Raw genomic sequence first — 72,089 nt, 5'->3', positions numbered from 1 at the left:
GCTGCATTTCTCATTCTTTCACCTCAGTGAACACAGCAAACAATTTGATTCTCGGCACTTCCATTCTTTCTCTTTAATGATTATTGATTTTCCTATACTATGACCACTTTTTCTTTTATGTTCTTCTTGTTGTTTGTTATCTGTTAACTGGTTAATCAGTTAATTGGTTAATCAGTTAAGTGGTTAATCAAGTTCTTTGCTCCTTTTTCCCCACCTGGATTTCACTTAAAGTAAATTTGAAAAATAAAACCATAATCTGTTTTGTGTTTCATTCATTAATACCTCATTTTCTTTTTCTAGCATCACTTGTGGTTTTCCTTAGCATATCAATAGTATGCTAATTTCATAGGTTAAATGCTTTTTTGACCAATGTTTTTAGTTTCTTTTTTTTTTTCTTCTTTAGTGATACAGACACTGAACATAGTGAAGTTTTTCTAAGAACCAGGTTAGTTTTGTTTCTAGGCATTTTCTTAACTTCTATTTTAATTAATTTGCTGGGAGCCTGCCAAGTGTGGAATGGACTGAAGTGGAACTCAGAGTTGGATGTAGAGGTAGCTTTAAAGACTGATGGTCTCCAGAAGTAGTTTCAAAGATTGATAATCCCTGGATGGAGTTTTAAAGACTGATGCTCTCTGGCCTTTAAGCTCTCTAACTATGCTGAATGTTAAAGCTGCTGGCTTCTAAAAAAAAAAAAAAAAAAAAAAAAAAATCCTAGTAACTTTCTTGCTTATCCTGAGGTCAAAAGCCTCTGGCTTGTGCAATTAACACCTGTAGCCTAACAGGAGGGGTGGGGGTTTGATGTGTGGTCTAAGTAAAGGAATAATTGCTAGGACTCTTTACTCTTTTGCCCAGAAGCCTTGCCACTGGCTTGTCAGGTGGGAGGGAGGTTTGGAGCAATACACTTTTATTGAACCAGGAGAAGAGAGTCACTGACAGAAGGAAAACTTTTACACAAGCAAATATGCATATACTCATATACATTCATATACAAACTCATGCACACACACTTATACACCTCCATGCAAACCAGCTAAGCTTGCCACATCCTTATCTCATAATTGCATACTTACACACAGGTCCATACTTCCATATGTATATGAAGCAAAAGACTGAGTGCCAGTGCAGAAAGAATTAGTTCATTCTGGATGAAAAATGAGCTCTAATCTTTATTGCCTAGAGAAAGAAAAAGCCTTTTATTGCTAAGTGAAATAAACCTAAGTTTGTAAGTAAAGAGCTTTGTTCTCTTTAGTAAAACTAAGCCTGCCTTGCTGTTAAGAAAAGACCTGTTCTGTCCTGTGGTAAGGAGGAGCCTGTCTGTTCTTTCTGCTCTCTCTAACATTGCTCTCTTAATTTCTAAGTTCCCTTTTAATTTCCAAGTTATTCTACCCTGCTGTCTTTCTCCTTCCTCCTCCTAATCTTGGTCTCTTCTCCTGCTCTAATGCAATAATGCCCTGCAATGTAATCATTTCTAGTTTTTGAACATTTTCTAGGGAAATAGATCACATGGTTTTTCCTGAAAGGTAAAAGTTTTAAAGTTGCCCCCTAGACACAAAGTTTAGAGCAAAAAAAAAAAAAAAAAAAAAAAAAAAACAGGTTAGGCCCCAGAATTGTATGTTCCAAGAAGCCTCTCCTAGGGCTATAGAATGAATAATTACATTGGCCAGATCAACAGCTTTCTCCCAGAAACTAGCTGACCATAAATCTTAGAGAACAATCTTGAGAAGCAGGAAACAACTTCTCCTAGGAACTAGCGGACCATGAAGTTAAACAATCTGAGAAGTAGGAGACAGCTTCTCCTAGGAAACAATCTTGGGGGACAGAGAGTTCTTCCTTGTGATTTTTCACTGTTATTCTACACACTTTCCAATGACACCATCCCTGCCCCCTCGGGTTGTGGTTTCTCCCTTTAAATACCTCTTCTCCCAGCCTCTCGGGGTCAAACTCCACTGCCCCTGCGTGGGATACGAGTCTCGACCCCAGTGCACTGGTTGCTATCGATAAACCTCATGTGATTACAACAAGGACCGTCTTGTGTGAGTTCTTGGGGGGTTGCGTCATCCCGAGACTTGAGTGAGGGTCTCCCCACTCCGGGGGTCTTTCATCCCAACTTTTTTTTTAAAGTTCACTAATAGTTCAAACATTAGTGCAAACCATAAATTGAATAAGAAGGCAGCCCAGACTATGCCTGGATCTGAAGGGACCCAGTCAAACAGCTCCCTTTACCCAAATCTCATGGGAGGGAAAGCTAGACCTTCAGAGGGGCAGACACGCCTGGGAAACCAGAGGAGACTACTCTCTGCCCACATTTCTTACTCTAGAGGAAAACACCTAGCGCCATCAGGGTCCCCTGCACACAGGGACCCTGGAGAAGGAGGAGCAGGCCCTTCTGATTGCTGCCCTCATGGAGAGCTGAAACCTAGCCCTGAGGAGCGACTTCAGGCCCAAGACCAGAGGTAAGACCAACTTTTCTGCTCCAAGTGACCTGCTTGGTGGACTCAGGACACACAAAGGCAAAATTCCTCTGGGACCAGACACTTCCAGTTACTAGCTGGTGCCCAAACCTTGCTGGTCCCGGCCCACAGCTCTCTGCTCCCAAACCCAGTGGGAGAGAGAGCTCCACCCAGAGAGGTGAGCACTCCTGAGACTGCAGGGCAGGAGAAACCGCCACTTCTGCCCACTTCTGCCCAGATCCCTGGTCCAAGAGGAAACTGTATAGGGCATCTGGGAATAGGAAGATAGGGGCACTCAAGCTGCAGGAGCCCTGCAGTCCAGGCTGGGTCTGGATCTGAAGGGACCCAGTCAAACAGCTCCCTTCACCCAAATCTCATGGGAGGGAGAGCTAGACCTTCAGAGGGGCAGGCACACCTGGGAAACCAGAGGAGACTACTCTATGCCCACATTTCTTTCTTTCTTTCTTTTTTTCCTCCATTTTTTCTTTATTAACTTGAGTATTTCTTATTTACATTTTGAATGTTATTCCCTTTCCTGGTTTCCAGACCAACATCCCCCTAGCCCTTCCCCCTCCCATTCTATATGGGTGTTCCCCTCCCCATGCTCCCCCCATTATCGTCCTCCCCCCAACAATCATGTTCACTGGGGGTTCAGTCTTAGCAGGACCAAGGGCTTCCCCGTCCACTGGTGCTCTTACTAGGCTATTCATTGCTACCTATGAGGTTAGAGTCCAGGGTCAGTCCATGTATAATCTTTGGGTAGTGGCTTAGTCCCTGGAAGCTCTGGTTGGTTGGCATTGTTGTTCATATGGGGTCTCGAGACCCTTCAAGCTCTTCGAGTTCTTTCTCTGATTCCTTCAATGGGGGTCCCGTTCTCAGTTCAGTGGTTTGCTGCTGTGTGCCCACCTTTCTAATTCAAGAGGAAAACACCTAGCGCCATCAGGGCCCCCTGTGCACAGAAACCCAGAGGTAGGGGCAGGCCATTCTGGTTGCTGACCTCACTGAGACCAACTTTTCTGCTCCAAGTGACTACCTGATAGACTAGGGGACAGCTGAAAGCCAGTAGACAGGAACGACTACACACCTGAATGCAGAACACTCTTTCAGCCATAACCGGCTGAAAGAAAACAGGAAAACAGGTCTACAGCCCTCCTGACACACAGGCCTATAGGCTGGTCAAGCCACTGCTAGAAATAGCAGAACAAGGTAAGACCAGAGACAACCTGATGGCAAGAGGCAAGCACAGAAACCCAAACAACAGAAACCAAGACTACATCACATCATTGGAGCCAAATTCTCCCACCAAAACAAACACTGAATATGCAAACACACCAGAAAAGCAAGATCTAGATTTAAAATCACATTTGATCATGATGATGATGGAGGAGGATTTTAAGAAAGACGTAAAGAACTCATTTAGAAAAATGCAGGAAAAAACAAGTAAACAAGTAGAAGTCCTTAGAGAGGAAACACAAAAATCCCTGAAAGAACTGCAGGAAAATATGATCAAACAGGTAAGGAATTGAAAATGAAAATAGAAACAATAAAGAAAGCACAAAGGAAGACAACCTTGGATATAGAAAACCAAAGGAAGAGACAAGGAGCCGTAGATACAAGCATCACCAACAAATTCAAGAGATAGGAGAGAGAATCTCCAGAGCAGAAGATTCCATAGAAATCATTGACACAACTGTCAAAGATAATGGAAAATGGAAAAAGCTACAGGCCCAAAACATACAGGAAATCCAGGAAACAATGAGAAGATCAAACCTAAGGATAATATGTATAGAAGAGAGTGAAGACTCCCAACTTAAAGGGCCAGTAAATATCTTCAACAAAATCATAGAAGAAAACTTCCCTAACCTAAAGAACAAGATGCCCATAAACATACAAGAAGCCTACAGAACTCCAAATAGATTGGACCAGAAAAGAAACTACTTCTGTCACATAATAGTCAAAACACCAAATGCACAAAATAAAGAAAGAATACTAAAAGCAGTAAGGGAAAAAGATAAAGTAACATATAAATATAGTCCTACCAGAATTACACCAGACTTCTCACCAGAGACTATGAAAGCCAGAAGATCCTGGACAGTTGTCATACAGACCCTAAAAAGAAAACAAATGCTAGGCCAGGTTACTGTATTCAGCAAAACTCTCAATTAACATAGATGGAGAAAACAAGATATTCCATGACAAAAAAAAAAATTTACACAATGTCTTTCTACAAATTCAGCCCTACAAAGGATAATAAATGACAAAGCCCAACACAAGGAGGCAAGCTACATCCTAGAAGAAGCAAGAAACTAATCGTCTTGGCAACAAAACAAAGAGAAGAAAAGTACACAAATATAACCTCACATCCAAATATGAATATAACAGGAAGCAATAATCACTATTCCTTAATATCTCTCAACATCAATGGACTCAACTCCCCAATAAAAAGACATAGATTAACAAACTGGATACGCAACGAGGACCCTGCATTCTGCTGCCTACAGGAAACACACCTCAGAGACAAAGACAGACACTACCTCAGAGTGAAAGTCTGGAAAACAACTTTCCAAGCAAATGGTCTAAAGAAGCAAGCTGGAGTAGCCATTCTAATATCGAATAAAATTGATTTTCAACCAAAAGTCATCAAAAAAAAAAATAAGGAAGGACACTTCATATTCGTCAAAGGAAAAATCCACCAAGATGAACTCTCAATCCTAAATATCTATGCTCCAAATACAAGGGCACCTACATACATAAAAGAAACCTTACTAAAGCTCAAAGCACACATTGCACCTCACACAATGAGAGTAGGAGACTTCAACATCCCACTCTTATCAATGGACAGATCATGGAAACAGAAATTAAACAGAGACATAGACAGACTAAGAGAAGTCATGAACCAAATGGACTTAACAGATATTTATAGAACATTCTATCCTAAAACAAAAGAATATAACTTCTTCTCATCACCTCATGGTACTTTCTCTAAAATTGACCATATAATTGGTCACAAAACAGGCCTCAACAGATACAGAAAGATAGAAATAATCCCATGTGTCCTATCAGACCTCCACAGGCTCGAGCTGGCCTTCAATAACAATAATGAAAGAACACCCACATATACATGGAACTTGAACAATGCTCTACTTAATGATAACCTGGTCATGGAAGAAATAAAAAAAGAAATTAAAGACTTCTTAGCAGTTAATGAAAATGAAGGTACAACATACACAAACTTATGGGACACAATGAAAGCTATGCTAAGAGGAAAACTCATAGCTCTGAGTGCCTGAAGAAAGAAACAGGAGGGAGTATACAACAGCAGCTTGACAGCACACCTAAAAGCTCTAGAACAAAAAGAAGCAAATACACCCAATAAGAGTAGAAGGCAGGAAATAATCAAACTCAGGGCTAAAATCAACCAAGTAGAAACAAAAAGGACTATACAAAGAATCAACAGAACCAAAACCTGGTTCTTTGAGAAAATCAACAAGATAGATAAACCCTTAGCAAGAGTAACTAGAAGACACAGAGAGTGTGTCCAATTAACAAAATCAGAAATGAAAAGGGAGACATAACAACAGAATCAGAAGAAATTCAAAAAATCATCAGATCCTGCTACAAAAGCCTAAATTCAACAAAACTTGAAAATCTGTAGGAAATGGATAATTTCCTAGACAGATACCAGGTACTGAAGCTAAATAAGGAACAGATAAACCATTCAAACAACCCCATAACTCCTAAGGAAATAGAAGCAGTCATTAAAAGACTCCCAACTGAAAAGAGCACAGGTCCAGATGGTTTCAGTACAGAATTCTATCAGACCTTCATAGAAAACCTCATACCAATACTATCCAAACTATTCCACAAAAGTGAAACAGATGGAGCACTACCAAATTCCTTCTATAAAGCCAAAATTACTCTTATACCTAAACCAAACAAAGACCCAACAAAGAAAGAGAACTTCAGACCAATTTCCCTTATGAATATCAACGCAAAAATACTCAATAAAATTCTTGCAAACCGAATCCAAGAGCACATCAAAACAATCATCCATCATGATCAAGTAGGCTTCATCCCAGGTATGCAGGGATGGTTTAATATACAGAAAACCATCAACATAATCCACTATATAAACAAACTGAAAGAACAAAACCACATGATCATTTCATTAGATGCTGAGAAAGCATTTGACAAAATTCAAACCACTTCATGTTAAAGATCCTGGAAAGAACAGGAATTTGAGGCCCATACCTAAACATAGTAAAAGCTATATACAGCAATCCAGTAGGTAACATTAAACTAAATGGAGAGAAACTTGAAGCAATGCCACTAAAATCAGGGACTAGACAAGGCTGCCCACTCTCTCCCTACTTATTCAATATAGTTCTTGAAGTTCTAGGAGAGCAATCAGACAACAAAAGGAGATCAAAGGGATACAGATTGGAAAGGAAGAAATCAAAATATCACTATTTGCAGATGATATGATAGCATATTTAAGTGATCCCAAAAGTTCCCCCAGAGAACTACTAAACCTGATAAACACCTTCAGCAAAGTGACTGGGTATAAAATTAAGTCAAATAAATCAGTAGCCTTCCTCTACACAAAAGAGAAACAAGCTGAGAAAGAAATTAGGGAAATGACACCCTTCACAATAGTCCCAAATAATATAAAATACCAAGCAAGTGAAAGATCTGTATGATAAGAACTGCAAGTCTCTGAAGAAAGAAATTGAAGAATATCTCAGAAGATGGAAAGATGTCCCATGCTCATGGATTGGCAGGATGAATATAGTGAAAATGGCCATTTTACCAAAAGCAATCTACAGATTCAATGCAATCCCCAACAAAATTCCAATCCAATTCTTCAAAGAGTTAGACAGAACAAATTGCAAATTCATCTGGAATAACAAAAAACCCAGGATAGCTAAAACTATCCTCAACAATAAAAGGACTTCAGGGGGAATCACTATCCCAGAACTCAAGCAGTATTACAGAACAATAGTCAAAAAAACTGTATTGTATTGGTACAGAAACAGGCAGATAGACCAGTGGAATAGAATTGAAGACCCAGAAATGAACCCACACACCTATGGTCACTTGATTTTTGACAAAGGAGCCAAAACTATGCAATGGGAAAAAAATAGCATTTTCAGCAAATGGTGCTGGTTCAACTGGAGGTCATCCTGTAGAAGAATGCAGATCAATCCATTCTTATTGCCCTGTACAAAGCTTAAGTCCAAGTGGATCAAGGACCTCCACATCAAACCAGATACACTCAAACTAATAGAAGAAAAAGTGGGAAAGAATCTCGAACACATGGGCACTGGAGAAAATTTCCTGAACAAAACACCAATGGCTTATGCTCTAAATCAAGAATTGACAAATGGGATCTCATAAACTGCAAAGCTTCTGTAAGGCAAAGGACACTGTTGTTAGGACAAAATGGCAGCCAACAGATTGGGAAAAGATCTTTACCAATCCTACAAATGATAGAGGGCTTATATCCAAAATATACAAAGAACTCATAAAGTTAGACTGCAGGGAGACAAATAACCCATTAAAAAATGGGGTTCAGAGCGAAACAAAGAATTCACAGCTGAGGAATGCCGAATGGCTGAGAAACACCTAAAGAAATGTTCAACATCTTTAGTCATCAGGGAAATGCAAATCAAAACAACCCTGAGATTTCACCTCACACCAGTGAGAATGGCTAAGATCAAAAACTCAGGTGACAGCAAATGCTGGCGAGGATGCGGAGAAAGAGGAACACTCCTCCATTGTTGCTGGGATTGCAGACTGGTACAACCATTCTGGAAATCAGTCTGGAAGTTCCTCAGAAAATTGGACATTGAACTGCCTGAGGATCCAGCTATACCTCTCTTAGGCATATACCCAAAAGATGCTCCAAAATATAACAAAGACACATGTTCCACTATGTTCATAGCAGCCTTATTTATAATAGCCAGAAGCTGGAAAGAACCCAGATGCCCTTCAATAGAGGAATGGATACAGAAAATGTGGTACATCTACACAATGGAATACTACTCAGCTATCAAAAACAATGACTTTATGAAATTCATAGGCAAATGGATAGAACTGGAAAAATATCATCCTGAGAGAGGTAACCCAATCACAGAAAAACACACATGGTATGCATTCTTTGATAAGTGGATATTAGCCCAAATGCTTGAATTACTCTAGATGCACAGAACACATGAATCTCAAGAAGGATGACCAAAATGAGGATGCTTCACTCCTTCTTTAAAAGGGGAACAAGAATACCTTTGGGAGGGGTTAGAGAGGCAAAGTTTAGAACAGAAGCTGAAGGAACGCCCATTCAGACCCTGTCCCACATGTGGCCCATACATATTCAGCCAACAAACTAGATAAGATAGATGAAGCAAAGAAGTGCAGACTGACAGGAACTGAATGTAGATCTGTCCCAAGAGACACAGCCAGAATATGGCAAATACATAGGCGAATGCCAGCAGCAAACCACAGAACTGAGGATGGGACCCCCATTGAAGGAATCAGAGAAAGGACTGAAAGAGCTGAAGGGGCTTGAGACCCCATATGAACAACAATGCCAACCAACCAGAGCTTCCAGGGACTAAGCCACTACCCAAAGACTATACATGGACTGACCCTGGGCTCCAACTGCATAGGTAGCAATAAATAGCCTAGTAAGGATACCAGTGGAAGGGGAAGCCCTTGATCCTGCCAAGGCTGGAGCCCCAGTGATCGGGATTCTTGGGGGGGGGGCGGTAATGGGGGAAGGAAGGGGAGGGGAACACCTATATAGAATGGGAGGGGGAGGAGTTCGGGGATGTTGGCATGGGAACCGGAAAGGAATAACATTTGAGCTTTAGATTTTTTTTTTTTTTTTTTTTTTTTTTTTTTTTTTTTGGAGCTGGGGTCCCAACTCAGGGCCTTGTGCTTGCTAGGGCAAGCGCCTACCACTGAGCTACATCCCCAACCCTGGGAATAACATTTGAAATGTAAATAAGAAATCCCCAATTTAATAAAGATGGGGAAAAAAAAGAAAAAAAATTGAATGAGAAGTTTACAACAGAGAATGTTTACATGTTTATCCGTTAAGAGTAATTATCTGGCTAAACATTAATTTTCTGTCACTGACTCCACAAGTTCATGTAGAGTTAAAAACCATAATTTTTGTATCTGAGTCGACATTGACATTTTGTATAGATAAACCCAGTCAGTATTTTATCTTCTGTCCTTGCACCTGTAATAAATGTTAGTTATGACCTTTAGTTAATTATTTTACAACCTCTTTGAGTGTGCTCTAAGTTGTAAATGCCTGCTTTCTATCTCAGAAGAAATTAACTCGTGACACTTGAAGACTGTCAGAGTTTTCATTGCAGTGTTCATATTAAATAAGGCTTATAATAGCAGTCCTATTATAAAGGGCTTAATTAGTAATATAAATTTAGGAATTCTAATAGGCTCAACATTAAGAATTAAGAAATCATCTATTTGTCTATATACCATCACTACAAGTACATCTTTGTTGATCTACAGAAATATGCTCTACAGGGTGCACTAATACCTAGTGATTATTAATAATAGTTAATAGTAACAGGAAAGGCACATCAGAGACAGGAAGCAATCCTGGGATGAAGTCTATGGAAATTTGTCTCACAGAGCTCACCCATCCGTAAGCCATGCAAAAATGTTGGGCCAACTCCAGGAAGGCTAATGCCAGCCTTAGACTATCCTAGATGGCTCTTGACATTAATTCTTTGATTAATAAATAGCTTTATTTAGCTATTAGGCTGGAGAGTTGGATCACTGGTTAGCCTCAGTTAAGTTTTTCAGAGGACATGAATTCAGATCAGGTAGCTCACAATTACCTGAGTCTCCCATTTCCACAGTCCCAATACATTCTTCCAGATTCCTAAGGTGTATGTATACATGCACCATACACCCACACAGACATATCATCACATACATATAATAAAAGTAAACAAAAGAGTAAATGTTTAACAGCTATTTGTAAGTTACTGTATTTTAATTTGTAATGTGAGGGCTTTGTCTTTCTGACTTTATAGTCTACTTCTTCACACTCAGTTCAGATAACATCACGGATCAGTGTTTTTGACTTGAGATTGGGACCATCTATAGTCTGTTCTAAAGTCTTGAGTCGGAAATAATGGATGGATCATCCTGTGTTATCAGATTTACCGCTGATACTGGAGAAGCCACACTGAGTGAGTGATTTCATTCCTTTACCACCGTGGTTCTTAACTGTGAGCAGTCATGGCCTATCTGCAGATGACATTTGGAAATGTCTGAGGATGTCTCTGCTCATCACAATTGGAGTTGGGGGTGGGGGGGCAAAAATATGGAGTAAGAGCCTAGGAAGTAGAGGCAAAAATATTACTCAATACCATCTAATTGTCAGGCAGTTTTTAAAACAAAGAATTATCTAGCCCTAAATGCTAGACAGGAGGAAGTTGCAACACCCTGCTAACACAAGCTCCTTTTTTTTAATTTTTAAATCTATTCTTCTTTTATAATTACATCCCAATCTCAATTTCCCCTCTCTCCTCCAGTTCGAGTCTCCTTCCCCACCCTCCCCTTATCTACTCAGGGTAGGCCTCTTAAGGATACCAGCCAAACATGGCATATCAAGTTGCAATAAGACTAGGCACCTTCCCTCATATTAAGGCTGGACAAGGCAACCCAGTAGGAAGAAAATGGTCCTAAAAGCAGGCAAAAGAGTCAGAGACAATGCCCCTGCTCCCACTGTTAGTATCCCTAGAAGGCCAAGCTACATAACCATAACATATATTTGAGGGCCTAGGTCAGGGCCAGGCAGGCTCTCTGGTTGTTGGATCAGTCTCTGTGAGGCCCTGTGAGGCTAGGTTACTTGACTATGTGGGTTTTCTTGTGGTATCCTTGACCCTTTGGCTCCTATAGTCCTTCCTCCCCCTCTTCTGCAGTATTCCCCAAGCTCTGGAAATGTTCTGCGGTGGGTCTCTGCATCTGTTTTCATCAGTTGCTCGTGACCCCCTCTGTGATGATGATTATGCTAGGCTCCTCTCTACAATTATAGCAGAATATCATTAGCAATCATTTCATTGAGCTGTTTGTTTGTTTGTTTGTTTGTTTACCAGGTGTGTTTGGTTCCATTCTAAGTCTCTGAGCTCTCCAGACTCTGGTTCCTGACCCTCTAGTCTGTGTCAGGGATAGGGTCCCAAGATCTTAATAGATCCTTAAATGTATTCATTCCCACATCCTGGTTCCAGTTCATTGTATGTAACTGAAAATCGATCCACTGAGGCTCATTGCTGCCGTGCTTAATGTGAACAGCCCATCTGTTGAAAAAGAATAATCTCAGCGTCACACAAAGGAAAACACAAAGTGAAAGTAATTCAGCAAAGCAATTTCTTTCTTCTCTCTCTCTCTCTCTCTCTCTCTCTCTCTCTCTCTCTCCCCTCTCTTTCTTTCTTATTTTCTTTTTTTTTTTTTTTGCAAACAGGGTGTTGCCACACCTGCAAGCAGCAGCACACGAATCCTAAAATGGCCTCTTTTATTCAGGATGTAGGTGGTGACTTCATCCCATTGATGGGAGCTCAATTTCAGATCTGAGAGGATTGGTTAATCGGTACAAAGGAGATGGGGGAAGGTCAGGAAACAGGAACCTTTGTCAGGCTTTTCAACTTGGGGAGAAAAAAAAAAGATTCTCACATATATACCCCTATTTTCTTTTTATCCATGTCTTTCGCACCTTTTATCTTTTCTCAGATTGTTAAACTGACAATGCGTTTTGTGTCTTTGTATTTGTGTGTAGAGCAGATGGACAAATGAGTCCCTAGGAAAAGACGTTAGTACAAGAAGAAAAAGAGATATAAAGTATCTCTTTCGTATGTTAGAGCCCATTACTCTGACAGCTAGCAGGCTGCTATCAAAAGACTGGGGAGAGAGAATACATTAAGATGATCTACTCCCCCAACCTCCACACACAGATTCCTTGAAGTAACTATGCAAATTTATAAGGTCAAATCTATGTCACCTCTTGAGTAAAGAAAAGATGCCATTAGGAACCTCAAGTCCTCAAGGACAAAAAGAAGGAATTGGATTGGCAAAGAAGTGAAAAAAAAAGTAATCCAAAGTGCATTCAAGAAGCAATGGCTACAAATACAAGGACCCTTTTAGAACTCTCCAGCCTTAAAGTCAACTGCAAGTTAAACATGGAAACTGTCAGGAAGCTGCAGAGGGTGGGAGGGGGTTGGGGGGATTGGCTGCTGCCTGGCATGCACAAAGCCTCAGGCTGGATCTCAGAAATTCGTGAAACAAGACCAACTCAATTGTAATTATAATCTAAGCACTGGGAAGTAGTGGCAGAAGGGTAAGAATTTCAAGGTCATCCTTAGCTAAGAATTCCTCCCTTCTAATCACTGAGAATACTCTACTTGAAGAAGAAAAGGTAATAAGAAGTCTGGCAGAGAAACAGACACTGCCTGGGGGTAACTTCACAGAACTACAGGACAGTAGGAGGAAAAACACTGAAGCTGATTGCAGTTTCCTCCCAGCATGCAGTTGTGGAGGGGGAGAGGAGGGAGGCCATAGCCACAGTGAGAAATGAGGAGATCTATCGGTATTAAAGGGATCTGTGAGCTACAAAAGGACCAGTGCATTATGGCTTTGTGGTGCAAGTACCTCCTCCTGACTGAGGAAAGCAAAGAAAGCAGAGACCAAATAAACCCAGGGAAAGGGTTTAGGTCATAATCCTAACAAGATGACTCTTGGTGTAAGTTACATTGTTTTAATGCCCTGGAATCAGCGATTGTTGTCTTTCCCATGTGACTTTATCTGTAAAATACCAATGTCCATTAACTATTCCATAAAACTGTTTCACAGCAACTTACCAAGACCTCGAAAAGAGCTACATACACAGCCCTGAAGGACTCATGAAATGAAAGAATAAAAAATGCAGCTAAGAAGTCAGAAGTTTAAAAATGCTATCTCACCCCTAAGAAGCCCTAAATACCTCAAATTCCAGACCCTGCTCTCTACCTGTAAGTAGGTAAAAGGTCACATTTCTTGAGCCTGCTCTCCCAGGAACTTGATAAAAGGACTTAAAATAAGGCCCTTAGATATTCGATTCCCAACCTAGTAAAGATAACAGAAAGCTTCTCCCAGGAACTAGCTGACCATAAAGTTAGATTAAAATCTTAGAGAACAACCTTGAGAAGCAGGTAGCTTCTCCTAGGAACTAGCGGACCATAAAGTTAAGCAATCTTGAGAGACAGGAAACTTCTCCTTGTGATTTTTCACATGACACCATCCTGCCCCCTTGGGTTGTGGCTTCATCTTTTAAATATCCCTTCTCCCAGCTACTAGGCGTTGAACTCCTGTGCCCCTGCGTGGGATACGAGTCTTGACCCCGGTGCACTGGTTCCTATCGAAAAACCTCATGTGATTACAGCAAGGGCAGTCTTGTGTGAGTTCTTGGTGGGGGGTCGCGTCATCCCTAGACTTGAGTGAGGGTCTCCCCATACCAGGGGTTTTTCAGTACCCAAAGCGAATACTGGAGGGAGGCTCTGGGGAGGTGGCTTAGCTAGAAAAGTACTTACTGTGCAAGCATGAGGACCTGTGTTCAGATCCCCAGCACCTGTGTAAAAGCTGTAGTGCTGGGGAGGTGGAGAAGGCTGGTCTCTGGAGCTCAGGGACAGTCAACTGACTGGGGCCTGTGAGTTCCATAGTTATTTTATCTTAGAAAAGAACTGAGAGAGACACCTGATGTTAAAATCTGGCCTCCATACATATACACTTGCATGTGCACATGTGCAAATGTGTTCACACACACACACACACACACACACACACACACACCACACACACACACACACACAAACAGATCAATGTCTGGCCTCCATACATATACAGACACATACATGTGCACAAGTGCCTGTGTACTCACAGACAGACAGACACACAGATAGACACACAGATCAAAGTCTGGCCTCCATAAATATACAGACACATACATGTGCACAAGTGCTTGTGTACTCATAGACAGACACACAGACAGACAGACAGACAGACAGACACACACACACACACACACACACGAATAGACAGGCAAACAGACAGATCAAATTCTGGCATCCATACATATACACAGACACACACACACACACACACACACACAAATAGACAAACACACACTTATACATGAATAGACAGACACACACACATGAATAGACAAACATACAGACACCTACACATGAGTAGTACCGAAAGTATGACCATACTTGACTTCAAATTATCCTACAAAGCTATAGTAACAAGTCAGCATGGTACTGACAAATGGTGGAAACGGATGAATGGAGTAGAACAGAGAACCCAGACATAAACTCACAGAGCTACAGCCAAGTGATTTTTTCCATGAAAATATCAAAAGAATATATTAGAGAAAAGACAGATTCTTCAACAAATGGCGCTAGGAAAACTGTATATCCACATTAGATCCTTCTCTCTGGCTCTGTACAAAATCAACTGCAGATGGATCGAAGTTGTTAATGTTAAACTGAGATATTGAAATTGCTGGGGTTGAGAATGAAAAACACTTCAAGACAGAGACAGGCAGAGGCTTTGGGGATAAGATCCAGTGGCTCAGGAAATAGTATCACCAATTGACAGACAGGGCCTCATGAAAGTCGAGAGCTTCTGTACAGCAAAGGAGATTGGTAATCCATCAAGTTGAGAGACAGCCATAGAGCAGTAGGAGAGTCTTTGCCAGACGTGCATCTAACAAGAGTAATAGCTAGAGAAAGAACTCAACAGTGAGCTGGCTGATGAAATGAACAGACTGGTCTCAAAAGACAATAAAAATGGCCAAGAAACACTGGAAAATATGTTCAACCTCACTAGTAATCAAAGAAATGCAAATCCAGTGTGCACTGAAATCCCTTCCCACCCCCACCTCCCAAAGACAGTCATTAACAAAACAAATGAGAATAAATGCTGAGGAGAATGTGGGCTTGTAAACTAGTCCAGTCAGTCGTTAAGGACAACAGTGTGGAGAGGCTTCATATCCCAAGGACCACAAAAGAAGACAGACAGACAGACAGAAATATATAGACATATAGAAGTAAATATAGATGTATAGATATATATGATGCACATATTATGTATATTTATATATGTGTGTGTTGTATATGTAGATATACATATACATATATATGTATATTATATGTTATGGATTTATATTATATGTGAAGATACATATATACATATATATACACACACACACACACACACACACACACAAATATATATATATATATATATATATATATATATATATATATATATGCAAAAATCCAGGTTCTTGGCATGTGCCTATAGTCCCAACTACTTGGAAGACTGAGTAAGCAGATCTTTTGTTTGAAAATATAAGGCCAACTTAAGCAACACTGCAAGATGTGATTATTTAAAAAATATTTTAAAGATTTATTTTACTTTGTAATTATATGTATACACACATACATACATACATACATACACATATACATACATACATACACATGTCTTTGTAGGGATGAGGAGTGTGTACATGAGTACAGGTGCCTGCAGAGTCCAGAAGAGGGAGTTGGATGCCCTGGTGCTGAAGTTATAGGTGGTTGTAAGTTGCCCAGTGTGGGTGCCGGTAACCAAACTTGGGTACTTTGGAAGAGAGAACATGCTCCGAACCATTGTTCCATTTCTTTAGTCCTGCTTCATAAAGATATTGCTTAATGATTTTTTAACAGTTGAAAGAAGTATTGGGGATTTACTTCTGTAATGTGTAAAAGATCAAAGACCAGCTTCAACACCACAGGGTAAACTGGGGCAGGTGGATGTAATGTTGGTGACAGGGGCTGGTCACTGATGGTACCCAGTGTTAGCATCTGCTGATAGAAGCGAGCGATTAAAATGAGAAAGGGAGGAAGGAGAAACCAGAGCTGGTGTGTGCTGCTACTGATAGTAGTTAGCAGGAGCTGCCGCTGGTGACCAGGTGGGCTGCTATTGATGGTGGCTGGCAGTAAGAGAAAAGAAAGAAGGAGAAAAAAATGCATGCACAAACATACACATACTGGATGAAGCAAAGTAGGCGTCAACAGGCAAGTTCTAACAATTTTACATATACACATGACTACATATATAAAACATGCATACAAACAGACAGAGAAGCAGACAGAAAGTCCAACAGACAAAAAAACATCCATACACTTTGTGGATGGAGCTAAGCTACAACCACCTTACACATACACACATATTTGGTGGATGGAGAAAATCATTTTACATACACAATACATACATACACACACACACACACACACACACACCACAGCAAAGCTCTATTAACTTTATTTTTTTCTCTTATACTTTTTATACCCCTTAAGACAAAATTCTCTATGTAAGAAGAATTACCTAAAAGGGGAGGAGGTTTCCTGAGGAAGGGGTGTTTGGGAACAGCAGAAGAAATGACTGGAAATCAATGATGAGGTGCAAGCTTGTCCCCGCCAGCGGGGACCCAGTTATTCAGGGTCCCGAAGGGGCGCTACCCTTGGGCCTAAATGGGGGGGCGAGAGAAGAAGGAGACCAAGCAAGATTCTGTTGTCAAGGTCTCATTTATTGGGATGAACATTGCAGCTTTTAAGGCTTTCAGGTAGGGGGAGTGACCTTTGTGCAACACAGAGGAGGGGGAGGTGAGGGTATAGGCAGTGATAGCTGGAGGCAAAGAAGTCAGGCGATGAGGTCAGGTGGTGGAGACACTGGTGTAGACTGAGGAGATAACTGGTATCTGCTCGAGCTGAGGCATCCCTTGAATGTTATACTCCTGTGCCGTGCAAATTCATGGGGAGGCTTTATCCAACAATCTTAAGACTTATGGCAGTCATCTTAGGGGTGAATATCTGTTGGCCAAACAGCCCAGAGTCACCCTAGTCACTTTGAGCCAAGCAGTTCAAAAAGTGGCTAGGCCCAAATCAATATGGCTCCGTGCATCTCCCCATTTTTCTTTTATAAAAAAAACCATTAGGTGGAAGTAGTGGTCTGAGAGAGATCAGACATGCCTCACAGAGTGCCCAGCTGGCCATGGTGAGCCACTCTTTGCAGTTAGGACTGCACCCCAATGGCTAGAATGAACTTATGCTGTAACACACCGTTCTGGGCTATACGTGTGTGTTTATTGGGGAGAAACTGGGCAGAGGAGCATTTGACTGGCCAAGACGTTTAAGAACGGGGTGTAGCCACCTCTGTCTTAGGATCAACCTCTCAAACCCCAGCCTTATCTGTCATAGGATCACCTTGTCGCCCCCAAGGTTCCTGCCTTAGATTGGTCAAGGGTCAGAGGAAGTTGCCCGTCCCTGAGGATAGCTACATTGGATCATCTTCTCATTCCTCTTACTTGAGCCCAGGGGCGAAAGAGTAGGAGCCAGATGGCATTAATTTAAGGCCCAAATCCTTAATTGATTGTGGAAATTGAGCCTCTCCCGATAAGTAGTGGGCACCTCATCTGGATCTCCTCAGCTGCTATGACCATACCACCAAGGGCCTAGTCAAGCCTCTCCTGTAATAAAATTTAGAATTCCCAATTGTTAGCAACTACTCCAGAAAGTTCACCCACTGTGCTTGCCTAACAATAGATTGGGGGGAGGGTAACTCCAGACACTGCAGACACAATGGCTGCAGCAGTAATGGCTGCTACAATAGCAGCGAAAGTGCCAAGGTCTTTCCCAGGACAGTTCAGGATCGGTCATTCTTCTCTGGAACAAGCAGTAGTGCACAGAGGGTTGGAGCGCAGGCTGCGGTGGGACGGGACACAATGACTGCAGCAACGCCAGAATTTCTGTGATGACAAAAGATGAGTGAGAATCCTCCATCTTCCTCTAAGGGCACAGGAATGACTCCAGGAACCCAAACCATGAGAGCTGAATCTTCATGCTCCCAGGATCAGCAAGTCTCACCAGACACTCAGGCAGCTGGCACACTCCTGTAGCATCCTGTAGAAAAAACACAAAGATTCCCTCTTCCCCATATAAAATATCTGAACAGGATCATGCCAATATGTGGATCTTTGTATTTCACCTAGGCAGAAGTATGCTTAGTTGTAGGGTGCCATAAACTCAGAGTGTTCCTTGGCATCCAAATTTTAAAACTGAAATAAAAGGAGCATTATTTAGCATACAGGGATAACTCCCCTTTTTTATTTATTAAAATATTGTTAAAATATTATTTATTAAGATAAGTCCTCGAGGATTAAATTGAGGACACTGAGCACTTGTATTTATAAATTGACTTTTATACCAAATTATTGTCTCCAGCATTATTGTTTTGGATATATAAAGAATGAGATTTTTTTGACTAACTGTTCCTATGTAAGGCCTATAATCTGCCTGGTATCATTGTCCTCCCTTGCTAAGGGGTCCAGGCAATCCAGTTTGAGTTCTTAAATGTCCTATAAAGGAACAGTACTTAGTGCTCTTAACCACTGAGACATCACTCCAGCCCCTCACCAGCTTTATTTACCTAAACATAAGCATCCAGATTCAGTCGTACTAGAAATCCCTGAGTTGGCAGGGTGAGGCTGGGCGTTGAAAGTAAGCAAATGGAGCTTCCTCTTTTCAAGAGGATGTGTTATCAACTCCATTATCATTTTCAAAGAGCTGGGTCTATGGTTTTGTTTAGTTGTCTGGGCCAGAGCACTGAAAGGACAGTGCGTTGTCAGACAATTCACACTGAAATCACTCACTGATTTCATGTAGAAAACTTGCCTCTAATAAAGCATTAAGTAATTGAAATCAATTGTAAACCACAAGCCACACATTGGCTATCAGTATATGAATTGAAAGCTTGATTTTTTTAACATTTTAAAAACAGTGGCTAAAGCATGGAATTTAATAATCTGTGCTGAAGCAGCAGAAACTCAAGAGAATAAACAAGTGATCCAATCATATATGTAGCCTTTTCATTAGATGAACCACCTATAAATACAGTAAGCGCATTTCCTATGGGTTGCATGCACAAATTTATAGGAAATACAAAAGCATGCAAAGAGTAAAATTACCAACTTTGCCTGAAAAATTTGTATATGTGATAGGCCAAATATCAGTATTTTGTAATAACCAATTTAACTGTTGTTTGGAATAAGATATGTTTTACCAGGTTTCTTTTTAAAATACTTCCATGACTCTAGTCTACAATTCTGTATTAACACAACTGCAGCTTTATTTCCAATGAAGATAACAAAGACCTAAGTCCTCTGGTAAGGTGAGGTACTTAGCCAATTAACATATCTTTAGAAGCTTAAAATTAGTTTCAAATATTAAAAATGAATATTGAATCTTTTTTGGAGCAATAGCTACTCCCCAAATATTAAAGCTCATTTTGAGAGCAAAGGTTTGTAGTAAAAATTTCCATATACACTGAAAGATTCAAAGTTCTAACTTCTTACATTGAAGAAGCAACAAAATTACATAATATAAGGCTATTAGCCACTCTTTTGTAAAAATTTTTAGTGATATCACTTTGTGGGCTCTCTAAAATTATAAGCAAGCTCACAAAATAAAAACTCACAATCGCCAGGATGTAAACAAACTGCATAAAAACAATCCTCTAAATCTATCTTGAAATGGCAGTTGGAGTAAGCAAACTGGCTGTAATGCTCTCACAAGTTCTAAAACCTCATCAATCCTTCATAAATCTTGTAACAATCACTACCTGTTTGATTTTTTCTCAATTATAAATAAGTTTGAGTTAGTCAATGTAATACTGGCAATCCTTAATCACAATCCTTAAATTCTCCTTGTAACAACAGAGCACAACCACTAGGTCACCTGAGTTCTGAGTAGTGACTAGGCAGCTGTCCTTGGGGCAGTGGAATTAGCATTAAAATATAGATAACTTCAGGGCAAACCACAACTATGGAAAGCAAAACTCCAATAAACTAGTCTCCAAAACCGAGTCTATCCTTCATGCTACTAAGTTTGACTGCCAATTCCTACATAAGAACGCACGATGGTGCAGTCTCCAGTACCTCAACAAAGAGACATTGCCCTCAAATCTTTTAGAAGACTGGTTTCTAGAATAAGAATTCCATAAAAATATTATCTCAGTTTAGATCTCTTTCCCTAGGCTGGCTCTTGCCACATGTTATCTAGAATGACTTCATCCAAATTACAGTTTTAAGCCAACTTTCTGTTACCAATGTTATACCTTTTTAACCATATCTAATAACTTAAAAGCCAATAGTACATAACCAAGGCGTGTAGAGCATATTTATACATTTAAAACCAATCAGAAACAAAATTGAAGTGGCTATATATGTCTTTAATATTTAGACCAAGCACCATTTTTACTTTTCTAGCTATGATTTTAAGAGAAGCACCTTGTCACCTGCTAAGTTTAATAATAAGTCAGGGATTTTTCTAAGAGAAACAGCCATCAGCTTCATTACCATAGAAGCTGTGAAGCTCCCCTTGCCTTTAGGATTGGCTAGTATAAACATTTAGCCAGCCCCGGGGGAGCTTGTCCAGCAGACTTAGGCTTCTAGCTACAGATGTAGGCTCCAAAAGCCAATTGAAACTGTTTTTTATTCATTGTTCCCTTCTTGAAACGAGTTAAAACCAAGTCAAGGTGTGAACGACTGGCAGATAAAGTTTTTACCATTTTTTCTTTTGAACACGAAACATAAAACATTTAAACAACGAGAAACAAAAATCACAGACATAAACCGACAGACATGGATAGCTTGGTGCACCAAGGACAGACAATAGACAAAGAGGGAAAAAACTAGATGGTGTCCCACGATAGGGACCCACATATCCTACCTATGGAACCCAGAACCAGAAATAAGCATTTCTCCAATAGGAGCCAGCAGAGAGGCAGGACGTCTCCTGCTTTCCCTCTGTTCCTAGGAGAGCTCTGAAAAGGTTTTTCTCTTTCTCCAAAGCATCTGCGGAGAGTCCGGGAGGACTGTTTTCCCCAAACCCATTCTCTCTCATGTCTAGGGTGTAAACTATCTCTAGTCAGGGTCCAAAGACTAAAGCATAACTCTAAAAGAACGCATATGCAAAAACACTTTACCATTACCTTGTCCCTTTTTTATTACAAGTTTTACTTACGCTAGCCCAAATCATCAAGGCCTTTTCTAGCCCATTTTACCCCAAGGACACTTTTCATCAACAAAACAAAAAAATTGATTAAATCCTTTTCTTAACTCTTTCCTCTCTCCTGAATGAGCGCTTTTGATCTCTCCTATGAATCAAGCCTCCTTAGACAATACCTTCCCATGGCAATGGGGACGACACTTATTTATTCGACCGGTCTTACCTCCCTCTCCAGTGATGTGATGCAGCCTGAGAGTCCTCAATCTCTCCATGGATCTCCTGTCTCCTCTGTCCGGTGGTTAGCGTACTTTGGGGTCCCTGTGTTGGCGCCACTTGTCCCGGCTTAAGCGGGACCCAGTTATTCAGGGTCCCGAAGAGGCTTTCTACCTGTGGGCCAAAATGGGGGTGAAGAGAAGAAGGAGACCAAGCAAAAGTTCTCTTGTCAAGGTCTCGTTTATTGGGATGAACATTGCAGCTTTTAAGGCTTTCAGGTAGGGGGAGTGACCTTTGTGAAATATGAAGGAGGGGGAGATGAGGGTATAGGCAGTGATAGCTGGAGGCAAAGAAGTCAGGCGATGAGGTCAGGTGGTGGAGACACTGGGTGTAGACTGAGGAGATAACTGGTATCTGCTCGAGCTGAGGCATCCCTTGAATGTTATACTCCTGTGCCGTAAATTCATGGGAGAGGCTTTATCCAACAATCTTAAGACTTATGGCAGTCATCTTAGGGGTGAATATCTGTGGCCAAACAGCCCAGAGTCACCTAGTCACTTTGAGCCAAGCAGTTCAAAAAGCGGCTAGGCCCAAATCCAATATGGCTCCGTGCACAAGCTGACAGCTCTGTAGTCTTCTCTGCTAGAACAAAATTCTATGAGCTCTCGAGATAGCTCATAGGTTTTACAACCAAAATCAGAAAAGCTGCTAGAAAAACTTCTTGAGTTTCCCAACCAAAGTCTGAAAGCCTGCTAGACAAAATTCTTGGGTTTTCTGAGGCAATACCGGACCAAAGCAAGATCAAAGCCAGCTGGGTAAACTCCAAACTCAACATCTCCATATCTGATGTCAAAGTGCTCTTCAGATCTCCAACCCCGTCCTCTTTGTTGACTGAAACACGCTTCTTTCTCTTGGGCTGGTTCCACTCTGTTAGCAGCTTTCTTCAGCAGGTATCCCACAGCTCTGACATCTTTGTCAGATAGTAGTTGAAGGCTACTTCAACTTCATAGCTTCTTGTTCCAGTGTCTGGGATTCACACACAATCTTCTGGGCTTCTTAAAAGGGGTTGGGTCACTTTTCCAGCTCTGCCCTCTGTAGCACTCTAGACTCTGGTTGACCCCACTCCACTGCTGCTACTGTTCTTGGTGATCACCCCATGATACTGTCACCTACAATACTCTGTGGTCTTCTGCTGCACCTAGGCTTCACCAACAGTCTCTCTTCATGGTGCCAAGCCTCGACTCTGCACGACACCTTCAGTCCTGGGGACTTCAACTGCAATTAAGACTGCACAGTGCCAAGCCTCAGTTGCTCTTCATAACCCCTTCATGCTTTCAAAACCAGTACCACCTGGGTGATTCTTACACATTACCAAGTACAGCTGCAGCATGAGGTACAACCTTGGCTGTCTCTAGAACACAGCTTCTTTGTGCTCTCAGAAAACACTTCCCAGAAGATTTTACCTCAGTGATACTGGTCTCATCTTAATCACTGCTAATTTCTTAGCTTCAGCTAACCAGCATCAATTATCCCAGTAGTTTCCTTCTCCTCTTGACTATAATGCCAGAACCACATGGCCAAAGCTGTCAAGTTATACTGCTTGCTGGGTCTGGACCATGCCAGCTTCATGTAAAGAAGTTAAGGCAGGGCACCATGAAGAGAGCCTATGAGAGCTTTCTGTTTTCCAATTCCTTTACTGCTTAATCTTGGCAGTCCTAGAACTTGCTCTGTAGATTGACCTTGGACTCAGAACTCTGTCTCCTGAGTTCTGGGATTAAAGGCATGAACCACCACACCTGGACCTAATCTTTTCTCTACTTGGACCTCGCTCTGTCCCAGGCTGCCCTTGAACTCAGAGATCTGCTTACCTCTGTCTCCTCAGATTAAAGTTGTATATCATCATGCCTGGGCCTAAGCTTTTCATGGCTGATTCCTCCAGATCTGGATCACAGGTGTGCCCTCTATTTCTGGATTGTACTTTTATTCAGATTAAAAGTCCAGTTGAAAACAATCACCAGGTCATAACAATGCTTAGCTATAACTATCTGTTGTTCAACTGCAAAAGCATAAGCTTAACTGGGTGGGATCTTGCCCAAAGGTTACTACTCCCTGAATTCCATTTAATATCCTTGAACACAGGATTCAGCTTCATTCCACCTCCTGGTTCTCTTTGAACCATACGTTTTGTAGTTTCAAAGCTTGCTCCTTTTTCATCAAAATGCTCTTCGTAAGAACGAACTTTAATAACCACGCAACAGAATTTATACCAGTTCGTTTTGAGACTTCCTTTTTCAAAGCAATTAATCTAAATCTCTTCACCTTAGCCTCAGGCAGACTCTTTGGATAATGGGGGGGGGGGGACCCAGCCATATTCTTCACCAAAATATCACAAAAACAATCTCTAGGCCACACACTAACATTCTTCTCCACTGAAACCTCTTGGGCAAAGTCTGCACAGTTCAAATTATGCTAAGCACCAATGTTTTCCATATTCCTACTAGGATGGCACAATAAACCCCACTTAAAGCATTCTACTGCTTTGCTTTCCAAAGTTCTAAAATCCACATTCTTCCAAACAAAAATATGATCAGGCCTATCACAGCAATACCTCAGTTCCTGGTACCAACAGACACCATGACCAAGGCAATTCTTATAAAGGACAACATTTAATTGGGGCTGGCTTGCTGGTTCTGAGGTTCAGTCCTTTATCATCAAGGCGGGAGCATGGCAGCATCCAGGCAGGCATGGTGCAGGAGACGCTGAGAGTTCTACATCTTGTTCAGAAGGCCACTAGGAGAAGACTGACTTCCAGGCAGCTAGGAGGTCTTGAAGCCCACCCACACCGTGACACATTTCCTCCAACAGGGACACATCTACTCCAACAAGGCCACACCTCTAATGGTGCCACTCCCTGGGCCAAGCATATTCAAACCACCACAACAGTAAGGAACAATCCAGATATAAAGCTCCTGGGGCCACACCTTTCCAGGGTACACCCATTTGAGCTTGCAAAATGGTGGGTCATTGCTAGGAAGCATACTTGCTCTCGCTGCACCTCCTCCTGCATGGCGTCTGCCAGTAAACAAATGCATGATCTAGAATAAAAATAAGCAAATAAAATAAAATACTTGGAGAAAAGTTACATATACGTATGTATACTTATATATTATATATGCATATACATACATAATTTCTATAATTAATCTGGCTCTGTGGCCTAGATACAACACAAGAGATTAAAATTTAATGCTGAAATAGCCAGAAGCTGGAAAGAACCCAGATGCCCTTCAACAGAGGAATGGATACAGAAAATGTGGTACATCTACACAATGGAATATTACTCAGCTATAAAAAACAACGACTTTTTATGAAATTAAATAGGCAAATGGTTGGAACTGGAAAATATCATCCTGAGTGAGCTAACCCAATCACAGAAAGACATACATGGTATGCACTCATTGATAAGTGGCTATTAGCCCAAATGCCTGAATTACCCTAGATGCCTAGAACAAATGAAACTCAAGACGGATGATCAAAATGTGAATGCTTCACTCCTTCTTTAAAAGGGGAACAAGAATACCCTTGGCAGGGAAGAGAGAGGCAAAGATTAAAACAGAGACTGAAGGAACACCCATTCAGAGCCTGCCCCACATGTGGCCCATATATATACAGCCACCCAATTAGATAAGATGGATGAAGCAAAGAAGTGCAGAAGTGTAGATCGCTCCTGAGAGACACAGCCAGAATACAGCAAATACAGAGGCGAATGTCAGCAGCAATCCACTGAACTGAGAATAGGACCCCCGTTGAAGGAATCAGAGAAAGAACTGGAAGAGCTTGAAGGGGCTCGAGACCCCATATATACAACAATGCCAAGCAACCAGAGCTTCCAGGGACTAAGCCACTACCTAAAGACTATACATGGACTGACCCTGGACTCTGACCTCATAGGTAGCAATGAATATCCTAGTAAGAGCACCAGTGGAAGGGGAAGCCCTGGGTCCTGCTAAGACTGAACCCCAGTGAACTAGACAGTTGGGGGGAGGGCGGCAATAGGGGGAGGGTGGGGAGGGAACACCCATAAGGAAGGGGAGGGGAGGGGGATGTTTGCCCGGAAACCGGGAAAGGGAATAACACTCGAAATGTATATAAGAAATATTCAAGTTAATAAAAAAAAAAAAAAAAGAAAAGAAAATTTAATGCTGAAAGGAATCAGTACCAGGGATTTACCTCAACCTCATGTGCTAAGCAAAGAGTCTACCACACAGCAATAGCCTAACCCCTGCTCCTGGTTGGTTTTGTTGTTGATGTTGTTGTTGTTTGTTTGATGTTTTGTTTGTTTTGAGATGTGCTCTTGCTAAGCTGCCCAAGCTGGTTTTGAGCTCACTTTCTAGCCTACGTAAGCTTTGAACTTGCAATTCTTCTGCCTCAGCCTCTTTGGAGAGGCTATAATTTGGAGGTTCTATAATTACAGATATGCACCACCAGATTCAGTTACAATCTAACTAGTTTAAATAAGATGCATGCAAATAAATTACACCAATAATCAACATTATTTCAACAATAAAAAGTCATATCTCTGAAAGACAGGATAGGACCATAAGAGAAAAAGCAAGCTAAAGCCATGCACAGTAACCATAACAACAGCAAGAAAAAGTGTAAGTACAAGGCTAACATTTTGTTAAAACACTAAAAAATATGTTACTTTTAACTATAAATACATACAGAAGAAATAAAGACACAATGAATATTTACTAAGTGCATCATAATTAAATTTTTTTAGAAATATCGAAATGGTTTTATCTCTTTATATGTTAAAAAAAAAAAGAAAGCATCGAGTGGTGTGGACAGTTTTGTTTCTACTGTTAACTCATTCATAATCCAGAGCAAGTATTCTTGGGAAATATCACAGCCTCTGAGTCTGAAGCAGATAACAGCATTTTGTCCTCTGTGCCTGCAGTCACATGGAATGTCTCTCCAAAGTGCTTTAATGGAATGTTTTCTGCTTGCATGCACCTGTGAACACATGCATGCATGTGTGCATGCATGTACACACACACACACACAGAGGATATCTTCATTCTTTCCTTCACGGGCATCTTTCCTCATTAGTGACCAACAGTTCACCTTTTACTAAGTGCCTCTGGCTGTGTTCCTTGAATGGCAGCTCTGTCAGCATTCCCACCCACATGACTTTCTTCTACGACTTCACTGATGTTTGATTCAAATGTCCTTTAAGCATCCTCACTGCATCTGTCCTCTTGGATAATTCTCTATTTCCATTTTACCTTTTCTTGTGATGTGTGTGAGTTTATTACAGGGGACAGGAAGCAACACAGCTGCAATTTTTTTTGTTGCCATTTGTAAGCTGAAAAACACATACAAGGCAACCATCCCAAAACCCAAGATCCTACTAATGGGTCATGAATGAGTAGACAACCGTTGCCCCTTCACACATGGAATATTACTCAAGCATACAAAGGAATGATGTTGGATGCACACCGCAGCATGGACGAACCTTGAAAACATTGAGCAAAGAATGCAACTACAAAGACCTCATGTTTATCATTCCACTGATGTGGCCCACCTCGCAGAGGTTAACTGCAAGAGTAGCAGCGGACTATTGGTAGGCTATGGCTGAGAGACTTGGGGAAATGAGGGTTGACCACCAGTGGGCGTGAGACACCTTTTGAGAGTGATTAGAATGTTCTAAAATTTATCATGCAGAACTCTTTATAGGTAAGAGCCATTGAGCTTCACATTGTTAAACAATTATATTGAGTTATATCTCAATAAAGCAGATATCAAAAAAATATGACCCTCCTTGGAAGGGAAAGTATGCGTCAATGTTTAGAAAGCTGTTAAATGCTCTGGGGGAAAAAAGAAAATTGTAAACTCTGAAAAATCACAGTGAAACATAAAGTCATTAAAATTTTTATCGGAAGTAGGCAGAGGTGGGAAGATCCCAAGTTCAAAGTCAGCCGGAACTACACAATGAGTTCAAGGTTACCCTGAGCAGCATGGTGAGACTTTATTTCAAAACAAAACAGAAGTCACTTCAGTGGATAAATTATAACTTTAAATATTAAAACAGTGGAAGTATTTGTAACATAGTATTAAGTAGAATCAAAATTGAGGGCAAAAAAGAGACCAAGTTTCTCTCTAGTGAAATTGAATGCTATTATCTTTGTTCCTTTATTGTTAACCTGCAGTTCCTAAGTACTGGACACTCCTTCACCTTCCCCCTCCTACAAATGAGATCCCTGGATGTCATGCATTGACAGCGAGTCTATACATACTGGAATCCCTCGTGACATCTACCCATACAAAGAAAGAAAAACCAAAAATCTAGAAGAGGTCATCATCGCCCCTTGCTCAAAATAAAAGGATGCAAAAGAGAAAAGAAATAGCTACCCACATTCACGCTCTGAGTCAAAGCCTTTCTTTTCATAATGTCTAATCATTCATAATCAGGGAGTGCACAGTGCAATGAATATGCATGCAGTGTGGAAAAACTGAATGAAGTCAATTAACATGGGTATGTTAATTCTTCCTCATGAGTAATTCTTACTTATCTCCTTGTTCAACTGTAACTGCAGACCCTTTGTCCAGCATTCTCCCCTACCCAGGTCTCTCCCACCTGCTGGCTCTAGCCTCAGATAGCCACCATCCCCTGAATTGAAAGGGTTTGATCACCCTGCTTTGTTCTCTGCCCTAGTAGAGGCAGAAACAATGGCAGTGGGTGAAAGGTTTGTAAAGGAGACAGAGGTTGTTGTGATTAGAGTACAAGCAGATACAAGCTCTGCCCAGGAGCCAACCGCTGGACTAACCAAACCTTTGCATTATGTACGTGTCATTTTAATGACTGTATACACAATCATCAGAGAGAAAGTTAATTTCTTTAAAAGATGTAAATGTAAACTTTCTCTTAGGGTTTGTTTGTGTTTTCAGGCTAGAAATAGTCCATTATAGTAAGACTGGGTGGAATGTAGAGTGTGAGAGGATTAGGAATGCCAGAATTTACCTGGTACCTGTTTGGACCACGTCCAGCACACAGAAAGAGAAAGGATATTTGCTATGGTTTGAATATGAAATGTCCTCACAAGAGCACTTGTTGGATGCTTAGTCCCTAAATGGTGGCACTGTCAGGTGAGCTAGTGGAGATCTTGGGACGTGGGGCCTAGCTGGAGGAAGTGGGTCACTGTCGATGTGTCTTTGAAGGTTAGACTTGGGCCCTAGTAATCCCTATCTCTATCCCTTGTCCCTTGTCCCTATCCCTTGTCCATTGTCCCTAACCTCATTCCCATTCCATCTTTCCTTTTTATCCATGAGATAAGAACATTTGCCCAGAACAGATGCTCCTGCAAGAATGCAGAGCCAAGAGAAAGCTTCTGAAAGGTACAAGTTTTAAGGTTGTCCCCCCAGACAAAAGTTTAGAGCAGAAGAAAGAAACTGGTCAGGCCCTGGAACTGCAATTATGCCAGCCGGTTTGACAACTCTCTCCCAGGAACTAGCTGACCATAAAGTTAGATTAAAATCTTAGAGAACAATCTTGAGAAGCAGGAAGCTTCTCCCAGGAACTGACAGACCATAAAGTTAAACAATCTTGAGAAACAGAGTTTCTCCTTGTGATTTTTCACTGGTATTCTCCACACTTCCAGTGACACCATCCCTACCCCCTTGGGTTGTGGTTTCTTCCTTTAATTACTTTTTCTCCCAGCCTCTCGGGGTCGAACTCCTCTGCCCCTGTGTGGAGTACAAGTCTCGACCCCAGTGCACTGGTTCTTATCAATAAACCTTATGTAAATAACAGCAAGGATGGTCTTTTGTGAGTACTTGTGGGGGTCGAGTCATCCCAGCACTTGAGTGAGGATCTCCCCGCTCTGGGGGTCTTTCACTTCTAAATCTGTTTGCGGAAATAAATCTTCCAGGCTTTAAAACATTTGGTTGCTCTGACCAGGAGACTGATGAATATACCCTTGAAGTCTTTCGACAGAGAGACCTGGACTCGCATCCGCTTCAAAGCTCATCAGACCTGCAACCGTGAGCTGCATGATCTGATTCTCTCTCCGAGCAAATCAATATTGGCAGTTATGGTACTTCTAGACATACTGCAAGGGAGACCACCTTTCCTAATGCTCCCTGGATTGACCTGTCTGCTTTGTGTTGAGCAGTGAGCTCCCAGCTCCCTGCTCCCACCATCAGGTTTTCCACTTCCTGCTCCGGCCATCATGTCTTCCACTTGCTGCCACAGCTGTGCTTTCCTGCCATGATGGACAGGAGTCTGGAGTCATAAGCCTAAACAAAACACTTCTACAGGATTCGGGTCATGGCGGTCACTGAAACAAAGAAGTAACTGATGTGTTGGGGAAAGGTGGACATGCAAACTAGAGAGTCTAGTGAACACATATTGCTTTTATATCATGCGAGGCTGAGAAGTCCTGAGTGGAACCATCATCAGCTGGGGACCATCTGGACTCAGCTGGGGCTTGGACACGATTAAATCTATTTGTTTTGCTTTTTTAGCAACAGACTGCATTTTGCAAAGGAAAAATTAACATTTGAAATCTCAAATTTAGGAGAAATAAGAGCTATTTTTCAATTGTTTCCCACCCCAATTTACCTAACGACATGCATTTTGTTTATTAAAATCCATGTATTTACAACATGTTAGTTACTTAAAACAAGTGTTTTTGACAAACACCAAATTTTTTAAAGTACAAATCCCAGGGAGCTATCATGCTCTTGAACCACCCACTTACAAGGATGAGGTAGGAGAATCACTTGACCTACCAATTTGAGATATGCTCAGACAACTTAATAAGACCCATATATCAAGAAAATTAATAATAATAATAATAATAATAATGATAATAATAGTAATAATAATAATAAAAACAATTAGGGGGCTAGAGGGATGGCTCTGTGGTTAACAACTCTTATGTCTCTTGTGAAAGACTATCTTTGGTTTTCTGCACCCATATGGGAGTTCATAAACAACTTGTTAACTCCAATTCCGGTGCTCTGATGTCTTCTGTCCTCTGCAGGCACTGCATTCATGTATTGCACTTAAGATACATACAGGTAAAACACTTATGTACATAAGATAAAAATAAATCTTTATAACCAGTAGTAATAGTGCATGCCTTTAATCCTAGCACTTGGGAGGCAGAGGCTGGCAGATTCTGAGTCCTAGGCCAACCTTGTCTACAGAGTGAGTTCCAGGACAGCCAGAGCTACATAGAGAAACCCTGTCTTGAAAAACTAGGAGAATTAGAAGAAATCCTTCTGAGGTTTGGAGTGCTCAAGGTAACAGATAACAGTCCTGTTTTCTTTTCTGAGGTAAGTCAGGGATTGGCAGAGATACTGGGGACTAATTGGAAGCTCCATTGTTCGTACAGTCCCCAGAGCTCAGGGTAGGTAGAGAAAATGAACAGAGCCCTAAAAGAGACCTTAACTGAATTGACCTTGGAGACTAGCCTGACTGGGTGGTGCTCTTTCCCCTGGCCCTGTTCCAAGTCTGAAACAGCCCCTACCATTTTAACCTGACCCCTTTTGAGGTCCTGTTTTGTACATCAATACCCTTGGTATCCACTAGGCCCTCCCTGGAGGTATCCCAACTCACCAATAGGAAATTCTTCTTCTTCTTCTTCTTCTTCTTCTTCTTCTTCTTCTTCTTCTTCTTCTTCTTCTTCTTCTTCTTCTTCTTCTTCTTCTTCTTCTTCTTCTTCTTCTTCTTCTTCTTCTTCTCCTTCTCCTCCTCCTCCTCCTCCTCCTCCTCCTCCTCCTCCTCCTCCTCCTCCTCCTCCTCCTCCTCCTCCTCCTCCTCCTTCTTCTTCTTCTTCTTCTTCTTCTTTGCAGTGAGCATTATTGGATTTGGGCCTCCTGAATCATAGCTCAAGGTGGCCTTGACCTGGGCTGCATGGCCACAGAGGTTTAACCTTGAATTGACTGCCATACAGACTTGAGATTGTTGAACTAAGAGCCTCTCCCAGGAAGACCCTGGGAGCAATGACAGGATGTTTCAGCCTGAGCAAAACACGGATGTCCCTGAGCAGATTCCTGAGAAGGGTTTGACCTTTTCAAAGAACATGTCCCCGGAAGACTGTTGCCTCTTTGTTATAGGAGGATATCTTGCAGTATAGTGATTCACCTTATATCCTTGGGCACTTCCCAAACTCCCCCACCCTAAGCTTCAGTTCCTGCTTCATTTCCTGCCTCAGAGCTTTAAATGCTGTACATTCCTCTCAATAAACGAGACCTTGACAACAGAATCTTGCTTGGTCTCCTTCTTCTCTTCACCCTCATTTTGGCCCACAGGTAGAAAGCCTCTTGGGACCCTGAATAACTGGGTCCCGCTGGCGGGGACACTTCTTCTCCTCCTTCTCCTCCTTCTCCTCCTCCTCCTCCTCCTCCTCCTCCTCCTCCTCCTCCTCCTCCTCCTCCTCCTCCTCCTTCTTCTTCTTCTTCTTCTTCCATGTGGAAAGGTTTAATGAGAGAAGAAGAGTAGAAGAGGGGAAAGTGAAGGCCTGCCATGAGCACATGGTGGGAAGGACGGGGGGCGGGGGTATGGGGAGAGAAGGGACAGAGGGAAGAGGGTAAGAGAGCAGAGAAGAGCAAAGAGCAAGAGCAAGAGAGGAACCTCTTCTTGAGACTCCAAGCCCCTCAGTCGATACAACACAAGATTTGGCCCAAACTGTTTGCCTTATATGCTCCAGGGACTCCAGAGACCTGCCACCACTTCCAGACTGGTGACTGGGCTTACATCTGGATACATATGGCACAGTTAATGGAACCCTGGTGGAAGAGACCCTTCCTGGTACTACTAACCACTCCCACAGCCCTCAAGGTGGATGGTATTGTGGCCTGGGTACATGCTTCTCATATGAAACTTGCCAACACCTTGCTTCCCCAGGACCCTCGCTGGACGGTACAGAAGATGGACAATTTCTTAAGTAACCAGACTAACTGTTCTGTACCTTCAAGCTCAATAACCAGCTCCCCCACCCCCCACCAATCAAGCCTCGGGGGCTTGCACCACAGGGTTGACCCCTTGCATGCATGGGGAAATTCTCAATTCTTCACACCCTAAAAGGTTTTGTGTGCTAGTCCAATTGGTGCCCCAAATAACCTATTGTTCTGAAGAAACTTTCAGGCTCTATTAGGGAACCCAACTAGAAGTTTAATGGTCCATGAAAGAGAGCCTGTCTCTTTGACCTTGGCCTTAATTTTGGGAGCAGGCCTAGCTGGGGCAGGTACTGGGATTTCGGTGTTAACCCTACAAGATAAGAATTATAATAGCCTCAAAGCAGATATTGATGGAGTTACTCAACGTCTAGAGAAATCCATTTCCTGTTTAGAAAACAATGTTGATTCCCTCTCGGAGGTTGTATTACAGAACAGAAGAGGGCTGGATTTGGTATTTTTACAATGGGGGGGGGCCGCTGTGTGCTGCATTACATGAGGAATGCCGTTTCTATGTAAATCACTCCAGGGTGATTAGAGAGGCCCTAGCCAAAGTGCAAGAAAGTTATAGTAATGCCAAAGAGATTGAGGAAATTCCAAAGGCTGGTATCACTCCGTTTTTGATGCCTCCCCTTAGTTAACCACCCTCATATTCACCTTGTTAGGGCACCTAATTGATCTCCTGCTATTGTTGACCTGTGGATCCTGCATATTGAACAAGCTTGTAGCCTTCATAAAAGAGAGAATAGGTGCAGTACAGATGATGGTCCTGCACCAACAATATGGGGTCCTGAGGACAGGGCCCAAAGAATATGAGTTAGTCACAGAGACCCCTGAGCGTAGCTCCAAGATTGAAGTTTGTACAAGGAAAAGGGAAATGAAGGACCCTAGGGGCTTTCGACAGTCTTACACCTACCCTTCTCTGGTCAAGGCTAGGCCAAGTTCCATTCTCCACCCACAGGAAAATTCTTGAGTAGAAAATTCTGCGAATGTACTGCCTGATGCTCACTAGCCAATGAATTTAAAGGTCCGTATGCTTAGCCAGTGTGTTTGAACTGTAACCATGCTCATGTAACTTGTGCCCCTAAAAAGTATAAAAACTGCTTGTAATAGCCATTCGGGGTCACCTTCTAGTCACTCGCCTTGAGGGAATAATTGAAGATTGACCCAATATGCCGGAAAATAAATCTCTTGCTTTTGCATCAGAAAAAATAAAACTTTGAGAATAATATTGATAATTAGAAGGAGAAATTGAAGGATGAGACAGACTTTTGACCATCTTGAGGACAACTCTATATTCTTCAGTTACAAATTGTTAAACATTCTGAAATAATAGCAATAATTATAGAAAATAATAGCATTTTTTTTTCTGCTTCTTCAACTCTGAGATCCCTGTTTAGGTGTTGAATCATCAGCAATATGTAACCCTCACTGACGTCCTTCCCATAAGCATAAAAATCAACACAAAGCCCCACACTTACTATCAGGATTGAGATTGTTCTATTTCTTTTTTTTTTCTTTTTCTTTTTTTTAAGATTTTGTTTATTTTATGTATATGAATACACTGTAGCTGTCTTCAGACACACCAGAAGAGGGCATCGGATCCCATTACAGATGGTTGTGAGCCACCATGTGGTTGCTGGGATTTGAACTAAGGACCTCTGGAAGAGCAGTCAGTGCTCTTAACTGCTGCCAGCCCGATTGTTCTATTTCTTGCTACTCTACAGCACATTGCATACGTGGATACCACTGAGCAATGACAACCAACAACTGCAAATGTTCCCAAGGAGTCTCAAGAGGAACGCCCAGTTTCTGCCTTCCTCTGTGGTACAGCTCAAACGTGATGGATTTGTGATTTTAAAGATTGTATCATCTACAGTTCTATATACATTTAAAGATAGCCACAGATCTATATCTTATTTGAACATAAATAAAATCAATATTAAAACAGTCCTACTGGGGCTGAAGAGATTGTCCAGGACTTAGGGGTAGTTATTGCTCTTTCAGAGGACAAGGACTCAGTTTCCCGCATCCACATTCCCACTCATAACCATCTGTATTGTTCTAGAGGATCTGATTCCCTTTTCTGGCTTCCCGGGGCAATGGTTATGTGTCAGAGCCTCCTGAGTCCTCTGCAGTGTTTCATCCCACTTGTCAGACCTTTCTGGGTCCCTTGCAGGGATTGACCCCTGCTGAGCCCTGCTGATGCATGTGGAAGCCTTTTGTTCCTGACAAAGGAACAGTCAGGCCCAGTAACACCTGGGCGAAGGTCAATTCCTTCCTGTCTTTTGTCTTCCCAGTTTTTTTGTTTTTGAAATTTAGGTTGGTCTTCCAGGATTTCTCCTTAGTAAATTGGGGGCACTATTCAGTCTTTTGTTACCGAAGTCTTGAGCCGGGTTTCCCACTGTGCTTCCTACCTGGTCAACTTGGGGTATATATTCAGAAAATAAAGCTACAGAATGGGCATTCTTTCTTAACACGAATAACCAGTGTGCTCGCGTGCATGCGTGTGTGCGTATGTGCGTGTGTGTGTGTGTGTGTGTGTGTGTGTGTGTGTGTTTTAATCCCACAGGCTTATACCTGGTTCTCAGTACGGTGTCAGTGTGGGCATCGACAATTATGCCCATGGTACACAGATAAACATACAGGTAAAACACTCACAGACACAAAATAAAAATATATCTTGTTAAAACCTCTTCTTATTTAAGAAAGTTAGAAAGACTCGAGATGCAGGATGTGTGGGACCATGTGAGAGGCCCTTGACTCCATCCTTTGCACTGGAGAAGATGTAGGGGAGGAATAAAGGAAAAGGAGAAGAGAATGCTGTAAAAAGAAGTTATGGGTTCTATGAAATGACAGACGTCTATACTCTATAATAATTGTCACTAACACTTGAGTTGCTGATGTTGCGGTAGCCTACGATCTATAAGATTTGGGATAGCAATTTTATTCTGAAAAGAAGACAGTTTGCTTGTCTTATTTTTGATTATTATGTGTTTTCGGTGCTAGGGACTGAACGCAGAGCCTCCCACATGCTGAGTATACACTCTAGCACTAAGGCTGACCTCGGTAAGTAAATATCCATATGGTAATGTTTCCATGAGTCCATTAAATCCGAAAGGACTCCTGAGGTAGGAATCTGGGAGGAAGAGGAGAGAAAAAAAGAGAAAGAGGGAGGGGAGGGAGGACACACATGGGGAAGGGAGAGTGAGGAGCATTCCCTTGTAATATCTTTCCCCAGACGAATCCCTAATTTGAGTCATAGAATAGGACCCTCAGTTTTCTAGTGGTAGGCCTAACAATAGAAACAACATTCTACTGCTGAAAAACCACCTCACAGCCAAGGTCCTGGGCCAACCCAGGCCACTCCAGAGTTGCATTTTCAGGCTGAGAACACCAGGTGGCATAAGATGGCTGAATCAGAGCTTTGGTAACTATGGCAACCAGCCACCATTCCAGCTCTGCAGCGGCCATCTTTTATCCAAAGCACTGTGCACACTGGTTGTTTTTTTTTTTTTTTTCCTTTGAAATGGTTGTACGGTGTGCTTCTCATGCTTCATAGTGTCAGGATCCCTACTTCCACGGGGGAGATTCAGCTGCCAGAGGTAGATAAACACCCTGAGTCTGTTGCATCAACTTGATTTCTTGTGCACTATTTATAGTGTCTGCATGAAGTCTCTGGACACTGGTACTGGACAGGGCCATACCTTTTCTCACTGCTGATTTTCTCTGGGAGAAAAGTCTTCCTGGGGGGAGGTGAGGGGGCGGTGGGATATGTGAATTTTCTCTTCCTCAATGTTAAGAACAAATGTAAAAAATGTGAATGCCCAGCTCGGGGCCTGAGATGAGCAGAGGTTCAGTGATACTGAAAAACGCCAGTGGGAGATGTTTAGGAAACATCATGGATCTATAGAACAAAGATGGCTGTTCATAGCAATCTTCCAAATAAATAGTATTCAACATAAGCAGATATGTATATACATATATATATATGTGTGTGTATACATATATATATATACACATATATATAGTCTACCATGAGAATAATAAACCGAGTATTCATAAATCATAAACTAGCCCTTTTCCTTTCACACTCATCAAAAGCTCTTACAGTTTGTAAGTTAATGGCAAGCCATTGCCCGTGGTGATTGGCAGTGTATCACAAGTCTGGCTGCCAAAGGCACTCTTTGCTTTTGAGAAGAAAATGGAAATGAATACTCTCCAAACTGCTCCCTTAAATTCCCAAACAGGCTTTGGGTTTGAGCTGCGACTGAGCACATCTCCTTAATCAGCTTGTTTGTTTGTTTGTTTTGTTTTGTTTTTTTAAACCAATGTTGGTTAGCTTAGCCATATTGTAAGTGAGCATTGCTTTGATTAAGGATTCTACTTAGAGATCAAAATTATAAATTAAAACGAAGAAACCAACTATGGTTTGGGGTCCCCTGAAGAACTAAGATTTTTACCATGTATGTGCAATATAAAGATTATCATAAGAATGAAATGGAGACCACCCACTTGGAAAAATAAGCTGAAAAGGAAAAATTACACTATTAGCAGCTATGAGAAAATGAATGGATCTCTCTCCCCTCCGCTTTCACCGTTTTAGTCAGAATTTATTACTGTCAGAAACACAGAAGTATGAAAATACCATGTCCTGTGTTTTCTCTGTGAGGGAGATTTCATTGTTTCCACACGTCAGGTTACAGAGACGTAAGCCCTGGAGCATCTTGCTTCAAGTCATGAGCTTTCTGATCTGAACTATTTTAATTCATTCTGACTGCTAACTATATTGTCAAATGCTTACAGAAAGAAAGAGTAGAGAGAAAATCTTTTGCAAAAAAAAAAATCTGTAAATAGGAGATTACTGACGAAAGAGTTTTTATCTGAGATCCTCCAGAAACGCTAACATTATATAAGGGTGTGGGAAGGGAGAAAGGTCATATGTAATACGACGGAAAACTCAATTTCTTATTACTCCATTAAAAAAACTAATAGGAGGACCATGGTATATTTGTATATAGACTCACTGACAAAGCTGCTTATAATAATTATGCATTTTCACACATGCTACTAGTTTTGTTCCTTCATATAATTCCCACCCCCAGCCCCAGCCCAGACCCTGGCCACACCCCAGCCCCCCCCCACCCCCCACCCCCCAGCCCCAGCCCCAGCCCCAGCTCCAGTCCCAGCCCCAGCCCCAGCCCAAGCCGCAGCTCCACCCCAACTCTGGGCCCCAGCCCCAGCCTCAGCTACAGCCCTGGCCTTGGCCCCCAGCTCCACCCCCACTCCCAGCCACAGTCACAGCCCCACCCCCACTCCCAGCCACAGCCACAGCCACAGCCGTACCCCACCTCCCCCCCCCGGCCCAGCCCCGCCTCTTCACTTTGTTTTCATCTTCTGCATGAACAGAAAAGGAGGAAGGAGAGGAAGGGAAGGAGACATTGAGTTTGGTAATCCTGGACCAGGATGCGAGCTGTTCTGAGGGGCTATTACATTTGCATTATCCGTTCTAGAAGAAGCATGCTCAATAACACGGGAACATGCTCACATGATATAAGCATGTGCAAAATGTTATACTGAGAAAGATCATGGATAGATATACCCAGTGATTTGTAAAACCTCCATTGTCTCTCAGCTTGGACAATTATATTCTCCAGAACTTTTACTTTTGTTTCCAGTCTTTTCTACCCAATTATTGCTTTTAGCAATTTTTTTTTTTTTTTTAGGCCAGCAATCTACTTAAAGAGAGGAGGGAACTGTTTGCACAAAACTGTCCTCTGACCTAAGAAGATACATATGTTTACTTTCCTCCCTTGGACATAGAATCTCTCACTCTTGTTATGTAGCCCAAACACCAATTGGGTTTGTGGCAATGCCCCTGCCTCTGTGTACAAACTTGGGGGGGGGATAACCTTGAACTGTGAGCTAAAACAAACACTTTCTCCCCTAAATTTCCTTTGTCACAGTGCTTTAAAAGATTTATTTTTATTTTATGTACATGGGTGTTCTGCCTGCATGTCTGTTGGTGCACCGTGTGTGTGCACTGCCCTCGGAAGCCAGAAGGGAGCTTTTGATCCTCTGGAACTGGAGTCACAGATGGGTTTGAGCCACCGTGTAGTGCTGGGAATCAAACCCAGGCCTTCTGGAAGAGCGATAAGTGTTCTTAACTGTTGAGCAACCGGTCTCCCACTGTCAGAATATTTTATGATAACAACAGTAAAAGTAACCAACACAGAAAGTTAGTACTGAGAAGTAGGGCTGTTGTTGCGACCCACCCGACCTTGTCCTAAACTCTCGGAGCTGAGCTGTGGTAGGAATGTAGAAGTGTTTGGAACTTCAGGCTGGAAAAATCCTCGGATGCTGTAAGCAGAGCCAATGGCCTTTTGTGGTGGGAGCTTGGAAGACAAGAATGCTGAGAGAAATGTGGACAATGGAGGTGTCTGGCTGATGAGGTTTTGGAGGCAAGCAAGAGCTCTATAGAAGACTGGGAATTGGGCTATTCATCTGATGCTTTGGTTGAGGATTTGGATTCTTTGTGCCTATGTCCTGAGAAGAACCTGAGTGAACTTGAATTTAGAGTTAACAGACTAATTTTTTTTTCCCAGAGGAAATTAAAGATTAAAGAACATTCAGGCTAGCATTAAGAAAGCAGCTGTAATTGTTTTTTTCTTTTCTTTTTTTTTTTTTTTTTTGAGCTGGGGACCGAACCCAGGGCCTTGCACTTGCTAGGCAAGCGCTCTACCACTGAGCTAAATCCCCAACCTGCAGCTGTAATTGTTGAAGAGACCATACTACTAAAGAAGAGGATCTAGCATTGCAATGAGAAAACAGGGAGTGTCTTGAAGGCAAATACCCTACCCATTGGAAGCAGCTCCATCTTGTGAAAAATCCTAATTCATTTGAAGGAAGAAGGCCTAAATTAAAGGGGTTCTGCTCCTTCACAAGAAATTTTTCTTTGGGGCCATTATATAGAAGCCATCACAACTGCAGTCCATTGAGTTGGTGGGGACAGGGTCAGACTACATCTCAAATTGACAGTGACATCTTCTGATATTGTGTGAGCGGTAAAGGGGTTCTTGTACTCACAGATAAGCACTAGAGGAACCGGGAATGTTAAACACACAGGGTTGTCTCTTCAGAGGAAGAAATGCATAACCTGTCATCTGCCCGGAAGGCTGGTAGCAATTGTGCCTAACAGCCTGATCATCTTTGTGCCATCTGTGCGATTGTGAGACCACACTGGATCCTCCTCACCCAGAACCTTAGGGTGAACTCGTCAATCTATAGAACCTATTGTTATGGAAGGTTTCACATGTACTTTACAAAGGTTTTGATATAGTTATGTCTCTAGTTTTACTGTGTACATGTGAATAAGTTAATTATCACTAGGAAAATTTTCACCAATTGCGCTGGGCTTACATATGTTTAAAACAAACTGCTAGGGATCAGATTCTCAAAGTTTGAACTAATACCAGCTGTTTAGTCATGTTGAACTAAACTTCCTTCTTACCTCCTGCTGGTCATGGTGGTTGCAGGGACCCTTGCAATATTGACTTTGCAGCCATAAAAGATGTAAGATTGGTGGTAGTATTGGGGGTGGGGTGGGAATAGAGTTCTGCTTCATGGTGTCAGAGAGCATCTAAGACTAGCAAATTTATGGCAGGGTCAAAGGCTCTGTAAAGAGGCCCTGAGAGGTCACTGGGTGCTGTGAGAAACAGACCAGAGAGATGGAATTTTGGAATCATCATCATGAGTACCAGTTGCTGGTCATAGAGCTGTAGGATTCAGTGTTTGTCCTGCTGGATTTTAGTCGTGCTTCGGTCTGATCGTTTCTTGTTAGTCTGCTTTTCTTCCACTTTTTATTGGGAATGTCAGTTTTGTGTCATTGTATGTTGGAAATATGTAGCTTAGTTTATTATTTTATAGACTCTCACAGTTAAAATGTTTTGAGTTTAAGATGAGACATGGACTTTTGTTACTCTAAATTACTCCCTATTGCATAAATGAGCATCGATTGACAGATTGTCGTGTCCTAAGAGACTCCATTTTTCAAGTATATTTCACTTCATTTTGAGAGACACAGGTGATGGCAGCCCCTGGGCAGACAAAATGGTACCATCCATCAGGCAACACCCATCCAGCAAAGACTGATGAATGACTTAGTTCTAGGAGTAAAAAGAGAGCCAAACTATAACTTTATTGCGGTGAACTATAGGGGCATATTAAAATCATATCAGGGAAAACAGGTCCCAGAATGTATCAGACATGAGACTCAGGAAAGAGTTGTGAAGCCCCACACCAACCTATTACCTATTACTTGATACCTTGTGTGTGTGTGTGTGTGTGTGTGTGTGTGTGTGTGTGTGTGTGTGTGTAAAACACTACTATTTCCATCATCACTGAATAGACTGTTCCTCAACTGACTTTAAGAACGACTGAGTGTTGGCAAAGAATAATCTCACTGTTGCACAAAGAAACACAGGAACAATGAAACTCAGCAAGGCAATTTCTTTTTGCAGAGAGACTACACCACAACCCAAACAGGACCAGAAAGCAGCATATGTGGCCTTTGGTCATCCCTAAAGAAAGGCGACAATTGGTTATTCCTCATTGACTGAGGTTCAACCTCACAGTCTAGTTCTGATTGGCTAATTTGGAAAGCGGCAGGAAGGAAGCAACAGAAAGGAGAGGGGTGCACTACTTCACTCCCAGTCATCCATTCCATGGATGCAGCGGGCCTTGGGCATAAACAAAAGCTTTACCAGGTACAGTTTGAATTCCTTTACATGTACATGTTTTTTTACAAGGTAAGAGAGATTTATAGAATACTGGTCCTCTGCAGGCTAGCCGCCTTTGATGGGGGAAGGGAAGAGTTCTCAAGAGTAAAGGTCAGGGGAGGCCACTAGGGGAGCCCACATCTATCTTTGTTTTAGCTCAGGCACTATGAATAACAAACACCCTCTTCTCAAAAGAATATAGGGAAAGATCTTTCTCAAGTCTGATTCATCATAATCTCCGAAAGGAAAGCCTTCTACAGCCTGCATGCTAATCCCCCATGAGGGAAAATGACTATTCATTTCCCTACACTCGGCATTCACACACAGTTTCCTCTGGATTCTAACCTTATCTTAATCAAGAACAAAGGTCTTCACAGTACTACTAGGCTCTGCCCTCTAGTCCAGGTTTAGAAACTGCGAGCTCTCTTGCCTCTGGGCAAGTCTGTCTACCGCACTTCACAAAGGAAGAAGAAACAAAAAGCAGAGGAAAGAATGTCTAGCTCTGAGCTTTTTTTTTTCCACGACTGTGTGATCTGCCTAGGAATCCCCAAAGCAGTAGAAGATAAATAAGCCTGGTCTATTCTTCCTTTGTTTGAGGCACTCGGATTTAACTCTCAAGGAGATTTCCTTCAAGGATTGGACTTGCGGAGGTCCTTTCTCTTTGTGTAGATGATTTGAACACATCATTTGCATCTATAAAGGAAATACTGAGTGGTGGCCACTTCTGCAGAAGAAACTGTGAAGGAGTTTGATGAATTTATTCTAAGGGAGAGGACCCGGGCGTCACAAGTGGAAAGCAAAAAGCGGAATTTTCAGGGCCCAGTTCATCCTAATATTGTCCCTAAATATAGCTCTCTTTGTAATAGTTTCACATCACCAGTTCCAAAGCTACAAAATCAATCTCTCTCTCTCTCTCTCTCTCTCTCTCTCTCTCTCTCTCTCTCTCTCTCTCCCCATCCTTCCCTCCCTCCCTCCCTCCTGTGTGTGTGTATGTGTGTGTGTATGTTTGTGTGTGTGTGTATTTGTGTGTGTTTGTGTGTATTAGTGTGTGTGTGTGTGGTGTAATCCAGTATTACATATAAAATTAACCCAGTGTAACCAGCAAGTCATGAAAAAATGGTAACTATAAACCGAAAACCTTGCAGCCTCCTCCATCAGCAGATTTCTTTCATATATCAGATAAAGCTCAATATATATGTGTAATTTGTTCTCAGTTAGGCTGTGCTTCCTTTATTAAAGCAAAGTAGATTTTCCTAAGAGAAATAACAGAATAAAAGGCAGAGCAACTGAACAAAAATGGGGAACAATGAGGAGATAATAAAGAGGGAAGAAAAGCAGGCATAAATCACCACAAATGGCACAGAGGCAAGATCAAAGTTATGATACCATACGGGTCTGTTTATCATTTATATACCATGGGCTAGGAGGGATTTTTTTTTTTATTGCGGAGGAGGATGCTGTACGCACAGAGCGGTGTTCATGCACACCCTGGGAACAGTGTCAATTTCCACACACAGAGGCAGCAGGGACTCGGCAGACCTGAGTAACACAGCAGCGTTCAACACCGATGGATTGAAGAGCTTCTCTGAACCCCTTCATCTACCTCCCAGCCACAGCACTGCCTCTACCCAAAGCCTCGCCTACACCCTTCAAGCACAGAGATCAAACACATTACAAAAGGAACGCTCTGGGCTTTAGGAAAAGCTATCGAAGGATAAGAGTTCTGTGGAAGTCAGAGAGTGTCAGCTTTGATATTTATCAGACAAACAATAGTGATCGTCACAGTGTGTTCACGGGGATCTGATAAGAAGCTTGACTGGACTGCCCGTCCTCTTTCTCCAGCAGTGTGGAGCCCTCTAGGGATTGCTATGTTTTAATTATTATTTTTTAAAGATTTATTTCTTTTCTATGTATGTGTATTTTGACTGCACACACATGTGTGCCTGGTACCCAAGTAAGCCAGAAGAGGGTGTCAGCTGCCCTGGAATTGCAGCTACAGATGACTGTGAGCCAACATGTGGGTTCTAGAATTTAACCTGAGTCCTCGGGAAGGGCAGCAGTGTTCTAACCGCTGAGCCACGTCTCCCGTCCTAACTCTTTCTTTTGGAAAGAAGTAGATGGGACAAGGAAGGCTCCCAATCACATGAATACAAAAGTCAGGTGATGTGAGACACATAGAAGAGTGCTGAGATGGAATTGCTTCAGGACCCACGTTGTTCCATACTGGAAAAACCAATAGACTGCCTCCATTTTGAATGCAAATTCAGAGGCAGAGTCACTCTGAAATGTGGTACACAAAACCCACCATGTGTCCTGTACCACCTGTGGTACACAGACTAACATATAACTTGTCCTTTAAGGTAGCGAGCAGGGACACCACTCTATAAACTGGTAGATGGGACTATGGGAGCACAGTGAAATACTAAAACTCATGCCAGGAAAACTAGGTCCGAGAACTTATCAGACACATCAGACTAAGGAAAGGATGCAGACCCTCCCCTGGATCCCCAGAGAGGAGAGCAGCTAACAGTATAATGGCAGCAACTACTAACCTGTCATCTGACCAGAGGATGTGTGTTACAGAACTGACAGGCAGAAGACTTCTGGCTATCCCAGGAATTTCAGCTCCCCTTGGTTTCCACTGCTGATTCCACCTATCTGAACTGCCAGACATCCACTGACTCATCTTCTCTTTGCCTCTACAGTTTCCATGATCCCACGCCTTGCTTTTATGGTTCAACCTGACTGGGCAGCCGGATTCTACAGCAGCAGGAGTCCAACAAACCTCCAGTCAGCCTCGGTTCGTTATCTTTTACCCCACAGAAACTGTTTGGACATATCTGTCAGGGTCTTACTCTGCCTTCTTGAAAATCCTTGAACTCTTTAGCCCTTCTGAAGCCATTCTGCAGTGCATGCTTGTGTGTGTGTGTGTGTGTGTGTGTGTGTGTGTGAGAGAGAGAGAGAGAGAGAGAGAGAGAGACAGAGACAGAGACAGAGACAGAGACAGAGAGACAGAGAGAGAGCGAGAGACAGACAGACGGAGACAGAGACAGACACAGAGCGATTTGAGTTGAGAATAATGATCAGCAATTAAGATTGGAATAAAAGAAACTTGATAGCCCCAGTGGCTATCAAAGAAAGTGGTACTTCTTGGCAAATAATGCCAAGAGAACCAATGCCTGTGAATTCCATGCAATGCATTTTGACACCATTGGGAGACACAGATGTGTTCATCTATGTTTCTGACATAGCACACACATGATAGGCAGAAAGATGTGATCTTTTTCCTGCCATCATGAGGTCCACAGCAAACGCAAACACGTCGGAAAAAAAAAAAAAAGACAAGCTCACAGGAGAAAAATGTAATGGATTTATTTCATCAAAGCAGCACAAAGATATTTCAGAGACAAAGAGGTCCATGGAGGGGAAGTTCAGTGTATGCTTACATTTGATAAGGATAAATGCATGTATGGAAATAGGCTTGGATGGAGTAAATGCAACCTGATGGTACTAGACTAAGAACATAAATGAAGCAAGACCTGCCCAAATTTTTCAGGCTTCTCTGTTGAGCTTTTCCTTCTCTGAGGTTCAGGACAGAATCCTTCTTCAAGGTTTTTATGTCCTATATCCTGCAACATAAGTCGGACAATATTTTTTTTTCATAACTGCCTCTTATACAAGGAGGTGGGAAAGGTTAGAGCAGTGGTCCTCACACTGTGGGTCACAACCTCTTTGAGGGTCATATATCAGATATCCTGCATATCAGATATTTACAGATACTACATGAGGAACTGTATTAAAGGTTTGCGGCATTAGAAAAGTTGAAACCACTGGGTTAGAATGATAATTCTGATTTTTTGGGACAGGGCTGCTTTATGAACCCCAGGTTTACCTCCAATTAATGATTCTCTTCTGTCTTCCCAGTGCTAAGATTACAGGCATGAGTCACAACGCACAGGTTTGAGTAATATCTCTGGCTATATGGCTTGGTGTGTGTGTGTGTTTTATTTTTATAGTCTGCTCTGGGGAAGAGAAATTGTGGTTTTCATAACTTGCCTAGAAAGAGGAAGGAGAACCCCCGAATTCAGAGGGAGGCCAAGTGAGGGAAGCTTTACATTGTCAGTTCAAAGCATTGGGCATGCCTCAGTGCCACTGTTTGATCTACTACCTTTGGAAGTTCAACCATCCTAAACCCAAAAGGCCAAAAGGTATAAAAATGTGTAACACAAAATGTATCAATCACAACTTAGAAGCCAGAGTGAAGATTAGTGATGAGTAGAAGAGATTGGGGACACTGTTGAAATAATTAAATATGAGAACATTAGATGGGATAGTTCCAAAACCCTGGGTCCCTCTGCAGGCAAGACAAAACCTAACTCAAATACTCTATTTGCAAATGATTAGCTCAAAGGAAAACAGAGCTTAAGCTTAGCCAATCAGAAACTGCCAACTAAGCTCTAACTAGAGACCTTCGACTGGAATGATCCACACAACAACCCACTTTAACCAAATATTTCCTTTGCCTCAGATCCACGTTTACCTAACGTCCACATAAAATAAAACTCCACTTTCAGAAAATAAGAAAGTCATTTATTCGGAGCCAAATGCTATAGGTCATGGCCTGGAAACAGGGAGTCAAGTTACCTTGAATGACATTTTCCACCATGGCAAAGTCCCATGAACTTTTATCATCACAGAAAAGAAAGGCAAGAGTTTACCAAATGCCCATTGTTGGTGGGCTCAGCTAGGGACTGAGTTTGTTTTTATAAGTCCCAGGTGTTAGCAATACCAGTCTTAGCTTTAGTGCTGCTGGAGGCAACCAGTCCTGAGGACATTCAGTCAGTGAACAAGGTTGGCAGGAAATGGCTTTAAGGAAGGTAAAGACAGATCAAGGTCACATTGGCTCTGGATTTACAACATTCCTTACTACGATGGTCTAGTCCACCAAGAGCAGCCTGCAGGTTGTTTACTGCCACTGCGACTGTTCCATTCCTTGTAAAGCCTATCCCTGGCAGTTTTTCAGTTTTTACTAACCAACTTATCAATCACATCTTCCTTTAACAAATTCCCCACAACTTAAACATCTCTTAGTTTATCGTGTCACAGTTCTCAAATGAAAGGGCTTAAACGAAGTCCAGAAGAGATGATGGGAGCATGGGTATGAGCTGGGACAGAAGGATAAAGAGAACTGAGAGGACCAGAGAAGGGACAGGAGCTCCTCACCCTGGCATCTAGTTGGACTTTCTTATTGCCTAAAAACCAGGAAACTTCAACACAGCTGATAAAACCAAAGTTGCCTAGACGCAAGGCAAAAAACAATGCTAAGAACAACAAATGACATGTTGCCCTTGTAGAGAACCCAAGTTTGGTTCCTAGCACCCATGCCAGAGAGTTCATAATGGCCTGTAACCCTAGTACCAAGATATCTGAGGCTGTTGTGTGGCCTGCTCGGCTCTGCACACATGTGGCATAGACTCATGCAGAAACACACACACACACACACACACACACACACACACAAATAATAAATAAATAAATAATCTTTAATATTTTTCATTTTCAATAAGAAATTCTGATAGGAAAAATAAGTCATGGTATTTTAACTTAGCTTTTAAACATCAGTTAAAATTTCAGCTTTTCTTAATCTTTAATTTTTTTATTTTACTCTCTGTGTGTGTGTGTGTGTGTGTGTGTGTGTGTGTGTGTGTCTGTGTATACAGGTATACACATGTGTGGAGGTCAGAGGACAGCCCTCAGGAGTTAATTCTCTGATTCCACTGAGATTCGGGGATTAAGCTGAGCTCATAAGACTTGGAAGGCAAGCACTTTAAACCACTGAGCCAGCCTACTGGCTCTCTGCTTAATTTTCAAACCATGCTGTAAATTCTATCTTTTGTGGAAAGCAACTTAGAAAGCTGTTGGACCACATTAATGATGTTTATAAAGACCTGTACTTGCAACTCTCTCTATATATATAGGCCCACACTTAAGACTGTGCTATTCTCTTCCCATGTGACTTTCAGAATACTGCACAAACTCACAAATTTCACTTTATATTGGCTCATCTGGAAGTTCATTTCTGCGGAATGTGAAGGATCTGACTTAAGTGGAGGCTGCTAAGGGGAGAGGGATCTCCTCAGGTTGCTGGTGGCATTGCTATGGTGTGTCTCCCTGACATGGAGGACAGAAGGAAGCTGATTCTTAGCACTGCAGATCAGAAAGGCTCATGCTTTGACAGCAGGTGGGATGCTAGGAAGTCTAAAACAGGAATATTGCTACAAGGAAGGGAGATGTGAGAGCCTGAGTAGAGCCACTAAACATTCCAGTGTGTCCTCAGCAGCCCTTCCTCAGAGCTAGCTGGCAGAGACTAAGGTATGAGGAAAGAGTCACCTATGGGTGGCAGGTCATTGAACAGATGTCCTTAGATCTGGGTTGAGCCTCAGTCCTGGAAGGATAGCCCCAGAATAAAAGCAGCAGGAAATTAAACTTTTACTTACTTATTTTGTGTATGTATATAATATGTGTGTGCCTAGATGTTACATACAGTCTATTTGTGAAGGTCAGAGGACAACTTACAGGAGTTGATTCTCTCCTTCCACTGAAAGAATAAAAAATGCAGCTAAGAAGTCAGAAGTTTAAAAAAGCCCCAAATACCTCAAATTCCAGACTCTGCCCTCTACCTGTAGGTAAAAGGTCACATTTCTTGAGCCTGCTCTCCCAGGAACTAGATAAAAGGACTTAAGATAAGGCCCTTAGAGAACAATCTTGAGAAGCAGGAAGCTTCTCCCACCAACTGATGGACCATAAAGTAAACAAACTTGAGAAACAGGAAGCTCCTCCTTGTGATTTTCCCACTGGTATTCTCGACATTTTCCTCTGATGCCCTCCCTACCCACTGGGGTTGAGGTTTCTTCCTTTAAATTCCCCTTGTTTTAGTTACTGGGAGTCGAACTCCACTGCTCCTGCGTGGGATACGAGTCTCGACGCCAGTGCACTGGTTCCTATCAATAAACCTCATGTTTATTACAGCAAGGACGGTCTCACGTGAGTTCTTGGCGGGTCGCATCATCCTGAGACTTGAGTGAGGGTCTCCCTGCTCCGGGGGTCTTTCACCACCATGTGGGCTCAAGTCATCAGGCTTGGCAGTGAGCATCTTTACTAACTGAGTTATATCACTGATCCAAGAAAGAAATTTTTGTACCCCGCTCCCACCCACCAACTGCCCCCAAAGTCTGTCTTCTTTCTAATCTGCCATGTATATAACATCAATATCATCTCTCTTGCTCTCACAATATGAAAAACTTTTTTTAAAAAAAAGAAACTTGTAATTGACAATTCTTAGAACCATCAAAGATGAGGTCACAGGGAAACTTCCCAATCAAAATTTGGAGAGAATGATGGACGCAGCTTCCTGGGACAAGGAATGGGGTGAAGGCTGCAGAAGAGCTTTGACTGATGTAAGCCAACTGCTGGAAACTAGGAAAAATCCTCATAGATTTATCTTTAAGTCCTGCTAGATTCCCATGAAGACAATCACAGGAAAAATCCCTTCATGGTTAGGGCAGGAGGGAGTGAAATTGAAAGACCTCCGGAGAGGACTTTTCCCTCAGGAGGAGACCCAAGCGCCCAATGACCGAGCCGAGACCACTTGGATGCAATCAGCAAGAGGGTTTATTGGAAAACACAGGTACCTGCAGGTACACAGTCTCTTCGGAGGACTTGAGCGCCCAGCAGCTCCAGCATGGGGCTTTTATAGGGTTTGGGGAAGCAGAAGCGGGCGTACAGAAGCAGATGCATAGTTACAGGGATTGGTGGATTCAAACGAGGCACATAGACATGTTCACATATGATTGGCTATTTCACATGATGAGGTAATAAGGTATAGCTACACACATTGGCAGGTTTGAATCATATTCAAATGAGGTTGCAACGTGGTAAGAGAGTACGTGCAGGCTGGGGCCTCCTGAATGTCCGGGGCTGGGGCTTATCTCTTCCTGCCAGGTGGCCTGTGAGTCAGATCCGGTACTCCTGATCTGTTCTGCATTCCTTTCCTTTTATGGTCTGTTAGTTTTAACGGTGACTCGGCCCTAGGTATCTGGGCGTGCCTGGGCTCAGTTCAAGCCTGTTGCAGGTCTGAGTTAAGACTCATGGGGGGGTCTTTCAAAATCATTTTAAGACAAACCAGAGAGCTCTCTTCTTCGTAACAAAGGCCTCTTACAACAGTGTGTAGCTGGTGTTAGTAGTTATTTACAAAGAGAAAGAAACACAAAGGCATAAAGTTGGGGTGGGGCTTGTTAGAGGAGATAGGGGTGGGGCAAAGATGATCACATTGCCTTACACACGTATGATGAAATTATCAAGGAATAGAGTTAACCAAAAAAAAAAAAAGCTTCTTGGCAGAGCCTCACATGACCCTGAAGAGCAGACAAATAGACAATTCCACCTTCTTTAACTTCCTATCTCAGAAAAGGAGAAAGGGTGAGCAGGTAAAGAAGCAGAAGCAGGGACTGGAGATATGGTTAAGTGAGTTTGTTATTTTTTAAAAGGTCCAGGGTTCAGTTCCCTCATAGCCATCTGTAACTCTAGTGTCAAAGAATCTTATTCACTCTTCTGACCTCCATAAACTCCTGGATATTATGTGACACAGATAAACGCATGCCAACACATGAATTATTTCTTAGTTTTTTGTTTGTTTTTTTTTTTTAAAGAATAAAGGCTCTTCCAAAAGTCACCACCCAGATGGGTAGTAATGGGGCACAACTTGGGAGGGTGGGAGGTGAATCTCTGAGTTTGAGGCCAGCCTGGTCTATAAAGTGACTACCAGGACAGCCAGGGCTACACAGAGAAACTCTGACTCAAAAAAGAAAAAAAAAAAGACCTATACCTCCTTAGAACCTTGGAATATAACAGTAGGACTGTAGAGTCCGTCTCCTCCACAGTGCCCTATCACTGTATAAACAGGGTTTCACAATAACTACAGCCAACGATGATGAGATGCTGGACATGGGTTTGTGTAAGAAAGCATCATGAGGGAACCCCAATGGTGACAAGAACACGAAGCAATTGAGGATACAGAAACCCAGAACAGCAGCAACTCCTACACCATCACCAGAGAGTCAGAAAGCTGCTGACGAAGGCCCTTTGTCTAGTCCTTTATTCTCCATTTGTCCTGCTCAGCTTTCAACAAGGACAACATTTATAAGACTGGCTCCAAAGAGGCAAAGCAAGTGCTAGAAACAGGCCCAGAATGGCGGAGATGTCCGAGTTTCTGAGTCAGAATCCTTAAATAATTGTAATTAATACATTCTTCTTCCGTTAAAGAGATCTAGTGGAAAGGATAGGCAAGAATGCAAGACCATGTAAGTCATGTGAGCAGACAAAATTCCTAATGAAGTATTAAAGGGAGGGCCAGCAATTTAGCTCAGAGGATAAGGGGGGCCTGCAGCTAAACCTGACAACCCAGGTTCAATACCTTGGACTCCTGGGGTGGAAGGGCACAACTGAGTCTGACATATTGTCCTTTGACCTTTGTATGTGCACTTGCACATGAAATCAATATAATTTTAAATTTAAAAAAATTAATTAAAATATTTTAGTAGATAGAAAAAATACCTTGCATGCAGCTGGGATTGGATATGAGAGGTAAAGTGGCTTGCCTACTCTCGATAACGCCCGAGATTACTTCTCCATCTCTAAACAAATCCCAGAGTCACTTTACGGGTTGATCATCTGAGGAGAGTCAGTGAGGAAGAAGCATTAAGCTACCAAAATGCAAAATTGATCTTTAAAAATATTCAAGATCAGTCACAAAAGGTATAAGTGTGGAACCTGCACATCATGGCTGAAAAGTCTTCTGAAATGATTGACAAGCAACAGCAACCACAGACCCTGGAAGCTCAGAAAATATCAAGTGGTAAAAAAAAAAAAAAAAAAAAGTAAAATTACCCAAGGGGAACATAGGCCATGCTCAAGTTTAGGAAAAGCAAAGAAAACAGTGTTAAAAGGAGTTAGGGGATGTGTGTGTGTGCCCATGAACACATGCGCACATGAAAAATCTGAGCTTTAAATATACTTTAGAAACTGTGTAAGCAAGAGAGTGGGGTGACAAAATATTTACTGTGAAAGCAGCTATAAGTTGTGAAATTATTATTTTCTAAAAATAAAAATGTGTTGGGCTGGATGTGGTGACACACACCTTTAATCCCAGCACTTGGGAAGCAGGCAGATCTCTGTGAGTTCAAGACCAGCCTGGTCTACAGAGCAAGTCCAGGATAGCCAGGGATCTGTTCACAGAGAAACTCTGCCTCAAAAACAAAAACAAAAACAAAACAAAACAAAAACAAAATAAATAAACAGATAAGTTAACGAGTTAATTAAAATGTCTATATCTAATGAAATTATGCTGTAAGAGTAAACATCAAGAGGTTGACAGGCAAACAAAGGGTATTTGTTGCTTATGGAATTGCCTCGTAAAAGATAAATAAGTTCTTCCATTTGCCCCACGACATGATGAAATCTCTCACAAGACCATTAGCAAAATTACTACCTGCATCAAAGTTAAGATACATGCCTGTTACTCAGATTAATACACAGAACTGGTGTATTTCGGGGGTAAAGCAAGCTGGCGTTATACAGGGGTTTGTAAACAACGTTTACTATGCAGATGGGCACAGGTCATGCATGTCTAGTTATAAATGTCTAGGGAAATGTTACATTGGTAAGTGTTACAGCAAGCCACAGTAAAGAAAGTTTGTTTTTCTCTTGGTACACATTGGTATGTGTCTCTTTTCAAACCCCCAAAATGAAATTGTCCATTTAGGGGAGGGTAGAGGACTGTTGGGTTGGTTGAAGGGTAAAAGAAAAAGTTAATGTGTCTTTGGATGAAAACTTTAAGAAAAAAACTGAAGTAGTGATATTAATTTCAGCTAAAGAATATTTCACAATAAGAAAAAAAACCCTAGATTTTTAAAAAGGAAAGAAAGAAAAGAAAAATGTGTCCAGCATACAAAAAGAAGCACTGACTAAAGATGAAAGCATTAATTCTGCAAGGTTTAACACTCCTTGTTGTGTATCTAAACACCAAGTTTCCAAACACAAAGAATTGCCAGAGGACGTAGCTTAGCTTGCTGGGAGTAGACACTGATCATACCTGTTCAGGAACACACAAATTTAGGGGACAGAAAGCAGGAAGGGTACGGTAGAATTGAACACCATCAGACAACAGGACTTGACTGGCATTTACAGACAACTTCATCTGATACAACACACGTTTTTCTTAGGCTCAGACAGAAAATTTTTAAGTACAGACCACTTCTGGGCCATAAAACACATTGTAGCAAACTTAAAACAACTGGGCTATACAGAATACACTCTTGGAACACCTGCAATTAAGCTAGAAATCAGTAACAGGAAACAGCTCAAAAGATCTCGCAATGTTCTGAAGCTAAACAATGAAGCTCTGGCTAGGAAGTTGGTCAAAGGTGATGTCTCTAGAGAAATGTTCAAGTATTTGAAACAAACAAAAGTAAAAAATTAAAAAAAAATCATTTGGGGCTCCAGATATCCTCTCCATCCCCCAAAACTGGGTTCTGTCTCTCCCCGGCCCTAGATATAAATGGAAATTTACTCTTGTTTTGAACTTTGCACTCAGGGGAATCAGGCAGACATGTGCTTAAAATAAATAAATGGTGTCCCACAGATTATCTAGCTGACATGACTCCCTATCTCCCTCCCAACTTGCCTCACAAAAATACATTTTATCCAAGAAACATGTCTCATGGGCAGAGGAATTGCCAGAAGGGTGCTCCTATCTTGACCCACAGGACCTGCGAATAAGTTAAATGACATGGTAAGAGAAAAATTAAGGTTGCTATTAAACCCTGAGTTATCTCGGGAGTTAGGTGTAATCACACTGGTCCTAAGTAATATTGTGAAGGAAGTATTGTGACCTGAGTGATGAGAGAAGACATTGTCTACTGAGTGTCACTGGCCTTGAAAGATGGGAGGGGGTCACAGATAAGGAATTGAGGCATTATGGTTTGGATAGGCAGTGTCCCCCAAAGGCTCATGTGTTGAAGTCTGATCCCCAGATGGTGGGTCTAATCATCAAAAGATGATTGCAACAGGATGCCTCTGACCTAATCAATGCGATATTTAATCTGGTGGCATCACTGGGAGATAGAGCATGCGGTGAGGGAGCAGTTTACAGGAAGAGGTCTACCTTTGAAGCAGATATCTTCTTTGGTTTCCCCCAGTGATGATACCAGGGAACTCTGGGTCCCCTCTTGGGGTTCTTGGCCTCATTAATAAGATAATTTGAAATTGAATCAAAGGGAAGCTTGAGGGCAACTTTAATCAGAGTTTAGAAGAAAATTCCCAGGGCAGACAAGCTATAAATCTCATCAACTGCCTGGAGGAGGAGAACGGAAGAGAGAGGGAATACTGTGCTATTGGAGATGTCAGCATGCAGGTATTTCAACATGGCGTCAGGAAGTCCCATGGTGAAGGAGGGGAACTTCGAAAACAATTGCGGAAGCCTGAAGTATCAAAATGTGATTACACGTTCTGTCCAGCAGTTGAAGGGAGACAGAAAGAAGAAAAAGGTGGCTTGTTAGGGACTGTGCTAGAAGGCAAACTTCTGAGAAGGTACAGTATCTCATTAAAGAATAACTATTCGTGTCTGTCTCTTTAGGGGGGCTTACAGTGTACCTGTCCATCTTCCTAGGGGTGCTCCCCTGGCCAGGTGAATGGCCCAAGTGGAATGTCAGGTCTCTACCCAGCCCAAAGATTCTAATCTTTGACCAGAAGGAGTTTTGCCTTACAGGGATTTTTTTGCTACTCTAACACTACCATGTAGTTGGCCTTTTCTGTCATGTATTCCTGTCACGATGTCTCTGGACTCTGGTGCCAACGTACTGAAGCCTCTGACATCATAAATCTTCGCACTTTCACCTTTTCATTTTTAATGATAAAAAGGTCAACAAATGCATGGGACAACCTTCAGACTCTAGAAAGGGCAAACCCCAGATTTCCTCTGTAACCCTTGAAACAAACACACTCCCAGTGGACTTTGGTCCACTCTCGTGTTCAACCTCTGACTTCTGGGACTGAAAAAAAAAAATGACAGATTTCTGATGTTTTGTTCACCAACACTTGAATGGTCATTTGTAATAGCAGCAACAGACATTTAGAGCCCCCTTTCCAGACTGTGTAGGTTCCTTTTCTGTCAGCACATACCAGAGAGAAACATACAGAAATCGAAAGTCTGAGTCTCCTGTAAAAATATCTAAGGACATATGCACTCATCTTACAATGAGATCCCACTCTCATCCAGCACTAAATCTATAATACAAACGAATAGCTAATGACCATTAGCTACTTGAAAATGTGTTGAACATGAAAGAGATCCCAAAAGACCAAACAAACCTGGAGTAGAAGAGGGGAGTCCCTTTGAAAACATTTGCTATTTTCAAAGAGAGAAGAGAAGATAGATGCTGAATATATAAAGCAAGACACTGAATTGACAGGAAGGGTCAGATTGTCAACTCATATAAAGCTCAGAGACCTTAACTATTATCAAAATCTATTCACTTTATTAAGCACTCCAAAGAGCTAGATGGTATTAACATGGAAAACTAAACATCCTGAAACGGCTTCCTTGGATCGATGGGTTCTTCCATGCTGCTTTAGAATATCCTTACTGAGGCTGGAGAGCTGTCTCAGTGATTAAGAGCACTGGCTCCTCCTCCTCAGGAACTAGGTTCAATTCGTGACACTGACATGATGGCTCACAACTACCTGTAACTCCAATTTCATGGTATCTGATGATCTCTCTAGTTTCTGTGGGTACCAGTTTCACACATAGTACCCAGGTAAAACACCCATTAGATAGGTAAATGATAGATAATAGATAGATAGATAGATAGATAGACAGACAGACAGACAAATAGACAGATAACCATCTTTCTTTTGAATTTAACACATAAAAAAAGATGTAACAGGCACATCTTTAATCATAGCACAAGGAAGAGGCAGGCACAGCTCCGAGTTCAATCAAGTCTACAAAGGGCATTCCAGACCAACCAGAACTGCATAAGACTCTATCTCAAGTATATTAAATGAACAAACACAAATGCTTCTACGTTTCATAAAAAGGGAGTAGCACAAAGAACCTTTATTCACACACACACACACACACACACACACACACACACACACACACACACACATCCTTTCCCTTTTTATTCGCTGACTTTTTTCTTTTTTAGCTAATACTGATGTTTTCAAATAGGTCACATCTCCAAGAAGGCTCATATTCCAGACCTGCATATTGAAAACAATCTCTTCAGAGCAGCTGTGCCCTTCTTACAGCCTAGCAGATGTGACAGTTCTCGTTTGATACTATCTTGTTTGTATCTACAAGTTTTAAGAATTGAATCGGTTGTGTCTTTCTTAACTTTTGTCTCTTCCGTTTCAGGTCAGGTAGAATAATTTGGAGACCAGCCACCAATTCCTTTCTTCCAGATGGCACAAAGGGAACCGTGTGCAAGGGAAGCTGTTAAAAATCAATTCGATGATTGCAGAAGCAAATATTTTAATAGAAAGGTTGAAACAACACCAAAGAAGTCTCCCGTGAGGCACGATAAAAGATTATAGAAGCAGAAAAAGGAAAGATACATGTATCCAAAGAGCAATTCAGAAAGAAGCATGAGGAGGCCAGGCTGAAAGTAACAAAATAATTCTTCTACCTAAGGAAAGGGGGCCTCAGGCTTGAAGTGGAAATACTTTCCCCACACTCCCTACCCCACACACCACACACACCCTTGCCTTATGCCTTAGAAATCTGCACAGTGATGGAGGAAGTGGTTGTGGAGGGGAAACAGCACCAGGTTCACTATTCTACAGCACGTTTTTGATGTAGACTCACTGTATTGCCCAGGGTCTTCTTTAAAAAAAACAAACAAACTTCAAATGGCACAGATTCAGAGGATCCTAAAACCGTGCAGAGGAATGGATACACAGCTATAAAGCTGGCTAATCTGAATAGTATCACCCCTCAATAGGTACAGGAACGCCTCCATCATCTCTGATCTCTGTTCCAGTCTCTGCTGGCCCCCTCCATAGTGTTGCAGCTCAGAAAATGTGGTAACTTGACAGCTGGGTTAGACAACATCTCAAAACCAAGGTCTGTCCTTTTACTCCTCAGGAAGAGCTTTCTGCACATTTTTCTGTTTGCCTAGATCCATGGAGTGGCACAGTGGCTTTCAAACCTTCTCTCTGAAATCACACTAATCAAGAAAGAAAAGATTAAGCCCTTACCAAAAAGGAGGATACAGGAAATAAAATACCACAGCTCTTCCTAATGGAGCTTTGATCCAGACCATTGAGCAGCCTCTGCTTCCTTTCTATCATGTACTGTCCCTCAAAAATCCCACAGCCCTGTCCCGCTTCCCTGTCTCTTGTGAAGGGGACAGTTGAGTTTTATCAGGCTCTGTCTTCAAGTTTGCACATCTTTTATATATATATATATATATATATATATATATATATATATATGATTTTTTCCCATCTTTATTGAATTGGGTATTTTTTATTTACATTTCAAATGTTAGTCCCTTTCCCGGTTTCCATGCCAACATCCCCCTAATTCCTCCCCCTGCTCTATATGGGTGTTCCCCTCCCTGTCCTCCCCCCATTACTACCCTCCCCACAAGAATTCCGTTCACTGGGGGTTCAGTCTTAGCAGGGCCAAGGGCTTTCCCTTCCACTGGTGCTCTTACTAGGCTATTCATTGCTACCTATGAGGTTGGAGTGCAGGGTCAGTCCATGTATAGTCTTTGGGTAGTGGCTTAGTCCCTGGAAGCTCTGGTTGCTTGGCATTGCTGTTCATATGGGGTCTCAAGCCCCTTCAGCTCTTTCAGTCCTTTCTCTGGTTCCTTCAACGGGGGTCCCATCCTTAGTTCAGTGGTTTGCTGCTGGCATTCACCTATGTATTTACCGTATTCTGGCTGTGTCTCTCAGGAGAGATCTACATTCAGTTCCTGTCAGTCTGCACTTCTTTGCTTCATCCCTCTTATCTAGTTTGGTGGCTGTATATGTATGGGCCACATGTGGGGCAGGCTCTTAGTGAGCGTTCTAAACTTTGCCTCCCTATCCCCTCCCAAGGATATTCTTGTTCCCCTTTTAAAAAAAGGAGTGAAGCATTTGCATTTTGGTCATCCTTCTTGAGTTTCATGTGTTCTGTGCATCTAGGGTAGTTCGAACATTTGGGCTAATAGCCACTTATCAATGAGTGCATACCATGTGTGTTTTTCTGTGATTGGGTTACCTCACTCAGGATGATATTTTCCAGTTCCAACCATTTGCCTACGAATTTCATAAGCATTGTTTTTGATAGCTGAGTAATATTCCATTGTGTAGATGTACCACATTTTCTGTATCCATTCCTCTGTTGAAGGGCATCTGTGTTCTTTCCAGCTTCTGGCTATTATAAATAAGGCTGCTAAGAACATAGTGGAACATGTGTCTTTGTTATATGTTGGGGCATCTTTTGCGTATATGTCCAAGAGAGATATAGCTGGGTCCTCAGGTAGTGCAATGTCCTATTTTCTGAGGAGACTCCACACTGATTTCCAGAATGGTTGTACCAGTCTTCAATCCCACCAACAATGGAGGAGTGTTCCTCTTTCTCCACATCCTCACCAGCATCTGCTGTCACCAGTTTTTGATCTTAGCCATTCTGACTGGTGTGAGGTGAAATCTCAGGGTTGTTTTGATTTGCATTTCCCTTATGACTAAAGATGTTGAACATTTCTTTAGGTGCTTCTCAGCCATTCGGCATTCCTCAGCTGTGAATTCTTTGTTTAGCTCTGAACCCCATTTTTAATAGGGTTATTTGTCTCCCTGCAGTCTAACTTCGTGAATTCTTTGTATATTTTGGATATAAGGCCTTTATCAGTTGTAGGATTGGTAAAGATCTTTTCCCAATCTGTTGGTTGCCATTTTGTCCTAACGACAGTGTCTTTTGCCTTACAGAAACTTTGTAGTTTTATGAGATCCCATTTGTCGATTCTTGATCTTAGAGCATAAGCCATTGGTGTTTTGTTCAGGAAATTTTCTCCAGTGCCCATGTGTTCGAGATTCTTCCCCACTTTTTCTTCTATTTTTTGAGTGTATCTGGTTTGATGTGGAGGTCCTTGATCTACTTGGACTTTGTACAGGGTGATAAGAGTGGATTGATCTGCATTCTTCTACATGCTGAACCAGCACCATTTGCTGAAAATGCTTTCTTTTTTCCATTGCATAGTTTTGGCTCCTTTGTCAAAAATCAAGTGACCATAGGTGTGTGGGTTCATTTCTGGGTCTTCATTTCTATCCCACTGGTTTATCTGCCTGTCTCTGTACCAATACCATGCAGTTTTTAATCACCATTGTTCTACAATACTGCTTGAGTTCAGGGATAGTGATTCCCCCAGAATTCCTTTTATTGTTGAGGATAATTTTAGCTATCTTGGGTTTTTTGTTATTCCAGATGCATTTGCAATTTGTTCTGTCTAACTCTATGAAGAATTGGATTGGAATTTTGTTGGGGATTGCATTGAATCTGTAGATTGCTTTTGGTAAAATGGCCATTTTTACTATATTAAACCTGCAATCCATGAGCATGGGAGGTCTTTCCATCTTCTGAGATCTTCTTTAATTTCTTTCTTCAGATGCTTGAACTTCTTATCATACAGATCTTTCACTTGCTTGGTTAAAGTCACACTGAGGTATTTTATATTATTTGGGACTATTATGAAAGGTGTCATTTCCCTAATTTCTTTCTCAGTTTGTTTCTCTTTTGTGTAGAGGAAGGATACTGGTTTATTTGAGTTAATTTTATACCCAGCCACTTTGCTGAAAGTGTTTATCAGGTTTAGTAGTTCTCTGGGGGAACTTTTGGGATCAGTTAAATATGCTATCATATCATCTGCAAATAGTGATATTTTGACTTTTTCCTTTCCAATCTGTATCCCTTTGATCTCCTTTTGTTGTCTGATTGCTCTGGCTAGGACTTTGAGAACTATATTCAATAAGTAGGGAGAGAGTGGGCAGCCTTGTCTAGTCCCTGATTTTAGTGGGATTGCTTCAAGTTTCTCTCCATTTAGTTTAATGTTAGCAACTGGTTTGCTGTATATGGCTTTTACTATGTTTACGTATGGGCCTTGAATTCCTGTTCTTTCTAGGACTTTTATCATGAAGTGGTTTGAATTTTGTCAAATGCTTTCTCAGCATCTAATGAAATGATCATGTGGTTTTTAATCTTTCAGTTTGTTTATATAGTGGATTACATTGATGGTTTTCCGTATATTAAACCATCCCTGCATACCCGGGATGAAGCCTACTTGATCATGATGGATGATTGTTTTGATGTGCTCTTGTTTCTGTTGCTTGGGTTCCTGCACTTGCCTCTCGCCATCAGGTTTTCTCTGGTGTTACCTTGTTCTGCTCTTTCTGACAGTGGCTAGACCGTCCTATAGGCTTGTATGTCAGGAGTGCTGTAGACCTGTTTTCCTGTTTTCTTTTCAGCCAGTTATGGGAACAGAATGTTCTGCTTTCAGGCACGTGTAGTCATTCCCGTCTCCAGGCTTTCAGCTGTTCCTGTGGGCTTGTGTCCTGAGTCCACCAGGCAGGTCACTTGGAGCAGAAAAGTTGGTTTTACCTCTGCTCTCAGGCCTGAAGTCACTCTTCAGGTTTGGGTTTCAGCTCTCCATGAAGGCAGCTACCAGAAGGGCCTGCCCCTGCTTCTAGGTCCCTGTTCGCAGGGAGCCCTGATGGCGCTAGGTGTTTTTCTCTAGAGTCAGAAATGTGGACAGAGAGTAGTCTCCTCTGGTTTCCCAGGCGTGTCTGCCCCTCTTGCTCTCCCTCCTATGGGATTTGGGTGCAGGGAGCTGTTTGACCGGGTTCCTTCAGATCCTGGCGCAGTCTTGACTGCAGGGCTCCTGCAGCTTGAGTGCCCCTATCTTCCTGCTCCCAGAGGCCCTGTCAAGTTTACATATCTTATTGTTGTTGCTTGCTTGCTTGCCTTTGAAGGCCCAACTGAATTCTCATGTTTTGTGAGTCCTGCATACCTGTGTACATTAATGAACTGTGCTACATTTCTCTTATTAAACCATCTTTTGTTGTAGAGGCATCGATCACACTCTGTGATTGGCATAAGGGGGTGTCTTAGTTACTGTTCTATTGCTGTGAAGAGACACCATTACCAAGGCAACTTGGAGCTTGCTTACAGTTTCAGAAGGTGAGTCCATGACCGTCGTGATAGGGAGTATGGTGACAGGCAGACTGGCCAGTGTGATGCTAGAGAAGTAGCTGAGAGCTTACAACTGATCCAGAAGATGGAGGGATGGAGGGATGGAGGGAGGAAGGGAGAAAGGGAGAAAGGGAAGGAGACAGAGACAGAGACAGAGACAGAGAGACAGGGAAAGAGAGAGACTGGTCCAGGCATAGGTTTTTGAAACCTTAAAGCCCATCCCAGTGACACACCTCCTAATCCTTCTTAAATGGTCCAGCAACTGCAAATCAAACATTCAAATATATGAGCCTATAGAGGCCATTCTCATCCCAACCAAAAAGAGAGGCCACACAGTTTTGTACTCCTGAGGTTACATGGAAACTTTGTTCTATCTCTATAAGAAGAGGGCAATGGGCTCCAGAGAAAAGGTGGGTGATAGAAATCCTGCAAATGGTACCAAGGAGACGATCTCAAACAATGGTGAACAAATCACATAGTGCATAAGACAAGCACCCAGAGAATCCAGAGCAGGCATCTGTAATGTCTCCAGCATTACAAGGAGGAAGAGAGGGGAGGAGAGGGAGGGAGGATACAGAAAGATATGGTTGGGAAGTTACCTTATATTTATGGAGTGTTATTCTAAGAGGCAAGCTGTGATTTTTCAAATAAATGTACTACGTATGAGTTATAATAATATATTTGTATGGTTCAAAACATGCATAAAAAATCTGTTTCCATTCATGATTCCAACAATTTGATCACCAAGCATACATTTACTGGCTTACTGAATGATGTTTCAATGTTCTTTAATATGAAAATGTTTGCATATCCAATACTTTATAACTTTACTTAGGTGTGTGTGTGCACATGTAGGCATGCACACCATTGTGCATGTTTGGGCTTGAGGGTGTGGGTATATGTGTGAATGCATTTATGTGTATGTTGGAGTATGTATATACGTGTGTGTGTGTGTGTGTGCGTGCATGTGGCTGTGTGTATATATATGTGTGAGTGCAAATGTGTGCATATGGGAAGTTGGGTGGGAGTACAGGTATATGTGTGTGCATGTGGGTGTGTGAGCATGTGTGTTAATTAATGTATATGTGTGAGTATACACATTTGTATATGTGGGGTTCTTGGAGGTACATGTGTGTCTGTATGAGTTCATATCTCTTTAAGGGTAAGATTCTGCATATTCTCAAACATATTTCTCCCCATTTGCAATATATTTTTACGTTCTTTGACCTTATTTATTTGTAAACCCAGCACCTTACAGTAGGTTCTTCTGGGGTGTTCACCCCTTGTTTCTATGGGCTCTTCCCAAGTAAACTATCTCTCCCTGTGAGATTATCCCCCATGTGTGTGTGGGGGGGAGGGTGCACACACATTTCTGTATTATTAAGAAAAAGAAATATTGCCCATAATAACACCATTTTTTTTAAAAAGTTCCTCCTCTTTGGAAAAATAGCAACAGTTCCTGGAAAACACAGGAGCTTTCTCAGAACTAAAGTAACTGCATTTCCTGGATTTTGCCACCCCTCATCCTTCAGAGCCTTGGTAATGGCTGCCACAAGAAATGTCTATGCATCTAATATTCATTTACTCACCACTTTCTGGTCACTCCTAGTGATAGTGAATCTCAGGTAGTGTTTTGGTCCCTTCCTTCATCCTTTCCACTATACCTATACCTGGTCTGTTGTAGGCGGGCAACCAGCTCTCTGGGTTTTGAAACTAAAGACCTTCCTTCTGCAGCTTCGCTCAGATGAAACCTGTTGTAGAAATAGCTCATTTCCTCACTTTCTTTGTCGACATTTTTAAAATTGTAATCTCAGAGGGGATAAGAGATAGTTTACTTGGAAAGAGCCCACAGCAGTATGGAGTGGACACCCTAGAAGAGTCTACTATAAGGGGCTGGGGGAGGCCTGACCAACTCAGTAGTCATCTGGGCCCAGACTCAGCTCTATGAGTCAGGAAACCCCAACATCTACTACATCTACAAGCTGCTGGACCGCGAGGAGGAGCCAGTGCTGCAGCACAAGATCCAGGGGCACATCATTGCCATTGAAGATGAAAACCTGAAGCAGGGCAGTGATGAAAGAAGTCTTGGCGATGGTTCGATAGTTATCATTCTTCAGAGACCAGAGGGCGTGGCCCTGAGTGTTTGCACGTTGAGCTGTGTGGGCACAAAATGCAGAGCGATGTGCTGCAGTTTGCAATGCCATTGTGACCAATGAATTTGCCATGGAGGGGTGGGAAGGAAGGAGGAACAGAATAGTGCATACCTGGTGGAGAGAGGCTGGACTACGTCGATGTCTGAGGCCTGAGCTACTGCTGGAGGCCATGTCTGAGTCCATGATCCTGAGGCAGTCTTCATGGCCTGTGTTAGCACTGACATATATTTCCGTGTTCTTTGCCTTATTTATTTGGGTGGACTAAGGTGGGCAAGCATGTTTGGGTCCATGGTCCTGGTTTACCTGGAGCGTCTTGATGCCCATGGCAGCTCATATTGCTGGTGAGGGCCATACAGATATCCACAGTATGTTCTGCTCTCTGAAGCCATGTTGATGTCCATTGCCTATGATAGGGGGCTTGGGGGAATGTCTGGGTCCATGATCCCACTGCAGCCAGGGATGTATTGATTTCCACGGCCCATATTAATACCAAAGGCCATGTCGATCAATATTCATGATGTGTGCTGCCGTTTGAAGCTGCATTGATGGCTGGTGAGCCAAGCTGCCACTGGTGACTGTGTTATTGTTCATGGTCTATACTGCCACTGGAGACCAAGTGTCTGTGGTGTGTGCTGATGTCAGAGGCCAAGTATGGATGTCCATGGACTATGCTGTAAACAGATACCACGTGGAAGTTCATGATCCATGCTCCTGCTTATAGGTAATTACAAAGGACAAAGAAGCTTCTTCTGCAGTGGTATTGACAACTATAGACTCACGGTTGGAAAAAAGAGATATAGAAGTCTTCTGCGATAATACCCCTATTCCCCCACCTCTTCACACCCATTCCCCCAAAAGTAATATCCTACACAGGTCGCCACTGAAGAGAACTATTTAAAGTTGTGATAAAGATGCTGAAATCTAGCTCTCCACAGCAGGGGTGTGAGTGGAGAAGGAGTCACTGTTTTTATAAGGGGTTGGCCACTGGGAGTTTGACCATACTATAGTGAGTATATGGGCAACACAAATTAGATCCTTCCTTCCTTCCTTCCTTCCTTCCTTCCTTCCTTCCTTCCTTTCTTTTTTCCTTTCTTTCTTTCTTTTTTGTGGGGAGGAGGAAGACCCCGGGGGTGGTGGACCTGGGAAGACTGAGGAGTAAGTGTGATCAGGTGCATTATGTGAATTTCCCAAACAATCAATAAAAAAATTAGGTGGAGAGAGAGAGAGAGAGAGAGAGAGAGAGAGAGAGAGAGAGAGATTACCCTAAGTCCAAATATGAGAGATCAACACCCATGTGGTGGTTTGAATAAGAATGGCCTGTATGAGATGAGTGTTTAGTTCCCAGTTTGTGAACTAAATCTTTAAGTGGTTACTTACAGATTAGGATGCGGTACCTTATCTGAGGAGGTCTGTCACTGCAGGTGGGTCCTGAGGGTTCAAAAGCTCATGCCAGGCCCAGTCTCCCTCTCTGCCTGCTGCTCATGGGCTAGATAGAAACTCTCAGCTACATATGATGACCATCTGACTGCCATGTTTCACCCCATGAGAGTCATGGACTGATCCTTGAAAGTTTAAGTAAGCGCTCGATTAATTTTTTTAAAAGCTGCCTCGGTTATGATGTCTCTTCAAAGCAAAAGAATGATAATTAAGACAGCAAGGGAACATAGATTTAGGTTAACCCAAATTCAATTTTCCAACATGGAAGCAGTTTTATGAAGTTTTATAGTAACAGAACAAAAAAATCATAAATCAAGGCACTTTTCAAATTCATTCATAGAAATACCGAAGAAGCAGTTTATAGCCAAGAAAGGTGGCTAAGCCTCAGATGCATGCTGTCTGGTGAGATTCTTAGCTCTTGAGTAAGTAGAAACTAGTGGTCAGCTAAGACAATACATTCTAAGAGATTTTTATGTATTAGTCACAGGATGTTAGGTCACACACAGAAGTGGGCCAGAAAGGGTTATTTATGGGGCAAAGATAGGCCAAGATAAATTGCAACTCAGCCCCTGACCTGCACTTTTCTAATCTCCCTGTTGTTTCCAGAAATTTTAATCAACCCAGCAGAAGGGTCAGTTGGAGATTTCTAGGAACTTCCCTTCATACAAATATACATACATACAGACACACACACACACACACACACACACACACACACACACACGCACACATGCACACATAAGCACGCACACACGCGCGCGTGCACACACACACACATCTTTTGCCCATTTTTTTCAGAAGCAATATAAAGTGCAAAGGTTATACTTTTATATAATCTTTTTTTTGATAGGTTACAGTGGCTATAGCTCCCTATTCCTAAAAGCTAAGGTGGGAAATAGCATCACTGAACATTATTTAACTGAGAGTCATCGAGCTAACTAAAATGAGGGTACAACAGAGGGTCAGCAGAACCCAAGCCACAGGGCCCAGCACTGGGTCTGAATGGTTACCCTCTAGATAAAAATAAGCATGCTTAAACTTTTGACGAAAACTGAAGAAAGAGAACTCCCGTCTCTTCCTTCCTTGCTACAGTAGGACCACAAACTGCAGAAAACATAAAACAAAGACAGGAAATGAACTTATGTGGATGCAGCCAAGGGCCAGACCCAGGGCATGGATATTTCTATTTTTGCAGTGTGTCACTTTCAGAGGTATTCACTGAGGGGAATACAGTAGTTCAAGAAGAATTTCTAAAATGAACCCTAACACTTAGGACCCTGCCGTATGCGAATCACAACTTTTAAATTAAATTTTTAAATCATTCAAACAGTAAGGCACATTTTTGAAAACTGATGTTGCTATATTCTCTTTCTAACTAGCCTGGAGCAGAAGCTGGCTGCTGGAGAGGCTGAGGCAGGGTGACCACAAATTAAAAATCTATGTGGGCTACAGAATGAGCTCAAGGTTAATGTGGGCACCTTACTAAGGTCCTGTCTCACAACCCAGAAAAGAGCAGTTATAGGTGTGTTGGTTATTATTATTATTATTGCTATTATTATTACTATTACTATTAATCAATATGATAAGCTCATGTTGTCCAGAAAGAGGGAATCTTGGCTGAGAAGATGCCTCCATCAGATTGGCCTGTTAGTGAGTTTGTCTGGTATTTTATGATTAACGATCGATATGGAAGGGCCCGGGCAGCTGTAGACAGCATCACCCTGGGGAAATGAGCTGGCAGGGCAAGCACTGGAGAGACAAGCCAGTAAGCCTCAGTCCCATCTGATCTCTGCCTTGACTTCTTGCAATGATGGACCTGTAAGCAAAATAAACTCTTTTCTTTCCAGGTTGATTTTGTTGCTAGTCTTTATCATAAGCATCAGGCATGCATGCATGGTTGAACACACTTTGACCCAAGCACTCTCAGTAGGCCACCCTGGTCTACATGGCTAGTTCCAGGCCAGCCAGGACTACTGAGGCCATGTCTCAAATATTAATTAACTAACTAATTAATTAAAATACAGCCTGTGATATAGCGCAGTGCTAGACTCTTTGCCTTTTGAAACCCTAGTACTTGGGTGAAAGTAGGGAATGTTTCAACTTCTAGTACAATGTGATAGACAGAGAATCTGTATTAGGAAGTTTAATCTCTCTCTCTCTCTCTCTCCTCTCTCTCTCTTTCTGAACATTCAGTTTAGGAGTATCCTAACAGAAGCTGGCAACAAAAAAGTAAGTGTGGGAGGGGAAAAAAACCCATAAAATTTGTTTTTCTTGCAGCGATAAAGCCCAGGGCCTTTGATATGCAGTCTATTCAAATACTCTGACATAGAGCTACCCCATAGGTCACACATGCAAATATGAACACATGCCAAGAGTTACATACAAAGTATGATACAAAGTATGGTGGTTTGAATGGCTCTTATAGACTCACGTGTTTGGATGCTTGGTCCATAGGGAGTGGCACTATTAGAAGGTATGGCCGTGATGGAGGAAGTGTGTCACTGTGGGCTTTGAGGTCTCAGATGCTCAAGCTATGCCCCATGTGGCATTTACTTCTTGCTGCCTGTTGATCCATATGTAAAACTGCCATCTCCTTGTTTATCACCATGACTACCTGCACACTACTATGCTTTCCATTATGACAATAATGAACTAAACCTCTGAAACTGTAAGCCAGCCCCGAGTAAATGTTTTCCTTTGTAAAAGTTGCAATGATCATGGTGTCTCTTTGTAGCAACAGAAACCCCAAGACACTCAGAGAAAGATGGATGGCTCTGGTTAAGTTTTTAGACTGTCTAGCATTACACAAAGCATTGGAGTCTTCAAGTTCTTGGAGTAAGGGAGGTGGTTCCACAAGGAGAGGTTCCCAAGAAGAACTGGGGGTCATGCCTTGGTCATGGTGTCTCTCCACAGCAATGGAAACCCTAAGACAGGCATCAAAGACTGTTACGTATACAGATGATGTTTCCCCAGTTAGCAGCCCTTAGAAGGCCACATATGATAACCACTGCCTGGGCCCTCTGACTCCTAATCTCGGTACCCTTTCCTTACTTTATCAATACAGATAAGTGTACATTTCTTTTTACAGGAAAAAGGTTTTCACTATTGCTCTCTAATACAGCTTGAGGTCAGGGATGGTGATTCCCCAGAAGATCTTTCATTGTTGAGGATAGTTTTTGCCATCCTGGGTTTTTTGTTATACCAACTGAATTTGCAAATTGCTCTTTCTAATTCTCCGAAAAATTGAGTTGGAATTTTGATGGGAATGGCATTGAATCTGTAGATTGCATTTGGCAAGATGGCCAGTTTTACAATGTTAATCCTGTCAGTCCATGATTATGGGAGATCTTTCCATCTTCTGAGATCTTCAATTTCTTTCTTCAGAGACTTGAAGTTCTTGTCATACAGATCTATCACTTGCTTGGATTGAGCCACACTGGGGTATTTTATATTCTCTGTGACTATTGTGAAGGGTATCGCTTCCCTAATTTCTTTCTCAGCCTGTTTATCCTTGAGTAGAGGAAGGCTACTGATTTGTTTGAGTTAATTTTATATCCAGCCACTTTGCTGAAGGTGTTTATCAGTTATAGGAGATCTCTGGTGGAATTTTGCAAGTCACTTAAATATACTATCATATCATCTGGAAATAGTGATATTTTGACTTCTTCTTTTCTAATTTGTATCCCTTTGACCTCCTTTTGTTGTCTAATTGCTCTGTCTAGGACTTTGAGAACTATATTCAATAAGTAGGGAGAGAGTGGGCAGCCTTGTCTAGTGCCTGATTTTAGTGGGATTGCTTCAAGTTTCTTTCCATTTAGTTGATGTTGGCTACTAGTTTGCTGTATATTGCTTTTACTATGTTTAGATATAGGCCTTAAATTCCTGATCTTTCCAAGACTTTTACCAGGAAGGGGTGTTGAGTTTTGTCAAATGCTTTCTCATAATCTAATGAAATGATTGTGTGGTTTTTCCTTTGAGTTTGTTTATATAGTGGATTACAGTGATGGATTTCCATATATTGTACCGTTCCTGTATCCCTAGGATGAAGCCTACTTGATCATGATGGATCATTGTTTTGACATGTTCTTGGAATCGGTTTGCAAGAATTTTATTGAGTATTTTTGCATCAATATTCATAAAGGAAATTGGTCTGAAGTACTCTTTCTTTCTTGGCTCTTTTTGTGGTTTAGGTATAAGTGTAATTGTGGCTTCACAGAAGGAATTGGGTAGTGCTCCTTCTGTTTCTATTTTGTGGAATAGTTTGAACAGTATTAATATTAGGTCTTCTATGAATTCTGCATTAAACCCATCTGGTCCTGGGTTTTTTCCATTGGGAGACTTTAAATGACTGATTCTTTTTATTTAGGGGCTATGGGACTATGTAGATGGTTTATCTGATCCTGATTTAACTTTGGTACCTGGTATCTGTCTAGAAAATTGTCTGCTTCATCAAAATTTTCCAGTTTGCTTAAATATAGGCTTTTGTAGTAGGATCTGATGATTTTTTGAATTTCCTCGGATTCTGTTCTTATTTTTTCCCTTTTCGTTTCTGATTTTGTTAATTTGGATAAACTCTCTGTGCCCTCTGGTTAGTTTGGCTAGGAGTTTGTCTATCTTGTTGATATTCCCAGCTCCTGGTTTTGTTGACTCTTTGTGTAGTTCTTTTTCTTTCTACTTAGTTGGTTTCAGCCCTGAGTTTGATTATTTCCTGCATCTACTCCTATTGGGTGTATTTGCTTCTTTTTGTTCTAGTGCTTTTAAGTGTGCTATCAAGCTGCTAGTGGGTGCTTTCTCCAGTTTCTTTTTGGAGGCTCTCAGAGCTATGAGTTTTCCTCTTAACACTGATTTCATTGTGTTCCATAGGTTTGGGTATTTTGTGCCTTCATTTTAATTAAATTCTAAAAAGTCTTTAATTTCTTTCTTCATTTCTTCCTTGACCAAGTTATTATTGAGTAGAGCGTTATGCTGTTTCTGTGTGTATGTGGGCTTTCTGTTGTTTTTATTGTTATTGAAGACCAGCCTTAGTCCATGGTGATCTAACAGGATGCATGGGATTATTTCAATCTTCTTGTACCTGTTGAGGCCTCTTTAGTGACTGATTTTATGGTCAATTTTGGAGAAGGTACCCTGAGGTGCTGTGAAGAAATTATATTCTTCTGTTTTAGGATGAAATATCCTATAGATATTTGCTAAATCCATTTGGTTCATAACTTCTATTTAGTTTGTGTTTCCATGATATGTCCATTGAAGTCTGACACTATTATTGTGTGAAGGGCAATGTGTGCTTTGAGCTTTAGTAGGGTGTCGCGCGCCCAATGTCCCACCAGCAAGAACGACGCGCGGCAACAGGATTCTTCTGCGAACAAGCCTTTACTGTGTTACAGCTCTTCTTAGTGTTACAGCTCTCTTAGTGTTACAGCTCTCTTGAACAGGGACCCCGAGCAGCAAAGTCGCTCGACTTATATACACAACAGTATGCTAATTATCTCTCAGGGATTGGTGGGGCATGGATCACCCCATTACTTGTCCTCCAGGGATTGGCGGAGAATGAATCACCCCATTAGCATATGAACGGTCAACTGACACCTGGTGCAAAAACCGCACATGTGCTGTACCGTTCTTCACCACTGGAGGGCGCCCTACATCTCATTATCGTATGGCTGCCCTAGCAAGGGGACAATCCTGCACATGCGCAGTAAGTTGTTGACATCCAGACAAGGCTGGATGTCGGCGCCATCTTTGTTTCGCCGCGCCGCTCTCTACAGTAGGGTTTACTTTGTGAATGTGAGTGCCCTTACATTTGGAGCATAGATTTTTCAGGATTTATAGTTCATCTTGGTGGATTTTTCCTTTGATGCATATTAAATTTCCTTCCTTATCTTTTTTAATAACTTGAAAGTTGATTTTATTCGATATTAGAATGGCTGCTCCAGCTTGTTTGTTGGGACCATTTGCTTGGAAAATTGTTTCCTGGCCTTTTATTCTGAGGTACACTCTGTCTTTATCACTGAGGTGTGTTTCCTGTATGCAGCAAAATGCTGGATCCTCTTTATGTATCCAGTCTGTTAGTCTATGTCTTTTTATTGAGGAATTGAATCCATTGATATAGAGAAATATTAGGGACCAATGATTGTTGTTTCCTGTTATTTTTGTTGTTAAAGGTGGAATTATGTTTGTGTGGCTACCTTCTTTTGGGTTAGTTGAAATTAGATTACTTTCTTGCTTTTTCTAGGGCATAGTTTCCATCCTTGTGTTAGAGTTTTCCATCTATTAACTTTTGTAGGGCTGGATTTGTGGAAAGAAATTGGTACAGAGACAGGCAGGTAGATCAATGGAATAGAATTGAATACCCAGAAATGAACCCACACACCTATGGTCACTTGATCTTTGATAAAGGAGCTAAAACCATCCAGTGGGGGGGGAAAACAGTATTTTCAACAAATGGTGCTGGTTCAACTGGAGGTCAGCATGTAGAAGAATGCAAATTGATCCATTCTTATTGCCTTGTACAAAGCTCAAGTCCAAGTGGATCAAAGACCTCCACATAAAACCAAATACACTGAAATTAATAGAAGAAAAAGTGGAGAAGAGCCTTGAACACATGGGCACTGGGAAAAATTTCCTGAACAGAATACCAATGCCTTATGCTCTAAGATCAAGAATCAACAAATGGGACCTCATAAAACTGCAAAATTTCTGTAAGGCAAAGGATACCGTCATTAAGTCAAAACAGCAATCAACAGATTGAGAAAAGATCTTTACCAATCTTACATCCAATAGAGGGCTAATATCCAATATATACAAAGAACTCAAGAAGTTAGACTCCAGAGAATCAAAAAATCCTATTAAAAATGGAGTACAGAGCTAAACAAAGAATTCTCAACTGAGGAATATCAAATGACTGAGAAGCACCTAAAGAAATGTTCAACATTCTTAGTCATCAGGGAAATGCAAATCAAAACAACCCTGAGGTTGCACCTCACACCAGTCAGAATGGCTAAGATAAAAAAAGTCAGGTAACAACAGATGCTGGTGAGGATGTGGAGAAAGAGGAGCACTCCTTCATTGTTGATGGGATTGCAAGCTGGTTCAACCACTCTGGAAATCTATCTGGAAGTTCCTCAGAAAACTGAACATAGTAGTACCTGAGGATCCAGCTATACCACTCTTGGGTATATACTGAAAATATGTTCCAACATATAACAAGGACACATGTTTCACTATGTTCATAACAGCCTTATTTATAACAGCTAGAAGCTGGAAAGAACCAAGATGTCGCTCAACAGAGGAATGGATACAGAAAATCTGGTACATTTACACAGTGGAGTACTACTCAGCTATCAAAAACAATGACTTCATGAAATTCATAGGCAAATGGATGGAACTAGAAAATATCATCCTGAGTGAGGTAACCCAATCACAAAAAACAAAACAAAACAAAAAAACAAACAAACAAACAAAAAAAACAAACAACCCACATTTAGTATGCACTCACTGATAAGTGGATATTAGCCCAAAAGTTCAGATTACCCAAGATACAATCCACAGACCATACCATATGAACCTCAAGAAGAGGGACAACCCACATGAGGATGCTTCAGTTCTTCTCAGAAGGGGAAAGGAAAATATTCATATGAATAGATATAGAGACAAAGTTTGAAGCAAAGACTGAAAGAAAGGCC

Source organism: Rattus rattus, chromosome 6 (genome assembly GCF_011064425.1).
Source record: "Rattus rattus isolate New Zealand chromosome 6, Rrattus_CSIRO_v1, whole genome shotgun sequence".
Classification (NCBI taxonomy): Eukaryota; Metazoa; Chordata; class Mammalia; order Rodentia; family Muridae; genus Rattus; species Rattus rattus.
Note: the sequence above shows the minus strand (reverse complement) of the source record.